Raw genomic sequence first — 68454 nt, 5'->3', positions numbered from 1 at the left:
ACCCCCATGTTCACTGCATTGCTATTTACAATGGCCAAGATATGGAAACAAACCGGTGTCCATTGATGGATGAATATATTTTAAAAATGTGATACATACATACATATATATATATATGATGAAATGTTATTCTATCTTAAAAAAGAAGGCAGTCCTGCCATTTGTTACATCATAGTGGACACAGAGGACATTATACTAGGAGAAGGTCAGATGGAGAAATACAGGAACTTCCCTGGTGGTCCTGTGCTTAGGACTCTGCATTTCCACTTCAGAGGGCACAGGTTCGATCCTTGGTGGGAGAACTAAGATACTGCATGCCGTTTCTGCATGCCGTGCAGCCAAAAAAAAAAAAAAAAAATTAAGTTCAAAGAAGCAGAATGGTGGTTACCAGGGGCTGGAGGGTATTGAGTTATGAGCTGAATAAGTCCTGGAGATCTAAAGGATGGCACAGTGATTACAGTTAATAATACTGCTCAATGTCTTTGACAGTCACTGAGAGAGTAGATTGTAAATGTTTTCATTACAAGAGCAGAGGTAACCACGTCAGGTGATAGCTGTATTAATTAGATTGATTGGGTCATCACTTCACAATGTAAACATGTGTCAAACCATCACATTCTGCACACTAAATATATACAATTTTTATTTGCCAATCATACTCAATAAAGCTGGAAAATAAAAGTGTTCCTAGAGAGACAGCTTGATGGAATTATGGGAAATGGTGAATTGGGACAGGCTTTTAAGAAGAAATTATACCCTGCTGTATTGAATACATTAATTTGTGCAAAAAACTAGTAAACATTTTTTAAATTATGCAGAAGAAATTTAATTATACAATTTAGTGGTTTCTTACGGGACCATCTTGACCCCAATTATGGGATCATCTATCCTATACCTGAACATTCCATCACCCCAAAAGGAAACCCTACCCCATAAGCAGTCACACCCCTCCCCCTCCCCTGACAACCAGGAACCAACTTCTGTGTCTGTGGATCGGCCTGTTCTGGACGTTTCCCATCAGTGGAATCACATCCTGTGTGTCCTTCTGTGTCTGCTTCTCTCAATGAGCATCTTGTTCTTGGGGTCCACCCATTTTGGAGGGCGTGTCAGGGCCTCTCTTCGTGGCCTAGTGATGCTCTTGTGTGGGGAGGGACCAATGCAATCACTCGCCCTCCGCGGGTGTGTGTCTGGGCGTGTCCACCACTTCCTGCTGTGGACATGGATGAACAGATTTGTGTGGACGCCTGTTTTCGCCTTATTTCCACCCAGGAGGGAGACTGCCAGGTCACACGGAAACTCTACGTTTGACCTTCCGAATAACAGCCCTACTGGCGATTTTAATATCCTGCCAAGGCCTGCTTGCTGGGGGTGAGGCAGCGCCTCCTGGCTGCCCCCTGGGGTGGAATATTCATCCTGCCAATGACTTATTGATGAGAGCAGCTAGGTGCAGCCAGGAGAACTTTCCGTGGGCTCCTGGTATAAATAGGGCTGGTGTGCCCGTGGCCACCCACTTGGCAGGCTCAGGACCTGGCGTCCTGCTCAGACCAGCCGCTGGGGTGTGATCAGGCTCACCTTGGTCCTCAGGCCCAGCCTCCCCAGCACCAAGTCTGTGGGCCACAACTACTCTGGAAATGGTGAGCCACCGCAGTGATACGCCTGCACACCCACAACTAGAGAAAGCCTACACAGAGTAACCAAAGACCCCCCAGCACAGCCAAGAACAAATGAATAATAAAATTTAAAAAAATCGCAATTCTAAGTACAAGGACCTACATTCGATACTTTGTAATAACCTATAACAAAATAATCTGAAAGGGGATACACACACACACACACACACACACACACACACACACACACGCACACATATAAAGCTGAATCACTTTACTGAACACCTGAAACTAACAGATATTGTCAATCTACTAAATTCCAAAAACAATGAAAAAATCCCATGTCTGTTCTGTCCCTGTGGCCATGATGTGACGGGCAGCCCCAGCGCCACTAATCACCAGGATACTTCCAACATGTGGTCCATCCACATGGTGGCAAGTGTCAGGGCTTTCTTCTTTTCCATGGCTGAGGGATGCTCCATGAGTGGAGGGACCAACATGGTCTTTCGCCATCATCTGTGGGTGGATATTTGGGTAGTCTCCACCTTTTGGTTGCTGTGAATGTGTGTGTACAAGTTTTTCTTTGAATACCTGTTTTCAGTTATTTTGGGTATATATACATCCAGGATCAGACTTTCTAAACACCAAATAGTCTACTTAAGGCTTGTTCTTTTTTGGCTGAACCATGTGGCATGTGGGATCTTACTTCCACAACCAGGGATTGAACCCACAACCCCTGTATTGGAAGCACAGAGTTTTAACCACTGGACTGCCAGGGAAGTCCCGACCACCAAATATCAAATGCCCAGAAAGGCGGGGCATGCATCATCACTCAAGTGGCTCCTGGTTGCCCACTCTGGTTCCTCCCAACACTCACTGCCCCCAAGGGAAGAGCAAAGAGGACACAGAGGTGGATCTGGGGGCCCCCATGTGGGGGATGGGCCCCAGCAGCAGTGTCCAGCTCAAGCCAGCTGACCCAGGTCCTCCGGATCCCCTGAGGGTTGCCGTGTCTTCACTCCACACCATTCGGTTACATGACTGACTATGCCAGTGGCCGGCCAGGGTGGACGAGACATAAACAGTGGTCTCCCTGTCCCCAGCCTTTTCCATTTGTCTTGGCTGGAAATGAGGTTTTATAACTTGAAATGAAGGGTTTCATGCCAAACCTCCAGATTTGCTCAGAAACCCCCTTCTGTGGGCCAGGGTGTGTGTCTTCTGGATACATCCCTCCCAAAGCAGGGGCAGGAGAGCAGACTCGGAGCTACTGCTCCAGGTGACCCAGGACAAGTCAGGGTGCTTCTGAGAACCTTGGTCTCTTTATCTGTGAATGAATCCAGTCCTATTCCTTCTGCTCTCTGCGTGGAAAAGCTGATGCTACTGTTGGCAAACCCTCTCCCTGGTGACTCACATGCTGAGCCTCTTTGCTTATAAAATTTATTTCTAATTAAAACATTTAGTCTTTTATTTTAAACAAGTGAATTTGTCCAAATACACCATTAGGAGAGTCAAAAGGCAAAGGGCAGAGCGGGGGAAGATACTTGCAGCACATAATCCAGCAAAGGACTGGGGTCTACAATATATAAAGAACTCTCACAAATCAATGACAAAAAAACCAACTAAATATCCCAATTGAAGAAAATGGGCCAAAGACCTGAATGGGAAGGTCCTAAAGAAGGACACCCTCCAATGGCCAAAGAGCTTGAACCCCATGTGGCCCCTCTTCAGAGTAAGACCCCAGTGAGGGGCCAGCCATCTCACTCCATGTGAACCATTGAAACCAAATATATCAACAATGCCAAGTGTCAGCCAGGGCCTGTAGCAATTAGTCTATTCCTAATGTCACTGATAGGAAGGTGAGGGGTGGGGTAACTGCTTTTGAAAAAGCTCTAGAAGCATCTTCTTTTAACTGAGATGTAACCACATACCACAAAACCCATTATTTGAACCATCCAGGGGTTGGTAGTACATTCAGAGTTGTGCAAATGCCACCAGGGTCTGACTCCAGAGCACTTTCACCACCTCAATAGGAAGCCGTGCCCCCACTAGCAGTCCTCCCCATACCCCCTCCAGCAGCCCCTGGTGATCACTATTGACTTTCTTCCTCTGTGAACCCACTTGTTCTAGGGTTTTCATATAAATGAATGGCTTCCCAGATGGCAGAGTGGTAAAAAATCCGCCTGCCAATGCAGGAGACACAAGAGAAGCACGTTCGATCCCTGGGTCAGGAAGATCCCCTGGAGTAGGAAATGGCAATCCACTCCAGTACTCTTGCCTGGAGAATCCCATGGACAGGAGCCTAGTGGGCTACAGCCCATGGGGTCACAGAGTCAGACATGACTGAGCAACTGAGCGCACGCATGCACATACACACACACACACACACACACACACACACACACACACACACACTCTCCCTCTCCAAGGCTGTGTCAATTCCTGCCTCATCCACTAGACACTGGATACAGGACTGGATGATGGTGTGGCCCATATGGGGAGCCTGAGGGTGAGAGAAGAGACCAGGCCTGGGGACCCACAGTCAGTCAGGGGCAGGAAGTCTTCACCAGTTCAGAGCCACCTCCTGAGCAATTTGCCTCCCTTGGTGGGCGCTTTGTTTTATAAGAAGCTCCCAGTGGAGAAATCAAACACTTGTCCATGGCAGGTGGGATATAAAAAGGTGCAGCTGCAGTGGAAAATAGTCCACAATTCCTCAAAAAGTTTTAAAAAAATTACCTTATGATTTAGCAATTCCCCTCCTAGGTATATGTCTAAAAGAAATGAAACACTCACACACACACACACACACACACACACTCACAACTACTTATGTGTTCACAGCAGCATGATTCATAACAACCAGAGTGGAAACAACCCAGATGACCATCAACAGATGATGGATATACAAATGTGGTCCCTCCACACCCAGGAGCATCTTTTAGCCATGAAAAAGAGTGAAGGGCCCTTTCTACTACATGGACGGACCCTGAGAACACGATGCTCAGTGACAGAAGTAGACACAGAAGGACATATAGGGTGTGATTCTGCTGATGGGAAACGTCCAGAACAAGATGATCAACAGACAGAGAGTGGTTCCTGGTTGTCAGGGGCTTGGGAGGAGGTGGGGTGACTGCTGATAGGGATGGGTCTTTCTTTTGGAGTGAGAGAATGTTCTGGAATTAGAGGTGGTTACACAACTTTATAAATGCACTAAAAAACACTGAATTGTATCCTTTAGGATGGTCAGTGGTTAGCTTCATGTTATGTGAATTTTACCTCAATTTTTAAACAATGGAGACAATGAAAGCACTTTGCTGGTGGTTGTCTGGACCCCAAGAGCTGGGCCTTGTATCCCACAAAGCCTTGCCCAGATCCCCTGAAGTCCTTCACAAGGGCTGACTGGCACCTGCCAACATCCTGTGTGTTAACTTCAGCAGCAAAGCCCCCGGAGCCTTGGTCACACGGTCACACCAGGACCACCCACCCACTCTCCAAAGGAGAAAACTGAGGCTCAGAGTGGGTGACTTGCTGCTGCTGCTAAGTCGCGTCAGTCGTGTCCAACTCTGTGGGACCCCATAGACGACAGCCCGCCAGGCTCCCCCATCCCTGGGATTCTCCAGGCAAGAACACTGGAGTGGGTTGCCATTTCCTTCTCCAATGCATGAAAGTGAAAAGTGAAAGTGAAATCCCTCAATCATGTCTGACTCTTAGCGACCCCATGAACTGCAGCCTACCAGGCTCCTCCGTCCATGGGATTTTCCAGGAAAGAGTACTGGAGTGGGGTGCCATTGCCTTCTTCATTGGGTGAGCAGGGGGCCCAAAGAGACCAGCTTAGCTGGAGGGAGTCGAGGCTGAAGCTCATGCCTGGGGGTCAGGGGTCAGAGGTCCTCTCTTTCCCCGCAGCTTCCAGGGCCACCCCTGAGTCTGTGCCTGGCACCAGCACTAGTCACCTGGACTCCATCACGTCAGGACTGGCCCCAGGTGGCTCATGCCACTGGTGCCCCCACCGCCCAGCCTCCACCTCCCCCAGTAAACAGACTCAGGGGGGAGACAAAGGCAGGCAGCACCCCAGGAAGCCCTATCCTCCAGGGTTTCAGCCTGTGGACACTTATTCAGCACCTACTGTGTGCCAGGCCCCCGGGATGGACTCTCCACCAGGTGGCCTCCTCTCGCCCTGAGAGGGGCTCAACCCTCCCCCACCCTCGGCCAGTGACCTTCCGGACGCGCCCCCAGGGGCCGCGCAGGTTGACACCAGGCTGCACGCCGGGTCCTGCCGGCTCTTCCCTCTGGGCCTCGGCATTCTAGCCTGTTCCCGCCTCACAAGCTCAGGTTGTTCAGTCAGTTCAGTCGCTCAGTACTTACAGAGCAAATACCACGTGGTGGGGAGGGGCATTTGAGGACGCGCCTACCTGTTGGAGGTCCCGACACCTGCAAAGGCGCCAGGGCAGGTGTGTTGGAGGAGGAGCAAGGAGATCCACGTGAGTAGTGGGCGGAGCAGGCTGTGCAGGGTCCCGGGGCGCGGAGGGCTGGACTCCCACCCCCAGGGACATGGGAGCCCCCAGGGCGAGGGGCAGAGCAGGGACGCGCCCGGCCTGCTGCTCACGCGCCCTCTGCGGGCTACAGGGAGAACAGGCCGCGGACGGTGCCGGCAGACCGCGGAGGGGACTGCGGGGGGTCCCAGAAGGGTGGGGTGGGGTGAAGAATGATGGAGGGATGATACGGGGATGGTGGGAGGGGTGCCGGGATCCAGCCTGGGTGGGGGTCGTGGGGGGCGGGCAGGGGTGCGTTCTGTTTCCAAGGACTATAAAGACCACGATGATATAGAAGGGTTTCCCTAAGCTCTTGTTGCTGGTCTCACAGTACTTGGAGGCTTGAATGAATGAAGGACGGAAGGACTTGGAGACTGTGCTGCCAGTGGACTTTGGCCTCTGGTCACCGGGAGCCCCAGAAGGTTGTGGAGGGAGAGCAGAGTGCACGGGGTCTCCCTCCAAAGCTCCCAGTCACGCCCTACCCTGCCTCCCTCAGAATCCCGCGTGACAAAGTGCCCATAGTGACAAAGAGCCGCAGCTCGCCAAAGCGAGCCCCCCAGTATTACCTCAACGTATCTAGAAATCTCTGGAGACGCCAGAGGCTCTTTGCCGGATGGACTTTCTATCCAGACACAGCAGGTCCCCAGCAGGAAACCAAGGAAGGAAATGCAGTTTGCAGGGGCAAGACTGTGGACAAAAGCATAAATTCTATTTGGAGTAGAAATGAAACGTAGGTATTTAAGCCTAAAATAATGCCATTTTAATATACCTACCTTTCATTTTTTTGGGGGGGGGGCTTTTTTTCAACTACTTTGTTCTGGGGGAAAATTAATAGATTTTTTAAAATACATAAAAACACGTATAGAAGGCAAATAATTTCCTTTAACGTCACTCAGTGCAGCTGCCTCCACACTGCCCTACTCCTTCACCAGCCTAGAGGATTCTCTGGGTTGGGGGGGAATAGTGACAGGGTGGGTGTGGGAGGGGGGGCGGATGCTGCATTTTCTCCAGTCTGGGCCCTCAAGGTGTTCTGGGAAAACACCAGCCAATTTGAGGAGTAGGGAGGCAGCTTTCTCGTGCTGGATGAGAACTGGTGCTGCTTCTTCAGTCGCTCAGTTGTGTCTGACCTCATTGACTGTAGCACGCCAGGATTCCCTGTCTATCACCAACTCCCAGAGTTTGCTCAAACTCATGTCCATTGGCTCGGTGATGCCATCCAACCATCTCATTCTCTGTCACCCCCTTCTCTTCCTGCCTTCAATCTTTCCCAGCATCAGGGTCTTTTCCAATGAGTCGTGGCCAAAATATTGGAACTTCTACTTGAGCATCATCAGTCCATCCAGTGAATATTCAGGGTTCATTTCCTTTAGGTGCTACTTAGTTAATGTTTTGCCGCCCTCTGGTGGCAGCATGCATTTGCTCCCTTCAGCCTTGATCCAGGAAGTTGCATCTGAGTCCCTGATTGGTGAGGATTCCTTTATTTATTTGGCCAGTAGCAACAAGAGCCAACATTTATCTATGCAGCCCTGATTGTGTGTCAGCTGCCTGGTAACCCTCATAACCACGCACCTATGGAGGGGTCAGCGAGACTACTTCTTGAAAGCATTAGTCGCTCAGTTGTGTCCGACTCTTTGTGATCTACCAGGCTCCTTCATCCATGGGATTCTCCAGGCAAGAATGCTGGAGTGGGTTGCCATTCCCTTCTCCAGGGGATCTTCCCAACCCAGGGATCAAACCCAGGTCTCCCGCATTGGCAGGCAAATTCTTTACCATCTGAGCCATCAGAGTCTCCTTACAGATGAGAAAACAGCCTGGCAGAGCTGGATCTTGAATCTGGGGCTCTCAGAGGTGAAGAATACCCTGTTTGGGGGCTGGAACCAGCTGAGCCTGCAGCTGTCCTACTTTGACTATTCATTTATGTGAACCAGTAAATCCCAGTATTACCAAAACTCATTTGAGTAGAGTTTGCTTTAACCGTTTTTCTTGCAATCTAAAGACCGCTGACCAGTCGGACAAGTCCCCAGATGAGGTCACATTCTGAGCTTTCACTGGACATGAATTTAGGGAAGGGGGCTTACCTAATCCACAGCAGCAACCACCTTTGAAAACTGGGGCGCAGGGGTCAGCAAACAACCTCAGAGCTCTGACCCTGGTTTTTTTTTTTTTTTTTTCTGACCCTGTTTTTATCCCCAAATTCAGTCCCACTAGAGGGTGCTCCTAAAGAAAATCAATACTGAATACCCACTGGGAGGACTGATATTGAAGCTGAAGCTCCAATACTTCGGCCACTTGATGTGCACAGACAACTCATTGGAAAATGCTCTGATGCTGGGAAAGGTTGAAAGCATAAAGAGAAGCGGGAGACAGAGGATGAGATGGTTGGATATCATCACTGTGGACCTGAGTTTGAGCAAACCCCAGGAAATGGTGAAGGACAAGAAACCTGGTGTGCTGCAGTCCTTGGGGTTGCAAAGAGTCCGACACGACTGAGCAACTGAACAACAACAGAAGGTGCTGCCTGGAAGTTTGCTATTGAGTCCAGGCATCAGCCCATCTGAGAGGCAGATGGAGGTGGGGGGAGCGTGGCGGGCATGGAAAGTTAAAAAAGATGCAAAGGAGGATTTATTTTTAAAGAAACTGCTCTCAGCACTGCCCTCGCTAATTTTTATCCAATTATAGTTTCCTCACTTCTCTTGCAGAAGGGAAATGTGGTGAAACCTGAGGGATGGTTCTCCCCACAGGATCTGCTGGGAGCTGCCCAGCCACAGCCATGCTCGGCTTCCTCAAGAAAAGTGAGAAATCCAGATTTTTATAAACATTTCCTGATTTTTAAATATTAGCAAATCCTTTAAAAGAGAGGAAAAAAAGATTTAAACATTGACGACCAAGAGAGGCCTCTCTTCTAAATCTGCCCCTCTGCCATCAGTTTGAGACCTGAAGGGTGAAGAACTGCCAAACCCCTCGTCCGTGGGTCCCCTAGGCCTGTGGGTGAATGGGTTACCTCACATTTACTAGAAGGGAGACTAGTTTTTACTGGAAGAGGCCAGTTTACTCATGGTAACTTGATGAGGGTGAGGTTCAAACTGGAGATGAAGTTCAGACCCAAACTTTCCCACCAGATCCCATGCCCTCAACCCTACGCTAGGTCCCCAGAACTCTGAGTTGTCCCCATGAATCTGGCCCCTGTGTGCACACCCTGAGTAATCCCCTTGAATGTGGGTGGGACATTATTTGGTAAAGGTGATGAGCTTCTTCAGGCATGATTAAGGTCCCCAAATCAGCTGACCTCAAGTTGATTGAAAGAGCAATCACCCTGGGTGGGCCTGGCCTAATCTGGTGAGGCTTTCATGAAGGCCTGGGAGCTGCAAACATCCACATAATGACCTGCTGGTGGAGTGATCATGTGGCAAAGACTTGGGGGTGGCCAGCAATAAAACTGGGACCTTAGTCCTACAAATGTAAAGCATTTCTGCCAGTACCCAAAAAAGGGGCCTGGAAAAAATGCCTTCAGATGAGAACACAGCCAACACACCGACTGCAGCTTGATGGGACCCTGAGCTGAGGACCCATCCCCACTGAGCTGGCCTTCCAACACTCAGAAACTGTAGAGATATTGGGTGTTTTTGCTTTTTAAATTTCGTTTTCTAGATTTTTTTTTTTTTAATGTGGACCATTTTTTTTTCTTGGCTACACTAGTTCTTTATGCACACAGGCTTTCTCTAGCTGTGGTGAGTGTAGGCTCCTCCGTCGCGGTGTGTGGGCTTCTCACTGCGGTGGCTTCTCTTGTTGTGGAGGACAGGCCCTAGAGCACACGGGCTTCAAAAGTTGCGGCACGTGGGCTCCCCAAGCCTCACAACTGGACCTGAAGCCACTAGGCTGGGTGTCCACACACTTTCCAATCCAGTACATACTGCCCATCACCTCCAAGGGGCAGGATGGTGTAAGGCGTACCTGCCCTGCTAGGCAGACGAAGTGCTGGTCACCACCCAGCCTGGCAGTCCCGGTCTGTCCTGACTCAGGGCTGGTCACACCCCTGGCACCACCAGAGGGACAACGGCCAGACTGACGCGAGCATCCAAGCGCCTGTGCCCCTCTCCTGTTGTGCCCAAGACTCCCGTGAGCAAGCTCCTTGGGGGTGAGCCAGACGAGACCTGGCTGTGGCACCTTGTCCAGGGCCACACATTCCACAAATACAAACCCAGGCCATCCATACCTTCAGATAGACAGTGTGCGATTTTTTATTTAGCATATTACTGTTGCTATTCAGTCACTAAGTTGTGTCCGACTCTTTGTGACCCCATGGTCTGCAGCACGCCAGGCTTCCCTGTCCTTCACCGTATCCTGGAGTTTGCTCAAACTCATGTTCATTGAGTCGGTGATGCTATCTAATGCTTATGCTACTTAGCATAAGAATGTCCCAAATATTGCAAGGGATATACTTATACTGGAAATGTCATTGATGGTTGGCTTGATTTTCAATGGAACTGGGCATCTAAATGTTATCTCACAGCCCTCCCCTCGCCACCCAGGCCAACAGATTTGTGGCTGGGGGTCCCCCAGACCCAGCAGCAGTCCCGCAGCTGACCACAGAATCCTGAGCTCATAGTAGCTGCTATCGGAGCACAAGCTGACAGATACACATAGGGAGTGATAGTGACAGAGGCACACCAGAACCCAGTGCCACAGCCACAGCCCAGCTCGTGGATCCTGATCCCCACATGGTCCTGCAGGAGTTAATGGAATAAGAGCAACACTGACAAACGAGAAGGTAAAAAATGCTGAGAGTGAGGAAAGGTTCTGGCTTTTCAGCTGGAAACTGGGCTTATGTTTCAGCCTTTCTAATGGCCTTGGAGAAAACTCCCTCCCTCCCCAGATCACATACCTCGACCTGGGAGGAAACCAGGAAAGAGAGAGCAGGGACCTGCAGACACAGCCTCTGTCTCCACTTTGTTCTCCATCCAGACAGACCCTCCCTCCTTTGGGAATTGCATTAAGACTTCACTGAAACCTCTCACCAGAAAAAAAACAAAAAAACCTCTTGCTGAGCCCCTGTGGGACAAGGCAGCCGGGCAGGTGAATAGAATTCTCCCTCCCTTCCCTGAGGGCACAGCCCAGTGAGAAGAATTAAGCAAAAGTGAATCATCAAAACAAGACCTTCCCACCTGCCTCCTGAAATGTGCCCCTGAGGGTGAATCGAGAGTTTCAAGGACACTGTCAGGTTTTAAGCAAGTAAATGCATCCTTCCTGGATCTTTTCCAAGGTCCTTCTGAGGTCTTTGAGAGAGACAACACTTTTTTTCTTTCTCTTTTTTAAATAACTGTGGTAAAATACACAAAACATAAAATTCACCATCTTAACCATTTCTCAGTGCACAGCTCAGTGGCATTAAGCACATTCACACTGTTGTGTAACCAGCCCCACCATCATCTCCAGTATTTTCTGGTCCTCCCAAACTGAAACTGTCCCCATGAAACAATGACTCCCCATCCCCTCCCCCACCCCCTGGCCCCACCATCTACTTCCTGTCTCCTAGGATTTGACTCTGCCAGGGACCTCCTGTGAGCAGAATCAGACAGTGTGTGTCCTTCTGCGTCTGGTCAGCAGAATAACAGCCGCAAAGATGTCCCCATCCTGGTCCTGAGGCCTGTGGCCGTGTCACCTCATAGGTCAGAGGGGACTTTGCAGGAGGGATTAATTTAAGGCTCCTGAGATTTGGAGGACCCTGTATTCCCAGCGGGCCCAGTGTCATCACAGGGTCCTTAGAAGAGGGAGGGGGAGGGTCAGAGGCAGAGAGACAGGAGATGCTGCTCTGCTGGCTGTGAGGATGGAGGGAGGGCCCACGAGCCAGGGATGCGGCGCCTCTAGAAGCTGGAAAAGTGGGGAGATGGTGCTCTCTGGGAGCCTCCAGAGGGACCAGCTCTGCCCACGCCTGGATTCAGCCCCGTGAGGCCTGAGCTGGACTCCTGACCTCAGGATTGTCAGAAAACCAGGCTGTGCTGGTTTAAGCCCTCTGCTCCTGCTTGTTCCAATCACCCCAGGAGACTGGCATCCCTGAGGATGCCAGAAGCAGGGCTAAGGGGAGCGGCCAGTGGGCACTGGGGTGGAGGAGGAGCAGATGTGGTAGGAGATGGGGGAGGAGCCGGTGAGGCCCAGGTTGTATTCAAGACCCCAAAACTGCCTTCCTAAAAGGCGGGGGGTGGGGGGGGGCACATTTGGTTCCTGGGGCTGGAACGGAACAGTGGGAACCCCAGAGAAAAGCGGATCTCGGACCAGGCAGAAGGCATGCTGCCAGGTCCAGTGCTTGCCCAGGACACAGGCCCCCTCCTCCCTCAGGCTGGGGTCCCCTAGAAACAGGCCCTGCCTCCTCCCTCAGACTGGATCCCCCTGAGGGTAGAGGGGCCCTGCCTCCTCCCTAGGCTGGGGTTCCCCTGAGGACAGTTCCCCTCCTCCATCAGACTGGCATCCCCCTAAATACAGATGCTGTCTCCTTCCTAGACTCGGGCCCCCCTGAGAACAGGGCCCTCTCCCTCAGCGGATCTGTTCTGCCCTCCGCAGCCCCTCTCGACCTCACCTACCCCCTGCCCCGGGGACGCCCTCGCCTGCAGCCTCAGTTATTTTGGGTGCACTGCCTCCCCGCCCCGCGTGGGCCGCTCTCAAGAATAGCTCTCAGAATAGCTGTGGTGGCTTCCCTGTGGCCGCCTGCCGGGGAGGCACTGGAAGGGGGCACGGGCCGTGGTGGGGAGGGGGCAGCGGGTGGGGACAGACCCTGCGGGTGGGCGTCCCCAGATGCTTCTAGTCTGGAGCCTGGGGGTCCGGGTCGGAGGGGGAGTGGCCGCCATCGGGGTCCCTCTGGGGTACAGGCGCAGGTGCTGGGGTTTCACCCCTGAGGTCCGGGTTGGGGAAGTGGAAGAGGTCTATCGCTTTACCCCCACGCATGGAGGAAATCGAGGCAGGGCAGGCACCCAAGGGTCAGCACTACCGGGTCATTCCCGGGAATGATCTCAGCGGGAGTGGTGCCTGTGGTATGTGTGCGGAGCCTAATAACGGACCCTCTCCAATGACCGCCCCTGAAGCCAGAGAGGCTGGGGACCCAGCAGGCGCTGAAGAAGCGCTCTGAGAGTGACTGACTGGGCCACGTGGGAGAACTGAACAATTACTCATGAACCAGCACTACTTGAGCACCTTTTGTATACCTCACACTGGGGAGGGGGCAGTGATGTCACCTGGAGAAGTGAAGCAGGTGGAGGCTCAGGGCATGCCCACTCCAGGCAGGGACCCCAGGGGTTGCTTTATTTCAGGTAGGACAGAAGCCCCTAAATTGAGCACTTTTCAATGCCCAGGGCTGGGGAACTGTCCCCATGGGATCCCATAACGTCAGAGCTGTGCTGGGTGTGCTGCAGAGGGGGCTATGAAACCCTCATTGGGGCACTCAGGCCTCCTCCCTCAGACTGGAGGTTTCCGAGGGCTGGAGCCAGACAGGTCTTCCCTGTCAGTTTAGGACTTCCCAGAGGGAGAAGGGTTAGGGTGTCTCTCCTCTCAGACCAGCGGAAATAATTATATCAGGAGGTGAGGGGGCCGGTCTCTTTCCTCCCAGGACTCAAGAGCATTTGGCAAAGTCACAGGAGCAGAAGGAGTCATCCAAAAGCACAGCAATTTCTCCAGGAAGATGAAAACGGGAAAGAAACCCCACACCCCACAAATGCATCCACCCTTGGGACTGTCAGCACGAGACGTGTGGTTCTCAGGTGTGGATGTAAATGGGCACCTAGGTCCTGAGGCAGGGACTCAGCAGTTCCCCAGGGCCAGGGCAGTGCCAGCCCCCAGCTCAGTCCTCGTCCTCACTGGCGTAGATCCCGGCTTCCCAGCGCTCTGCCATGGCGTTCCTGTGTCGAGTCACCCGTGTGGCTTCTAGAATCTGCAAAAGGAGGCATGGAGTTTCCTCAGGGCTCTAAGCCCCCAAACATCTCCCCCCACCGCTAACCCCTAGGAGAGGCCTGGACAACGGGTAGAGTAGGACCGCCACCTCCTGTTTCAGACCCTCCACTCCTAGTAACAGTGCCAAGGAATGTGCTAACTCATGCTGAACCCCACGGGAGGGAAATGCCCGGGCCTGGCATTGTGGACTCAGATCAAAATGAAAGTGAAAGTGTTAGTTGCTCAGTCGTGTCAGACTCCTTGTGACCCCCATGGATTGTAGCCTGCCAGACTCCTCTGTCTGTGGGATTCTTCAGGCAAGAACACTGGAGTGGGTTGCCATTCCCTTCTCCAGGGGATCTTCCCAACTGAGGGATCAAACTCAAGTTTCCTGCATTGCATGCAGAGAAGGTTATAAATGTATTCCACAAAAACCACTGAGGTAGGTGACCTTCTATACACTCTCAGGTGGACCCCTCCCTCAAAGAAAATATCCCTGTCTTGGGCCAAGCCTGCCCCAAAACCATCTCCTGGAAAGGCAGCAGGTGGACCCTCTTTCCACAGTCTGTGACTATGGCAGGCATCAAAAGCAGATCACAGAAAAGTCCACCTCAGGCAGACACTACCAATCAAGAAGATACCAGGGCAAGTACCCACACCCAGAAGAAAGGCTTCCCATGACCCTGATGCCAGGGGATGGGGGGCACTGATGCAAGGGGAGGGGAGGAAGGCCCAGGTCCTCACCCCAGGAGCACACTCACCTCCGAGTTGACATCATCCAAGGGGTTGATGCCGGCATACTACAGAAAAGGAACACATGTTAGTCCCCCAGGCCTTCCAGCCCTCCCCACTGGACTCGATGCACAGTCACATTTGGGGCAGAAAGGAAGGCCTTCCCTGCCCACTCTGGTCCCCCCAGTGCTCCTCAATCACCCCAAACTCAGAACCACCCACCATGCTGTTCCCTCATGTTGTCCTCCTTATTGAAGCATTGCCCATCATTTGCAACTGTTTTCTCTTTGTAAACGTCATCATAACAAAGACAATTGACATTTACAGAGCTCTTGCTGCGGCCAGCCCTGCTCTAAGGTTCTAAGGGGGATGTTCTTATTATCACACTCATTTTAAAGGGGAGGAGACAGAGGGTCAGAGAAGGGCAGGGTCTTGCCCATCACATAGTCAGCAAGCAGCAGGACTGGGACTTGAACCCAGGTCCCCAAGCTCCACTCTACCCCAAACCACTAGGCCAGACTGTGAGCACCACATGGGTAAGGCTGGAGAGAGTGTTATTCTTTGTGGTGTAACAGTTCCTGTCCAGAGAGGAGACAGCCTCATGGTTACAAATGTAGTGTTTGGAGTCAGGCCTAGGTTCAAGTACTGGCTTGGGAACTCAGGCTGTATGACACTGTGTGGGTGCTTAGTCACTCAGTCATGTCCAACTCTTTGTGATGCTATGGACGGACTGTAGCCCACTAGGCTCCTCTGTCCAGGATTTTCCAGGCAAAAATATTGGAGTGGTGGAAAAGAAAATGGCAACCCATCCAGTATTCTTGCCTGGAAAAGTTCATGGACAGAGGAGCCTGGCAGGCTGCAATCCATGAGGTTACATGACTGAGAACACGTGCATGAGGGTGGAGGGAGATGGGTTGGTAGCAATAAACTAGTAGAACTGAAAAAAAAAAAAAAAAAATCGGAGTGGGTTGCCATTCCCTCCTCCAGGGGATCTTCCCAACCCTGGGATCTGACCTGAATCTCTTACGTCTCCTGCATTGGCAGGTGGGTTCTTTACCACTAGCGCCACCTGGGAAGCCGTGTATGACCCTGGGCACGGGCAAGTATGGCTTTCTTAACAAAAGGGAAACAAAAATCCCTCCAAGTGTTAAAGGCACGGTGCTTGCAGAGCCCTGAGACATCCATCATGTGATGTGGATAATAATCAGAAACGATGTTGATGGTAATAAACACATGAAAATAATAAGGATCATTTTGATAGACTGCTACTGCTCTCCTCCAAGCAGAGCTCACCCTCAGCCTTTGGCTCAGAGGTAACAACCTCATGGTGGGGACTCTGCTTATACAGCCCAGACATGAAGAGAAATTTGGTTTATCCATTGTGCACCTCACCTGAACTTCTCTGCCCCTAATGGGGAGTCAGACCTCAGCCAGGCCTCCAGGGGGACGGCAGAACTCAAGACTCACCCACTGTTCCTTCTTCTTTCTCTGCTGGAGAGCATCCTCGGCCGGGGCCTCCACCGTCCACACTAGGTCCGAGTGCAGGTGGATGGGGGTGAAATAGTGTGACTCAGACACTGAGTAGCTGCCTGTGATGCCTGGTGGGGGTGTGGGAGGGAAGAGGAAGGAAGGAAAGAGCATCAGGGAGGGTCCCAGAGTCTCCTGAGGGCATAACCTCTGTGAGAACTCAGCCCAAGAGACTCAGATTCTGGCTGAGAGGCTGGACCAGTTAAGGAGACAGACAGACAGAGCAGACAGCTGTTTGGGAAAACTGATATACAGATTGATCAGAATAGCCAGTCAGGAGAAACTGGATCGACAGATGGGCTGACCATGCAAGGAGAAAAACACTAGAAAGTGACACAGGGTGGGGGCAGTTCATATTGACAAAAAGGAATAATTGATCGAGAGGCTAGAACATCTGTAAACCTCTATGCACCTAACAAGAAAGTCTCCAAATCCATAAAGTAAAAAACTCAAGGTAAAGTTAACATCTTTCTCCAAAATCTACTGCTTCAGCAGACAGACAAGTGGACAGACCAGCCAACCCAGGTAGTGGATGAAGTCCCCCAGACGTTCCCCCACCCTCAGCCTCTCCTGGCATCCTCATACTGCTCCTGCCACCCTCCTCTGAGACTCTGCACAAAGCAGCCTTTCCCAGGACCCGTCCTCACCAGATGTACAGGAGGAGCTCCTAGAGTCGTGGTCATAGCACTCATCTGAGAAGACCTCAGGGTACAGAGCACTCCGCCGTTCCTCAGCCATCTCCCGCTCCCGTCGCAGGACATTCTCCACTTCCCTTTCCAGCAGCTCGGATGACTGGGACTTCTGTAGCCTCAGTGCTGGGGCCCCCTCCACCTCCCAGCCCCAAACTCGGGGGGCCTCAGCTCTCTCAGGTTCATCTGGGACTCTGAACCGCAGGGGCCGCAGATGGAAGTACTCCTGTCTCAGGACACCCCTGCTGGCATGCAGGGGTTGCCGGGGGTGCTCCTGCTTCATGCCTGAGAGCTTTGCAGAGGATTCTGAGGGACGCCTCTGAGACCCTGCAGCCTTGGGAGAACCCACTGGCCTGGCTTCATCTGCTGAGAGGTTGCTGGGCCTGCGGTAGGCGTGGGAGGCAGGGGACTCTCCTGGGGGTGTCCCGGGGCTCAGGTATGGTTGGTAGGCATCAGGTGGGATACGGCTCACCTTCCTCACCTCTGGGGCTGGGCTGGACGTGTGGGCATCTGGGGTCGGGCTGAGGATGGAGTCTGAGCTGTGGACTCTTCGGAGTCTGGGCTGGGGTCCTTCGGAGGACCAGTCGGGTGTGGACGCACGGCCCGCCTGCAGCCCCTCCCGCCGGTGGTCCTCCTCACGCCGTGACTCCTGAGCAATGTCCCGCTGTACGTAGAGTGATGGACGGCCCCTGTCCCGCCGTGGTGCTGCAGCCAGGCTCACCTTGCTCAGCAGCAGCCTGGCTGGGATCTCCACCAGCTCCTGGTGGCTGGCTGCCCGCTGAAGCCCCCTCTGCTTTCGGAGGTCTGCCTCCCGCTCCTGGGCCAGTCGGATCTCCCGCTCAATGGGCGTCTCCTTGAGGGGCTCTGGGGACTCCTCTCTGGACCGGGAACTGGGGTCCTCCAGGGCTGGGACACCAGACCTGGTGGGCAAAGGGTGAACCCTCCTCTCTTCCATGACCACCTCCTTCACCTGGGGTTTGACTGGGAGGACATACCCATTGGCCAGGTGTGGCCTGCTCAGGGCCTTGGAGGCCTGACTCGCCCCTGGTGGGGAGTTCTGAGAGGCCACTGCATTTACATGGGCCACTTTGGGTTGGGGGCTCTGAGGAACCTCTGAATTCACGTGGGCCACCCCAGGTGGGGGGTTTCGAGAGACCCCTGCTTTTGCATGGGCCACCCTGGGCTGGGGGCTCCGGGGAACCCTTGCATTGGCATGGGCCACTCCAGGTCGGGGGTTCGCCTGCTCCAGGTTCAGGAACTGCTGTCTGGCTGCCAGGAAGTCGATTTGCTCCCTGTCGATCTCGTTCTCCTCCAGGGGCATGGACTGTGGTTGGCTGGGGCCCCCGGGCTCCCTGTGGTAAGGGGCACCATGGAGCGTGGCCACCGTGCCACTCTTCCTGACGGCCTGGCCCCGAATGACTGCCTGGCGCTCCCGCTCCAGGTTCTGTGGCTGCCAGGGTGGGGTATCCCTGGCCTCCAGGTGGTAGGCCTTCACCTCCTCATCCTCATTATCCTCGGGGCAGGGTGGCCACGGGGCTGTCCGGCCAGGGAAAACACGCAGGCTGCGGGACGTCCCTGTCTGCGTCATTTCCAGGGAGGCCTCGTGGTCAGTGGGCCATGCTGGTGTCTCATCCTGGCTCCAGACACTGGCCATGGGCCCCACGCCTACCAGCTCAAACGTGTAGCTGGTGTCACTGTCGGTCATGCGGGATGAGTGAGGGATGCCGAAGATGGGATATCTGGTAACTCGGTCCATGTTTGGAGGGAGCTCTCTGCCCACCACAGGCTCCCAGGGTGGAGATGATCTGGGCTCACTGAACGAGGAGAAAGATGTGTGGGTTACCAGGTCAGAGAACTTGGAGAGAGTTGTAGTCCCTCTCCCTCCAAGGACAAAATCCTGACCAAGTGGCCTCTGTGATTGGCTCAGGGATGGGTAAGTGACTCAGCCCTGCCAATCAGAGCATTCTATACTTGGACCTCTGTTATTTGTACAGGGATGGACATGTGACCCAACCTGGCCAATGACATTAAACTCTGGGACTTTGCAATTAAAGTGGAAAATTGGACCCTCTTCCCCACTGGGCTTGTGAGGCTGATAGGATGAGCCTGAGAACTGTTGGGGAGTCATATTTGCCCTTGAGGACACACCTTGCTTAAGAGCACCCCCAATTGCAACACAGCACCCTAAAAACATTGTTTCAGCTCCTGGATCCAGCCACACCTGAATTCCTGGGGGCCCCTGTACTGATTAACAACTCGCCCCTGTGTGTCTAACATTTGCAGGCACCCCTCCCACCTCCTCTCCCAGACACTGCACACCCTGTTGGGGGCCAGCTCACTGGGTCCAGACCCAGGGGGGCCACCCCCCGACAGACTGTCTCTAAGGGCACACACATCTTGAGGTTCCTTCTGTGATTCTTTGTTTCATCTGACATTTACAGATGGCCCCATCTCTCACTGAGGGATGTCAAGTGGGGAAACTGAGGCCCAGAGAGGGGTATGACTAGACAGAGAATCCTGTATCTGGCTCTCTCCTCAAACTTGCCCAGAGGGACACCTTGTCCCATCCAGATGATTGTGACCTCCGCACCATAATACTTGGCCCAGCTAAGGAGTACCCTGACCCAGTGCCCCAGGGGGCCCAGCCCCACCAGGAGCTGGCGCTCCCTCTGAGCACGTCTCCAGGAGCCTTTGTGGAGGCCAGGCAGCTGCTCTCACACCTCCACGACTCCTGGCATCTCCAGGCTGCAGTCTTCCCACCCTGCCCAGGGCACTCAAGGCCACCAGCTCAACCCAAACCCACGAACTCTACAGGCACCAGACCCCAAATCTGACCCTTTCCTCCTCCCTCTGCTGGGAAGACCTTGATTTCTGCTCTTCCACATTCTCCTTAGCTGCGGCCCAGGGTGTCCCTTCAGATTGTTTCCACCCTTGGAGCCTGTGGCCTGAGCATCCCATGTGTACCTGGCCCAGTACAGCTGAGGAAAGGAAGCTAAGCTGTTCTCAACTTCTCAAGTAGCCCTTGTCCCCTTCCTCAGCCCCCTGATGCCACCAAGGCTACTGAGTACATCGCTGCCTTTTTACACCAACATGCTTGTAAAAGTGAAATGTGGTTTTAAAAGAAAACTGCAGACCCTTCCTGAGCTGGAAAAGTGACACCAAGCAACCTAAAATCGATCATGGGGATCCATGCTACAATTAACTCGTTCTTATCATGCAGTCTTTCAAATATTGAAACTATAACCAGGAAAAAAATATTTAAAAACAAGCAGGCTTGGGTGATAAATCCTAGGCAAAGGGGCTGAGCCTCTATCTCAAAGACTTGAGAGTGGCCGGGTGTGTACATGTCTTTGCAAGGAGAAGATTGTTTAAGGCCTGTCACCCCCCACTGCAAGCCATCAGCTCCCTCCCAGGGACCCAGGTGAGCCTCTCCCCCAGTAGTCCATAGTCTGGTACACAGCAAGTGCTTAATAAAGGCTGGCTGACTCTCAGTCCATGTGCCCAGGGGCCAGGGTTAGAGTTCATTCAAGCGGAGAGGCAGCTGCCCCTCCAGGCTTCCCCCCTAGCCCCAGCCCACCCTGGAGGGCAGTTCTGGTCCCCACACCGCACTCCTGGGGAGTGCAGGCATGGTGGGGCTGATACAGAAATGTTTGCCTAGTGAGTGGCCAGAGGCTCACCCAGAAGGATTTATAAGCCACAGGGGACATTAACTCCAGGAAAAAGAACTGCACGCCCAGAGGGTGTTGGGTCTTCCGGTGGGTGGGGCAGGGTGGGGGACACATCCCTCCTCAGCCCATTCCTTCTGGGTGATTCACTGAGGCCAGCAGGGTGGGGTCCGTCTTTGCCTGTGTCCTTGGGCAAGTCTCCCCCAGTTCCCTACTGACCCCAGTGTCCCTCTGGATGGTAGGTAGGTCCAGAGCACGCAGCTGCCACCACAAGAGGCTGCTGCCATGCAGGTTCAGCCTGGTATGCAGTAGGCACCAGATATATGCTTTCATAGCAGTGGCTGATGCTTTTAATTTTTAAACCCTGGATCCACCACTGATCTCAGAGTGATCAGGCACTCCCTCGCCAAGCCTCAGTCTGTAAAGTGGGACTATGCTTGCTCCACATCAGGGCCTGGGAAGGAACCAGGAGGCCTGAGCAGGTGCCTGGCACACGGAAACACTGGGGAAGGAGCCACCTTCCTGGAGGTCTCACAAACTGTGCACAGAAGTTGTACTAGCGATCAGAGCCTTCCAACTCCTCGAGTGGCTCCTCCCAACTGGGCATTTCATGCCAGCATTTTATTGGCGTCTCACGAGAGCCTGTGACCCGGGGGCCATTCTCTGCCCAACATGAAGCAGAGGAAACCGAGGCCCTGAGAGGGGTCACACGGGGAGTGACAGAGCAACAGGTTCTGAAGCTGGGCAGTCACCTCCTCCTCCAGGAAGCTCCCCGGGGTTGCTCCTCCCCAGTCCCAACTCTGTACCCTGTTGATACCAAAACTGAAACTGTGTTTATGGCCCCTGGGCCACATACCTGCTTCCTCATCACTGCAACTGGCCTCCTGCCCTCGGGCAAAGGCCTGCTGGAGGGGCCTGAGGCTCAGACAGGGCCAGTCACACAGCAGGGATAGGCTCTTGGGGTTCCTCTTCTGTCCCTTGGGGCTACAGTCCCCAAGACCCTGGCAGCAGGGCCCCTTAACACACCTGGACTCTGGGCCGAGTCTCTGTCCCACCCCCACGGGATTCCAGACACCCTTTCCGACGCTGGACACTACCCCCCCCATGCTGAGACCGCCCCACCGCCTCATGTGAGCCCCAGTCAGACCCCAGCCCCATGGAGGGGGCTGTCGTAGGCTGCTCAAGCCCTCCCCAAGCAAGCCTCTGGCAGGTGCTAAGCGTCTCCCAAGAAATCCCCGAATTCCCAGAATCAGCGGGGGTGCGCTGTGCCTTGGGCCCCAGGGGTGTGATCAGGCCCCTTTCTTAGAGGGTCAGGGTTCAAGGCCAATGGTTGGGGTCCCGAAGTCCAGGGTGGAGAGTGGGGCCCTGGTAAAGCTCAGGGACCGACCTCTGCTCCCTTGGGCAGGTGCAGCACAGGATGGACATAGATCAGCCTCAGAGCCAGCCAGGGGGGCTCAGAGCGAGTGGAGGTGCCCCCAGTCCGTGGAAGCCCACTGAACCCAGAGGGGGCTGGGGTGGGGATGAGGACTTCCTCCCTGCACGCAGAGGGCCCCACTGGGGTCAGAAGTTGCCGCGGACACACAAACCCCCAGCCCAAAAGCAGAGCTCCCCGCCCAAGCAGGACCCCCACCCCCACCCCCCACTTTAGTGTCCATCCCGCCCTCCTTTGCCCCAGCCTTACCCGCGCTTTCAGCCCCACAGGTTCCAAGCCTGGCTCTGGCTCCCTGGCTGGCACAGAGGCCTCCCAGCCCCGCCCTGGCCCAGGTTGCCAGGGGACAGGGCCCCACCCCGGGAAGCAGGTACACTCCCTCCTCCCAGGCCCCACCTGGGCTCGAGAAACAAAGTTCAGAGAAGGAAGAGAAAGACGACACCGCTGCAGAGGCTGCCGTGCCACGCTGCACTGCCCCTTGGCACCCAGGGCCCCCGCCCACAAAGCCCGAGCCAGAATTCACCTCTAAACCCTCTGGGCCTCCCCACCGCCTCCCAGCATCGCTCAGAGAGGGGCCATCTGTCTCCTGGGGTCACAGGGCTGGTCCATGAGCCAGCTGCTGTTCCTCAGAGGCAGGTCCAAGTCCAAACCCCCACCCAGCCGCCTGGCTCAGCCCACCCTCTAGGGCCATTTCCCCTGAGAGGCCCTTATGGGGACCAGCCCAGCATCCTAGTCTCTGGGGATTCAGCTGGGCTTAAATTCAAATCCCACTTAACCACTCAGCCCATTTCCTCCTCCAGGAAGCAGGGGACATCACAGGATGGGGGGAACGCCCCCCAACCCACTTCCAATAAAGGGCCAAATGAGGACATAAAGGTGCCAGAAAGCGTTGGGATGGTTGGGGCCCGGGCCCACTGAGGCTCGAGGTGGAAGCAGGTGTTCCCAGCACACAGCTGTGGTGTCTGATTCTTGGCCGAGGTGCAGAGGACCTGCTAGCGCCACGGGGGCCCTGAGCCTGCGGGAGAATCAGCCCACTGGGTGCTGTGGTTGGTCCACAGGGAAGGGTACACAGTGGGCTGGGCTTCCGTTCCTGGCGGTGGGGGGGGGGGGGATGGGAATCTTTGTCCTGACCTGCCCCTTGGCCAGCTGTGGAGCCCCTCTGAGGAAGAACCTGTCTCTTCTTCCATCCGATGTGCCTCTAGCTCCGAATCTGGCAGGGCTGCTCACAGTGCGGGGGAAGGGTGGAGACTGGGTCACCCCACATGCTGGGGCACTCCTGATCCCAGACTGGGGCGACCTCCCCTGCAGGGCTCACACAGCTGCCATACAGGTGGGCAAGCCAAGGCCCAGAAGGGGTGGCCACCACTCCTACCCAGATTATGTAGTGAGAGAAGCAGGGCCGGCAGTTTCTGCCCCATGTCCCCACCTGTTTGCCAGGAGCCAGCTTCTCTGCCAAGCTTGAGGGTGTCTGTCCCCCAGGGGACTGTGAGCCCAGCAAAGGGCAGCCTCACAACCAAGGTGGGGTGGGCAGGTGTGGAACTTGAGGGCCCCCAGGAAACAGAAGCCAAGTCACGCCACCAGAAGCAGCCCCCTTACCTTCAGGCCTTACCTGCCCAGGTGCCACACAGTTGCAGGTGGGGACTCCACCAACACCCCTACCCACCGCACTGGCGTGAGTCTGAGGGGTGCAGAGCCGCAGATGGGAGACACCAGTTCCCCTGGGCTCTACCAGGCTCCTTTTAAGGCTGGACCGCCTTGCCTGGGCAGGGCCCCAACCCCTGGCCTGGCCGCACCCTCCCCGCCCAGGTGAAACTCAAGAATTCCAGCCCCAGGGCTGTTCACACTGTTTATTTGCTTCTCTGGGAAAGTCAAGAACATGGGGCCTTGTCACACATTGAAAGCATAGGGGGGCAGCAAGGGCACTTTAGCGGAGGCTCACGGCTCGAGGACTCAGGTGAACTCGAGGAGGAAGGGGGGTCCCACGGCCACTGCTCAGGTCACCTCAGAGAGGACCTCTCATCCCAGCCACCCAGGGGCAGAGCTGAGACGGGGACCCAGGCTGCCGTCCAGAGCGGGCCCTGCACCCACCCTGCTGAGGTGGGGAGGGGCCTGGGCCCTGGGCCCCAGGCTGCAGGCCCCTAGGGGAGGGGCCAAGATGGGGCCTGGTCATCCGCAGCCCACACACAAGAGGGCCTGTGAGCATGTGCACGAATGTGCCTCTGGGGACGAGTGTGGCTGCAACCAAGGAGATGTGTCTGTACGTCTTGGTGTCAGCTACCCCCAGGAGGGGAGCCCCCTGCCTCTCACCCCTTCCAGGGAGGGGGAGGCAGGTGCACGTCAGGCTGGGCAGCAAATGGAGGTCTCCAGCTGCAATCCAGGGGAAGCTCCCTGTCCCAGGTGAGCGGGGTGCCCTCCTCCACTGCCCAGAATGCGCCAAGCCCAGCAGAGCTGGCGGTGGGCCCAATCTCTGTGGCATGGTAGGGGAGACCCGGGACCCTGGTCCAAGCAGGCTGTAGAAGGGGCCAGGGGCAGTCCCCTAGGGTCCCCAAATTAGCACCAGGAGGATGGGGGGCCCAGTGGGAGTGGGAGCTCAGGATGGGGCTTGCATGGCCCTGCCTTGTGTGGGATGCATCTCAAAGACCCTTGGCCCAGCCTGGCCAGAAGACAGCACAGGGGTCACACCCTGCCTGAGTGCAGGGGCGTGGCCCCAGGGTGCCCCCTTCCCATGTTCCATCGCCCACTGGCTGTGCTCAAAGAGAGCACTGAGGGGAGGGGCGCATTGGCTGGGGGTGTCCAGAGGGGCTCATGTTCATTCCAAGACCTCGAGCCGGGGCTCCCTGGAGAGGCACAGCCTCACCTCAGTTGCCCAAGATCCTGACCAGGCGCCTTGGCCTGGGATCCCTGCCACAGAGGCTGAGCGGGGACAGGGCAGGCTCCCAGGACCCCTGGCTCCCAGGGTCCCTCTCCTGGGGGGTTGTCCCCTCAGGGACCTCATTGGAGGGGGCAGGAAGGCACAGGCAGGAGGCCCAGAGGGAGGTGGGCTGGCGTGGGGCCACGTTGAGGCCCTGGGTCACACCAGCCAGGAGCTGCCGCGACATGGGGGGCCCTCGTTTCGGGAGAAGCGGGTGTGTCCGTGTCTCTCCTACCAGGCGTGGGTGCACGGCTCAGTGGTTTAGGGTGTGTGGGGGGTGGTGATGGGATGGGGGACCCCTGTCCCTCTCTTTCCAGTGAAAGAAAACTCAGAAGGAACACGTGACGACACGGCAGGTCCAGGGCCCGTGACTGCGGGTGGAGGGTGGGCAGGCGCCGGGAGGGCCGGGCTGTGGGTGTCTGGTACAGAGGGCAGGGCCAGGGTCTGGGGGGGCCGGGCGGGTCACATGATGGAGCAGCATTTACAGCGGTGCTTCTTCATGTCGAGGTCCTGGGGCTCGGCGGCGGGGGCCTCAGGCCCCACCTGGTTCTCTTCCCTGGAGCCCTCAGTGGCGGGGGGCTCAGCCGCACTGCCGTTGGGCGGGGCAGGCTCCTTGGGCTCAGCTGCATCCTCGATGACCACCAGCTCTGCCGTGATGGTGTCCTGCAAACCCAGCACCTTCTGGGTCTCGGCCTCATCCTCCACGTTCTGGTAGCCCATGAAGATCATGGTGACTGGGGGCTCCTGGCCGGGCTGGATGCCGGGCGGGCCCGAGGTGGCCTCCCCAGGCTGGGCCTGAACACCAGTGATCTCCCGCCTGGAGGGTGTGGTCCGGACAGCCTCTTCTGATGGCCCCCGGGTTTCCACTGCCCCAACCACTGACCCCGCCTCGCTCAGCGTGACCTCGTCCGCCTTGTGGATGAGTTCGTCCACCTCTGAGGAACTCAGCGGGTGAATCCCATTTTCTGCCGTGCCGTCCATGGCGTGGACCACTGGTATGGGGGGAGAGAGAGAGTGTGAGCTGGTTCCCAGACCGGAGGGAGGGCCTGGCAAGGTTGAGAGCCACCTCTAGGCTAAAGGGGAATCATAAACTAAATTACACCTTTAGAACTGACTGACAAGTAAAGTCCCAATTGGGATCAAGTGTGCACGGCCAAGTTGGCACACAGAGGAAAATGTGTAGACACAAGAGCATGTGTTAGAAAACAAGAAAGAATAAATGAATTTGGATTTTATTGCCCTGCAGTTTGAAGCATTTCCATATTTCCCAGCCAACTTGCTCCCAGGCCATCACTTTTCAAAGTAGGTCTATTATTTTTTCCATTGCAAAGATGGTGAAAATGGAGTTCAAAGAAGGTAAGTAACAAGTAACTGGTCCAAGGTCACACAGCTGGCTGGGGCTGACCCTGCTCTTTCTCCCATTCTAGGTGTATTTCTCTTCATGAGGATTTGCAGGAAGTCTGATTTCATGTGGATGATCTTAAACAAAAACTTAGTCCATTCACCCATCTTTCTTGTTTTCTCATCAATGCCCTTGAAGGCTATACATTTTCCTCTGAGTTGTGTTTTGGCTGCAGCTCATGGATTACATTAGGTCAATCTGTTTCAAGTGTAAATGTCTTGTCATTTCCATTTTGATTCACTGTCTCTTTAAGCCAAGATTTATTTAGAAGAGTGTTTTCAAACCTGGGAAAGAGGGGAACTGTGGTCCAGGAACACAGCATGTAATATATAACATTGTGACAAGACATAGTCACTTTCTAAAATGCTCCACCTGTGTTTGACAAGAATGTGCATCTTTCATTGGGCATCGTTTTATATGCACAATCAAGCTTGTTAAGCATATTTTCCAGATCTTTCCAGCTTTAATAATTCGTGTCTTTCTGATGGGTCAGTTTCTAACCTGTGTCAGTCTCTAAGACCGGATGTCAGCACCTGGGAGGAGTCCCCACTGTGGTCTGACACCAGCCCTGGATCACAGCCCTTCTAGAAACACAGCTACCCAGCTGCTTAGGGTGGAGGGAGGGACACACTGAGTGCCCTAGGAACTCGCCTCCTCTGTGGCCAAGGGTCAGGGTTGGCCAGCATCTGGCTTCCAGCCAGTATCTGGCTTCTGGCCAGAAGGAAAGTGCTTTCCACTCTTGGTTTCCAAACTCCTGGGGAGGGGCATCCATGATTCAAGGCCTTGCAGTGACTCTGGGCTGGAGGCCCAGAGGGTGGGGTGTATCCAGGCCATGCAGAACCAAGCTAGGTATTTCCCACTGGCCACTGCTCCAAGGTAGGAATCTGAGCCCTTGGCTGCCATGGAAATGGATCACCTTCCCATTGCTAAGCAACCAGAGCCCAGTCTGGCTGGTGGGTCTTGAGTCCCCAGGGGCCGGACCAGGGTGGGCCCTGTGGCCAAGGTAAGGACCTTCCATGAACACAGACATCTCTGCTCCTTGGCCTTGTGTGGCCATCCTGTATCCAGGAAATAGAGCAGCTGGGACATGCCTAGAACAGCTGGTGAGAACTGGAGCCAGGATTCCACTTGGGTCAAAGATTCCCAAGTACAGCAGAGCTGGGTTGTGACAGGACTCCTTTAATAACATCCTGGATGTCCCAGAGGTCTGAACCTCTAAGAATAGGAGGCTTTGGGAATCAAAACTACAATGAGATACCACTTCACACCCACTTAGGATGGCAATTATAATTTAAAATGGTCGATAATAAGGGTTGTTGAGGATGTAGAGAAACTGGAACCCTAATGCACTGCTGGTGGAAAAATAAAATGGTAATGCCACTGTGGAAAACACCCCAGCAGTTCTTCAAATAGTTAAACAGAATTCCCACATGATCTAGCAATTCCACGCCTAGGTATTACCCAAGAGAAATGAAAACATACACCCACACAAAACCTTGTATAGCATAAAACCAAAGGGTGGAAACATCCCAAACGTCCATGAACTGATGACTAGATAAACAAAACCTGGTCCATCCATACTCTGAACTATTACTCAGCCATAAAATATAAACATGGATGAACCTTGAAAGCATGATACTCAGTGAGAGAAGCCAGACACAAAAGATCACACCGTATATCATTCCATTGATGGGAAACATCCAGAACAGGCCAGTCCACTGAGAGAGTGGGTGCGTGGTTGCCATGGTGGGGTGGGGAGGGATGGGGTTTCTATTTGAGGAACAGAATGTTCTAGAATCAGGTACTGAGGGCATACAACATGGAGAGTTCTCACTGGGTTGTGCATGGAATTTATGTGTGTTCTGAATCTCTGTCTCCAAATTCCATCTTCTCCTGAGGGCAGCATTGACTGGACACGCTAATGGACCCTGAGGCTGAGCTGTGCTAATTTTATGCCTAACTCAAGGGATCAGCTCTGGGGACCTCAGATCCTGAAGAAAGCAAAATGCTTACCTTGACTCCAAATGTACCGCTAATTTTTTTTCTTTTGCTGCCCACAGCTTGTGGGGAGCACCTCGGTACCTGGGGATATCCGACCTGACTCACCCCACCCTCAGCACCTGGGGATCTTAGTTCCCCAACCAGGGATTGAATGCAGGCCCTCCGCAGTAAAAGCACAGAGTCCTAACCACTGAGCCACCAGGGAAGTCCCTTAAAGGTTTCTTAAAATGCTGTCTTTAGGAAAGTATGTTTTCTTCTTTTTCCGGTATCACAGCAAATGTTGCCCCAAACTTCCTCTCCCCAGGCAGGACATGCCAAAAATGAACAAAAGTTTAAATGCCAAGATCATTATAAGATGGTTGTCTAAATACTGATGGATCTCACAGTTTAAAGGAAAGTTTTCCTTAGATTTTTAAAAAAGAAAGTGAGTTTTACATTCTGTGAATTATATGGGGGTGGGGGGAAGGGACTTTGGAGCTTTCGCCCAAGGCTGCCCTCCCCTCCCTTTCCAGCTGCCAGAGAGCACCCTAAAAACTAAACCAGGTCTCAGCTCCACAGCCTCTCCAACACTCCCGCTCCCCCGCCGCCCCTGCCAAAGCTCCCCATCCCCTACCCCCTCACTCTGCATTAGCTCCACGGGCTCCTCCACAACCCCCAGGCTGTGAACCAAATCCCACCCGAGGGCCTTTGCACGGGCTATGTGCACACCAGACACCCTCTGTGCTTACCTTCTCTGTCCCTCCCCACCCTGCTGGACCTTCCTCTGGCCCCCTCTGAATCTCTATGGGGGGGGCGTCTGTAGCCTTTATCACAACAGTAATTATTTAAATGAATTATCTGCGAGGATATTTGAGCAGAATTTGAGCAAACTCCAGGAGATGGTGAAGGACAGGGAAGCCGGGGCATGCTGCAGTCCATGGGTTCGCAGAGTCCGACACAACTGAGCGACTGAACATCTGTGAGGTTGGAGAGCTCAGCCCGCTGGCGCGAGAGCACCCAGGATAGAGCAGACTCAGAGGTCGGCTCCCCAGCCCATCCCGGCGCTGGCCACGCCTCCAGACGGGTTCCGGGATGGAGGGAGGGCTGGCCGCGGGGCGGCGCTGGCGGGGCGGGGGAGGGGCGCGTACCTTTGGTCTCGTCCTCGTAGACCTTGATGCCCTGAGGGAGGAGCTCCCGGGGGAGCACGGTGGTGCTGGACAGCACCCGGGTCTCCCCCGTCACCTTGTCCTTCTCCACCGTGATCTCCACCGAGTACATGGCTGGCACGAGAGGCACGGGTCAAGCCGCCGCCCACCTGCCCATGTGCCCCATGCCGGGCTGCAGCCAAGCCAGGGAGGGGAGGCGGCAGCGCAGAGCCAAGCAGCAGGTGTCCTCGTGTGCCCTCGACGCGGCCCTCCTCCCAGCTCAGTATCCCTCCCTGGCTCCCCAGCGCCCACGGGCGTGGGGTCTGAATTCCTGGGCCACTCCGGTTGCCCGGCCCTGACTGCAAAGCCTGGATCAGTTCCAGCAGGTGGGGGCGTGCCTGGCCCAATCTAGAAGGGATTCAAACCTAAGTGAGCAAGCCTGTGCTGGACGCTCGTCCTCTGCATTGCTCTTGTAAGGCCACTACTGAATCGTCCCTTCACCGTGGAGAGGGGATGGTCCCCCAGAAATGTATGGAGCTACGACCCCTGAAGATTACATTCAACGGCCAGCATCTGCCCCTGTTCTGCAGACAGGTTGTCACAAACACCACACGGAGAGGAGACGCCTCCTGGCCCCCAGCCCTCCTCCCTCCACGGAGGGCCCCACATCACCACGCCCAAGACCCCGCCCCGACCTGCCCCTCCTGGGTCTTCTCATTTCTCACACGGACACCTTTGTTCTCCCTCCTCTCTAATTGACTCAACTATTTCCCCCACGCCCCAATCTGTCCATCTGCAAATTCCAGGGTGCTGCCTTCAAGACTCCCAGAACCCACCCACTGCTCGTCCTCCACAGCCCCTGGTTGGGGGGAGTTGCATCCACCCCCACTATCCCTCAACCCCCTTCACCCCATCTTCACACCATCCCGCAACCCGACCCTCATCTCCTGAGTCCCCCACAGCATCCCCTACCATGCCCCACCATGTCCCCCTTCATCCCTTTCCTTCATCTCTCACCATCCTACTCATCATCCCCACCCCCACAATACCCCCATCCTCCACCGTTTCCTCTCACCTTCCCCCCACCCCCTATACCCCCATCATCAAACCTCCGGGGACCCCCCCCCCCCCCCCGCAATCCGCTCCGCCCGCAACCTGTTCTCCCCAGAGTCGCCAGAGGGTGCCTGTGAGTTGCGAGCAGGTACGCCCCTGCTCTATCCACCTCCAGCTCTCTGCACTCCCACACCCGGGCATGGACCGCCCCGTCCCTTCCTCGCCCTCACCTTCTGCCCCTCCCCCTCGCTCATTCCACTCCGACCAGCACGCGGCCCCTGTCACCCACGGTGCCCACAGTCCAGACGTGGTCCAGACTTGACCTTTGCACTGGCAGTGCCCCTCGTCTCCATGCCTTGCAACCTCACTTCCTTTATCCTTGCTCAGATGTCACCTCCTAAGATAGACCTCCCTGAGCCCTGTGATTCAAACTGTGCCACTCTCCAGCTCCCTATGTTCTGCCTTGACCCGCATCAGAACATCTGCTGTCTGGACTGCGACCCTCTTGCCAGGCTCATGGGAGGTGCTCAGCTAGCACTTGGAGACTGAATGAATGAATGAAGAATGCTAGGTATCACCACATCTCTATGTAGCCTAACACCCCACCATCAGACATACAGTTGGGCAGGTTGTGCATTGCTCAAGGTCACCAGCTGAGGGCATGTAGCTTTGTAGCTTTCTGCCCACTTCTCTGACACTGAGGCCCTGAGGGTGCCCCCTCCTTCTCCAGGCTTCCCCTGCCACCCTCTCCTTCCCCTGAGTGTCATTACATCCTGGTCTTCACTCCCATCTCTGGTTTTGTGCCTCCAAACTTACTGTAATATCAGCAGCCACAAGGTCCTGCTATTTGTCATGACTTCAGTCACTCTCAGGATTAGATTTGTGCCAGACTCTGGGCACAAGGTCACTTACAATCCTCACCACCACCAGGTTCCAACCATCAAGTGATCAAGCAGGGATTTGAACCCAACCTTATTGAGCACTGAGCACTAATCCCAATTCTGCCCTGCTTGGTTACCTCCAGGAATGGGGTGCTCACTCCCTCTTCCCAAAGACAGTGAAGGAGGGAAAGTTTGCAGCGAGCGTGTGAGCCTGTGCCACCCCCGCCAGGACCCAGAGCAAGTGGCAATGTTAGGGAGATAGAAGCCGGGAGGGGGCATCAGGTTAGAGCCGCCATGCTAGGGGGCCCGTCTTCTCGGGGAAGCTGGGCTGGCTTGTGACGGGCGTGCCAAAGCGGAGGGGGCACCCGGCCCCACCCAGGCTCAGAGCTGCAGTCTTGGTCCAGCCGCTCCCCACTAAAACCACAGACCACACCCGGTGATGCTGACGGTTGCATCTGCACCGGGCCTGGCCCCCCAACCCGGCCACCCCAGGGTCAACATTCAGCCCAGGACAGCAGCTGGACATGAACCTCAACCTGGGGCCAACCCACCTGCCTTCATCATGGTGGAGCCGTCGACTGTCCTCAGAGGGGTGTTGGAGATTTGCTTCTCTGCTCACGATGGTGGGGGGGAGCAAAGGGTGAAGAGAGATGGATTCAGACGGGAGATCACATAGGCCCCCCCCCCAAGATGTGGGACTTCACCCAGACACATGGACACCTTCCAGGCACCTGGACACCGCCCAGACACTTAGACCACCCTCCCACACACTCACCCAGACACCTGGACCTTCTCCCTAACGCATGCATGCACCTGGATCCCTCCATATTGGTGTGCATGCCCTGAACACCCAGACACACATGGAATCAGTCCCCGCAAAAAGAAAACACACTGCAGTCCCATAGTCTATGACCCATCTCTTGGTCCAAATGATTTTCACAAAATCCCTGAGTGGCCTGCATGGATTTTTTTTTTTAATTATTAATTTTTAATTCCACAGTAAGATGAGGAGACAGACTCTCCTCATGAATAATTAACTCCTGAAAAATCAGGCCAGAGACACTTCTTTTTTTTTTCAGGCCAGAGACAGTTCTGACCATACCTCCAGTCCTGGCTGGTGGCGCTCCTTCCAGGCTCTACACACAGAAATAGACATGCTGAATATATATTTTAAAATATAACTTTGTGTTAAGGAAATTTTAACATAGCTAATAAACCATTATAGCTAACGGTACATACTGAAGTGTCATGTGTACACGTGAAATATTTGTAAATGTGTACATCACATACCTATAATAAATTTATAGGTGGGGGCTAAAATTTCTCCCAGAATTCAAACTCTGGGCTTTTTTCTTTGTTTCCTGGATGTCAGTCTTCCACATCTCTGTGTGGGGGGGACCTTTGTCCTTTTATTTTTTTTTATGGCCGTGCCACATGGTTTGCAGGATCTTAGTTCCCTGACCAGGGACTGAACCCGGGCTCCAGCATCAGAAGCACCAAGTTCTAACCACTGGACCACCAAGGGAACTCCTCTTTGTCCTTTTTTTTTTCCCTTTGTCCTTTTAAGTGGTACACAATCTCCAGGACAGCCAGGATCTTGATTTCTCATCCTCACTGACCCCATTTCACAGATGGGAAAACTGAGGCCTCCACCTGCCCTGGAGCCCAGAGCAAGTGGGCATGGAACCAGGGTTGGGCCGGTCAAGGTCAGGCACTCCAGGTGGACAGTATGAACCCACGATGGGGCTAAGACCTCAGGCAGAAACACCCCTGCGAATCCTGCTTCCTCATCTGTAATGCAGGTGCTGCATCAGTCCACCCAGGGAGCTTGTGAAAATTCGATGAAATGATGTTGAGGGGCCCTGGGCCCAGCTCAGAGTCTGGGTCGCTGAGGGCAATGACACTGAGAGCCACTAAGCTATTTTATTATCACTTTTTAGCAACAATAACACCTTAAAGGGGCTTCCCTGGAAAGAACCCGTCTGCCAATGCAGGAGACGTGGATTCGATTCCTGGATCGGGAAGATGCCCTGGAGAAGGAAATGGCAACTCATTCCAGTATTCTTGCCTGGAAAATCCCATGGACAGAGGAGCCTGGCAGGCTACAGTCCAAGAGGCCGCAAGAGTTGCACAGGACTAACCACCACCACCTTAAAGGCACCCTCCCCCTGTCGGCCATCTCCTGTCTGGCCACCAGAGGGCGCCGGGGCCCTGCCCGCCCCTTCCCTAAGACGTACCTTTGGGCGTGCCCACCGGGGTCTGCAAGAAAGAAAGGGGAGGGGTCAGGGGTGTTGGCGCCCCCTTCCGCCGCCCAAGGTCCCAACGACTGAGGCCCAAGCCTGAGGGGGGCGTGGTTCAGCGGCGACCCCATCGGAGGGGGCCGTCTTCTTCTGGACCCATCCCCCACCCCGCCCTAGCCTGTGACAGCCAGAAACGCTCCTGCCTGCTCAGAAGCTTCCTGGGGCTCGCAATGCTCCCAGAACAAAGTCCAACCCTTCCTGATGACCCCCGGGGCCTCTTCCGCCTCTTCCCACCCCTGGCCGGCTTCCCTGGCCTCCGGGCTCTTCCGTGAGCCACCTCCCTCCACTTGGAAGGCCCTTCCCGGATTTCCGCTTGGCTGGCTGCTTGCTCAGCCCCCATGACCACCCGACCTAAAGGTGTCTCCCTGTCCCCATCTAGGGTTATGCCTCAGGTTACCATGTCATTTACCCGGTCAGGAGATGGGCCAGGAGGCAGGTATCATGAGGGGAGAGGCCATGCCAGCATTCAGCCTGTGCTCAATCAACCTCACTGAAAGCCACCCTCAACTTGAATCCGGGCCTGGAGAACTCTTACTCAGCCTTCAAAACCCATCTCCTCCAGGAAGCCTGCCCAGCCCGCCCATGAAACAGACATCTCAAGGGAGACTCCACAGTGCCCTAAGCTTCCCCACGATAGGTCCTTACACCTTCCTGTGTTTGCAGCTGATTGATACATACACCTCTGCCCACTTAAAAAACAGCTCAAGAAGGCCATTGTCTGGGTCTACATCCTCTGGTTATGCCCCAACCAAGCCTTGGCAAGCAGTAAGGGCGCGTGTGCCGGCTCCAGACTGAAACTATCATAGGAGCAGCAGGACACACAGCAGGGATGTTCCCTGGGCTGCAGCTCACAGGGGTGGGGGAAACAAGGCTAGGTCAGGGGAGAGGAGGCGTGTCCCACAGGCCCCTTGAGTCCTAAAGACAACAAGGGTTGTCCGGAGACTCCTGAATTTGCGTTAACATGCTGCGGTAACCACGAGCTTAGGGTCTCGTTTCACCTGAGCCTGGCATACACATCACAGCCCAGAATTAACAGCTGAGCTTAGTAAAGACTACTCCGATGTGTGGCCTTGAGCCAGTCTCTCAACCTCTCTGGGCCGCAGTCTTTTTCATCAAATGGGGATGCGGCTTCACCTGAAACGGCTGCATGCAGATAGACAGGTGATGCCCATTGTGCTGGTGAACCTAGGAAGGATGACAAGCAGGTGGTCTTCGGGGAAGACCCTCTACCCATGAAGCGCTCGTTTTCCACTGATTCACTAAATACCCGTGACGCCCCTGTCTGGCGGGGAAACTGAGGCCCCGGGAGGCCAAGCAAGGCGTGCAGGCGACGCAGCTGGGATGTGGATGTGCACGCATTTGGGATGTGGGGCGCCCCCAGCCACAGCCCCGGAGGCGGTGGGTGCTTCTGGACCTGGGCCAGCAGGGTGGCGCCCCGGGAACCTCTTACCTGCTGAGCGTTGGGCATGGCCTCTGCTCTCTGGTCTTCCGGGGCGGGGCGCGGGGCGGGGCTCGGGGTAGCCACGCTCCCCCTGGCGGCGGCGGTGGGCAGCGCATCCGTGTTCTCCAGCTCCTCGATCTCCTGCTCCAGCCTGGGGAGTGTGCACGAGGTTACCACCCTGCCGGACACTTCTGGAGCCCGGCACCGCCAGGAGCGTCCAGGAGGGCTTTCTTGACTCGCGTGTTTCCTAACGACCCTGCGAGGTGGTCTCCTTCGCGCTCCCGGCAGGGAAATGGAGGTAAGTAAGCGGCAGAGCCGAGACCCAAACCCAGGCTGGCCGGTCCCTGGACCCCTGTGCCGCCCAAGTCACTGTTTACACCTCTGTTCGCTTCCAACATACTCATCTTTTTCCACTCAAGTACATTTATTTTTACAGGAAGCTTTATCTCTCCAGGGAAACTGGAAAAACCATGTCACTTTCCAAGTTTTAGGAGATAATGGTGCTCATAAATGCAGTAAAAACAAAGTTGGCATATTCAATCCTGCCCCAGGCATCACCTGCCTACGCCTTTGGGGTGCAGGCACTCAGGACCCAGGAGATAGGAGATGTTTTCCTTGAAGACTCAGTACAGACTGGGGAGGTGGGTAGTCTACAGCCCCCTAACAAAGTGAGCCCAGCTCAGCAGACTGGACATAGCTGGGGTCAGCCTGGAGGTCTTCCCAGAGGAGGTGTCTAGGTGGAGACACTGATCGGGCAAAATGCAGGTGATGGAACCACCCAAGGAGCGTGTAGCCCTGAGGGGAAGAAAGCCAAGGCCCCCCAAAAGCCAGCCACACAGTGGGGCTTTAAGGGATGCCCCCCTCGCCATCCCTTACCCAGGGCTGCACCCAGCAGGATGGATTGAGCAAAAGCCCACCTCATCCAACCCCCAAGGACTGGTAATTCCCACTGACCATCCTTCCCACCTGCAAGTGCCCCTCGGCCTGCTCAGTCCTGAGTGGCCCTCCAGACCACGTCTCAGCCCCACCTCCTCTGGGCACATGCTCCCAGGTTGGGGAACTGAGGCCTGGGGAGGGGACCCCAGCCAAGCTGCCCCCACTTTCTTCTAAACCAAATGCACCCAGACAGGATCCTGAGGTCCCCAGGGGACTGCAGGCCAGGGTGCCACAGCCAGCACATGCCTTTCAGGCCTCCCCTGGCCAGTGGACATTGGAATTTTGGCTGTCACTTCCCTCCGCCTGACCCTGCTGCCCTGGGAACTGAGCCTGGGCCTCCCGCCCGGCTGCCCGCCTGCTCGGAAACTCCTCGGTGCTTTTGTCCCAGGCCAGGGGGATGGTCACTTTCCCTGGCCTGCCCCCTCCCCCAGCTTCCTGCAGGCCAGCTGCGGTGCCTCCTGCCTCCGAGGCTCCAGGAGCGCTGGGAAGACCAGTTGGGCTGGCGCCAGGAAGCCCCAGGGGAGACTGCATCTCGTCCTCAGAGACCTGTCTTCAGAGACCTCCATGGCCCAGACCGCTCACCCCTCACCCCTGCGTGGCTGCGGGGTTGGGGGGAGGAGAGGTCAGGTGGGCAGCACCCACCCCCAGTCACTCCCCAGCCCTGAGGCTCGCGGCCCCCCACCTGGAGATGGACTCCTCCAGGAGCCGCGCCTTCTGCTCATCCTCCTGCATCTGTCTCCTCATGTCCTCATCCCCCTCCGAGGCCGAAGACGGCGTCCCCTCCAGCAGCCAGCGTTCCCGCAGCGCCTTGGACTGGGGCAGTGGGCACCAAGGTCAAAGTCAGGGTCAGGGCTGGGGTCGGGGTCAGGTGAGGGTCTGAGTTGGGACTGGAATCAGGGTGGGGATCGTCTCAGCCCTCCTGATCCCTGCCCCTATGTCCCGGATCCGGCCGAGGCAGGGGTCCCTGGATGCTGCCCCCTTCCGCCCCCCCACCCCCATCCGAGGCTCTGCCCCGACCTTCAGGTGCTGCAGCTGCCTCCGGTCGTCCTCCAGCTGCCTGCGCCTGTTCTCGATCTCTGCCTGCCTCCGCCGCTTCTCCTGCAGACCCCGCACATGGTAAGGGTAGGCTGGGGCCTCGGAGACCCCACAGCTACCCAGACTTTACCCACATGGGTCCCGCTTGTTCTGTGAACAGCACCCACTTGGCCCACTGCACCCCCACCTGCACCCAGCCTGTCCCCCCACCCTCCCCAACCTTGTCCCTTCACCAGGAAGGACTACCAGCCTCCCCGCCACTTCCCCCAGCCTTGCCACAAGGGCAAGTTCCTTCCACACGTCAGCCTTGCACCCCCCCCAATGCAGCAGAGCTGCCCAGGGGCTCTGAGAAGCTTCTCAGCCGGAGTCCACATGCTGAAGGTTAAGGGGCGCTCAACATTTTAATTTTGTGGGGAGATGATAGCAAGCACTGAAGTGTCCCACACTGCACCTGGGATCTGAGTCCCTGAGCCCCACACAGGGTGTGGGGAGCACCTGAGACCCTGGGTCCCCCCCAACCTCCCCCCCATGCCCACCCCATCCTTGGGACCTGGAATAACTCACTGCAATGGCCTGCAGTCGCTCCTGCTGGGATGGGGTCTCTGCTGCCAGGACCCTGTGAGGATAGAAAAGATCAAGTGGGGGGTTGACCCCTAACATTGCTTTCAGCAGATCCAGTTCGAATTCCCACCCTGTGTCTTCCTGCCAGGTAAGCCCGAGTTCCCTTCTGCCAAATGAGATTGTTCCATACCCCCCTCGTCCCCATGCAAGCTTATTCCTGCATTAATTCTCCCACAAACCCTCCAGCCACTCCTCAGGGCAGGGACAAGGGACAGGACAGGTGAGGCCCAGTTCAGACACCTAGGGAGGGCTTGGGAAGGGGAGGGCATTGAAGCTGGGCTCTGAAGGATGCATAGGAGTTCCCTGGGAATAGAAGCTTGGAGTAGAGGGTCTCTTCCAGACTGAGAGACTGACCAAGACAGCCCCTTCCTCAGCCTTCTCCAGCTCTGGGAGGGACACTTGGAGGAAGAGGGACCCTCCAGCTCCACCCCCCACCCCTTGGCTGCCAAGTCCTCGATGCTGTTCTGGGATTTCTGGTGTCTCCCACACTGGCTGCCCCCGGAGTCTCCCAGGACCCCAACAGCTCAGAGAGAGCTGTGAGCCTCCCAAGAACACACAGCAAAAAAGTAGCAAAGCTTAAATCCAACCCCAGACTCTTTCCTCATCTCACCCATGTTTTGCTTGTTTCTTTCATTTTTTTTATTTTTGCTGCACCATGAGGTTTGCAGGATCTTAGTTCCCCAGCCAAGAATTGAAGCCGGCCCTGGCAGTGACAGCACAGAGTCCTAACCACTGGGCTGCCAGGGAAGTCCCCCATCCATGTTTTCTGAGAGCCCACCCAGTGCAGTATTAGCTTTAAGCTGGTATGCAGTAGGAGTTAGATAAATGCCCGAGTTGCCAGATGCTCTTAAAAGGACAGGACTTCATGTTGTTGAGGATCTGGGGACTTCAGAGAGGGCACAGGACCTGGAAGATAGGTTATCCCTACCCCTCCCCTTGATCCGCTGCATCCCCCTCCCTACCTGGGGTGGAGGGGGGAGGAGCTTTCAGAACCTGCCCCCTCCCTTCCAGGTCTCCTGTCTCTGGAAGCTGCACACAGTAGGTGCAGAGTGAAATGGTCAGATGAATGATGCGCTGAACATCTCCTCCTCCTCAGGGTAACCTCGAGCTTCCAGGGGGTGGAGGGTCCTCAGCCTGAGTGAGGGGCTTCCAGACCATCTGCCTCAAACCCCTGATAAACCACAGGGCCACTCTGGGAGGGACTGACTGATAGGAGGCCTCATCTCATATGGGAGGGCCTGGCAGTGGGAGCCAGACCCCCCCACCTGTTCCACTCTCTCCCCCTCCCCCCGCCATCTGCCCCGACCCCTTTATCTTCACAGGCACTGAAATTACAGACCATGCTTTGGACCCCGCCCACCCCCAGCCTTGACTCAGGGCCCGGAGCCACCCGAGGCCTCCACACTCTCTGCCCCTCTGGCCTTCATTTCCCCATTTGCACACCCCAGCTCTGGGCCCTCCTGCTATGTCACCCCCCAAACCATTGTTTAGAAGGGAAACAGTCTGCCAGGTCTACCTCAAGCCAAGCCCCCGTGTGCGTGCATACACACACACCCCCTGTAGCTGCTCGGTGGACACGCATCCCAGTGCAGCAGTGCCTCGGTCACCCGCCTCACTCGGGTCTAGTTTCCTGGCCATGCTGAAACCTGTGAAGTCATCTGGCTCCCACGCCCCGGCCAGGTGACCCCACCCAGCCCCTCCCTTCCTGTGAGGCAGCACCTGCCCCCCCACGCCTCCCAGGGGCCCAGCACACCAGCCGCACCCCTGCAGCTTCCCCTTCTCCTTCCTCAGGGAGGCTGCATTCAGCTGGGTAGAGTTCAAGAAAGGTTTGGTCCAGCTGTCCAGCTCAGATGTTCTTCCTGAAGGGCCAGACCAGCAGGATTTCTGGGTCTGCCCCATCACCTCGTGTGATACAGACAGGGTGACATGCCCTGCTCCCCAACATAGGTCCATCCCCTCAGTTCTTGCAAATCCCACACTCTCCAGCCCAGCCCAAGCCTCTACCATCACCTGCCACCTCCCTGAACCCTGACAGCCCACAACTAGAAGCTGCTTCTCAAAGTGAGAATCCAAACCCATCATTCTCCTGCTCTCAAGTCCCCTGGCTCCATCACCCCTTGAAAGCCCACTCCCTCTCCCCTGCCCTGGTACCTGACCTCTGCTCTCCACCAAGTTCATTCTTAGCTGAGGGCCTTTATACTTGTTCCCTCTGCCTGCTATGTTCTTCCCGTAGCTGGAAACTGAGGCCCAGAGAGGGTGAGTCACTTGTCCAAAGTCACATAGCTACAAAGTGGCAGAGCTGGGATTCGAACCACAGCTGCTCAGCCCCAGGCTGTACCACAGGCCTCCCCTTTTCCACACAGCTCTAGTTCAGCCTCCAGGGGCCCACCCAGGCAGGAGGCAGAGTTGCTTGCACGAGGGGGGCATAGCCGCTGAGACCCCAGTGCAAACAGGGCCACAGAGGGCAAGCGGACCAAGCTGCCTAACACTGGGTCCCCACCCTGGGGAGGCGGGAAGGTGGCCATTGAGGCTGGACACAGGGACACAGAGATGGCTGTGAGGCCAGCTCGCCAAGCTGGAGACAAGGCAGGCAGTGTCCTTACTGGGGCGGCCAGTCCCGGCAGGGCCAAGCCAGGGCAGGGGAAGTTCAGACGGGCACAGTGAGGAGAGGCGCCAGCCCAGGGAGAGAATTTCCATCTCTCCCCACCCATCTCCTGTCTCAGCCCCAAGGGCGCAGGCTGTGCGCCCCTCTCAGGTGCCCCTCCCCAGGCCTGGGGTCGCCTGAGCCGCCCCACCCTACCCAGCCCCTGGCTCAGCCGCCGCGGGTGATGGATGGCGGGGCCCACGGGAGGCGGTCGCCCTGGCAACCGCGCCATCCCCATGGCAACGCAGAGGCCCGCTGGCGTTTAGGGGTGGGGCCGGCGCCGAGCATCTCCCACCCCCAGCCCAGCGCTAAGGGGCTGAGGGGCTGCCTGCCCGGGGCTTCAGGGGTTGCCTGCAGCGGGTGGGACCCGAAAGGGTAACTGGGTCTGTCCCACCCCCGCGGCAGGAGGAGGGCTTCCAGGTCTGGTGATAGGGGCGTCCACCCAGGGAAGGGCTTCTATCCGGGAAGGGTCTGAACCCGCCCTTGGCGCGAGGCAGCCAAGGTCAAGCCAAGATAAGGCTCGGCATCATAAATCCGAAAAACAAAACAGGAGGCTGGAACTCTAACAAATCAGGAATAGAATAGGAACCACGTTCCGCGGGTGGATTTCGGCCGCACTTTACAGAGAGGAAACTGAGTCTGGGGGGAGCTAAGCGTCGGATCTCCCAAAGATCCTGTGAGGCACGTGGGATAATTATGGCCGTTTTATCAATGAAGGATCTAAATGGTGAAGTGAGATCTGCACCCAGACAGGCGGGCAGGCTCCGGGGCACAGGGAGCGCAGGGTCTCCCTGGCCTGGCTGCGGTGGGGGTGGTCGGTGGGACGCCTGAGAAGCTCAGTCGGGCTCAGTGAGTAAAGCAGAGGCCAGATCACAAAACGTTTGATTTACACACTGGGCGGAGAAGCTGATTTTGGGCGGAGGCTTTAGGGCAGCTGCCCCCCTCAGGCTGTGTGACCCGGGGCAAGTCAGTTGAGTCTCTGAACCTCCACTGGCTGCGCTGGGCTACGGGCCACAGCTTGCAGCTGCTGAGGAGGGACAAGCCCTGGCCAGGACGCCCACCGTCAGCGCGCGCAGGCGTCTGGTCCCCGCGCGATTATTTTTACGGAGCTTGGAGCAGATTCTGGGCTCCAGCGGCCTTGTGGGCGGCTCAGGACTCGGCGAGGGCGTCGGCTGCGAGCGCGTGAGATAATCGTGGTCCAGGAGATGAGCTAATGAGACCCGAACCCAGCAAGCCCGGCAGAGGCCTCAGCTATGCAGGCGCTTATTTTTCAAAGGTCCAGAGAAGTTACGCAACCGGCCCAAGGTCACCCAGGGGGCAGGAGGGTCCAGTGTGGGAGGTGGGAGGTGAGTGTAGGGGGTGGGGGTCACACTTGTCCTTTCAGAGCCCACGCCCGGCAGCTACAGCCAGATTGAGGGGGTCCCTGTCCAGGCAGGCGTGGAGCCCAGCGCTGGAACATTCCTGCGCTAACTGAAAGGAAACAGCTGACAACGACCTTGGCCATGAGTGGTAGGGGGGTGGGGGGGGGGGAGGCAGAGTCACGCGGGGCGAGGGGTGGGGGGGTGAGGGGAGCCCGTGGCCTCTCCCCATGTTGAGTGGGGGATGGAGTTGGGGAGGCTGGTTCCCGGCACCAGCCCTGGCCCCTCCTAAGGGCCAGCACCTTCCTCGCCATAGATCTACCCACAGTTCCCTCACCCTGAGTGAGCCTCAGCCTCTCAGCAGGCACTCAAGCCCCTGTGTTAGCCCCTCACCTTTCCCCTTTCCCTCCTTCACCTTCAATCTCAATCAAGACATAGCTGCCTCTTTCAGGGAGCCTTCCTGGGTCTCTTCCCCTCATCAGGAAGAAATTCTTCTCGAAGCCCCTCAGCCCTCAGCACAGGTGAGCCCCTAGGACCACTGTTGTCACTGGTGAGGTGGACAGCCCTTGAGGCATGGGCTTTCCAGAAGTTTCCAGGCAGGGAGACATCACCACCAAGGTGGAGACAGAGGTTGCAGCAGGCCACAGACCCAGTAAAGAAAAACTGTTGCCTATTAACCTGGGATAGGGGGCAGGGGAGCTGGACCCTGCCCCGGGCCCTCACAACAGAACAGGGCAGCAGGGCATGAATGCCCGCCCACCCTCAGGGCCGCGCCTCCTCTGGCTTCAGGCAAATGCCTCTGCAGAGACCAGCCCCACAGACCTGCATCCCTCCCCACCCCTCACTCCACTTCCAGCGCCTCAAAACATTTCAGGTGCGATCCTACCTCAGGGCCTTTGCATGGACTGTGTCCAGGCCTGGGGCACCCCTGCCAGGTCTCCAAGGGGCTCAAGACTCCTGGGGCCTGTCTTCAGGTGTCACGTCCTTACTCTGGCCTCCTCTGGCCCTAATTAACCCCAGCACCTCCAAACCCCACCCCCCAGCCCTTATCATCCAGAAAACCTAATGAATTTACTTATTTTGTTGATTTTTCCACAAGGACAGTAACTGTCTCTTTTTGTCCCTGCAACCCACTCCAGTACTCTTGCCTGGAAAATCCCATGGACGGAGGAGCCTGGTAGGTTACAGTCCATGGGGTCACAAAGAGTCGGACACGACTGAGTGACTTCACTTTCACTTTTGTCCCCAGTATACAGCAGGCACTCAATAAATGTCCACTGGATGAGCATGTGTGGTAGGGTCCTTCCATTTCCAAAGGAGGCCCCCACCTAAGGGCTCCCCACCCTTGTCACACTCCTGCCATGCCCCCCCACTCACCCCGGACCATCTGTCCTGTGATCACTTCTTTTTTTTTTTTTTTTTTTTAAAGAAATTCACTGTCACATCTTAAATTTATCTAAAGTAGTAACTGGGCTCCCCACATTCAAGAGAGGACAAAGAACAAGCCACAGCTGCCTCAGAAGTGACTTACAAATTAATACAAGAACAACCTAAATGCCCACCAACGGATGATGGATAAACACAAGGTGGTCCTTCCATACACGGGAGCATCACTCAGCCCTGAAAAGTGGTGAAGCCCTGATGCTCACTACCAGGTGGGCGGACCCTGAGAACACGATGCTCAGTGAAAGAAGCAGACACAGAAGGACACACAGGGTGTGATTCCACTGATGGGAAACGTCCAGAACAGGCCAATCCACAGACAGGGGATTAGTGGTTGTCAGGGTTTGGGGGATGGGGTGGGGAATGAGTGCTGATGGGAATGGGGTTTTGGGGGGTTGATGGAATGTTCTGGAATTAGAGGTGATGGCTGAACAACTCTGTGCATGTACTGAAAACCACTGAGCCACTTTAAACAGGTGCATCGTGTGGTGTGTGAATGATCTCAAACAAGCTGGTAAGAATAAATATACACATAAATACAGCAGAGATGCTGATGGTCTCATCAAGGGCCATACTGGGGGGTGAGGCAGCCACCCCAGGGACATCATAAGGTCCTGCCAGCCCTGCTCTGAGGCTCTTCAGGATTAGCAGGATCTGAACACAACCTGACCTGGTCATCACCTGCCCACTCCCTGACAGCTGTTACTAGAAGCCCCCGCCAAGCCTTGCTGGCCCCCCACCTGCGCCCCCACTCACCCAGGCTGGGCTCCCAGGCCTACACTCACTCTTGTCCTCACCTGTCTTCCCACCTCAGGGCCTGGGTCAGGCTTCTCCTCCCAATACCTGGCCCCATCCAGGCTGTCCCAGGGATGGTTCTGACTTGCCCTGAGTTCCTAGTTGAAACCCACAGGCAGGAGACAGAAACCACGCTCAGATCTCCACTCCTCAACACCACAACCTCTGCTCAGCCATCTCGTGCTCCGCGGAAACCCTCTGAAGCATGGTCTTGATGCACCCTAGCCTCCCAGCACATCCAGGGACTGGGCTGTCTCACCCTGACCAAGCCCCCATCTCTCTGTAGGCAGCTCTGACCATCACAGAGTTCTGAAGTCGGGTCCACACCCACCCAGACGTGGGGTCCTGCCACTCCTGCCCCAGCTCCGGCATTCCTCCACCAGCTGCCCCCAATGGCCTGTCCAGGCTGAGTCCTGAGCTGCTTCTCCCTGCTCCCTGCTCTGGCCCCTTAGCCACCAGAGCCTCTTTCTGGTGCCTAGGTCAGCACCTCTCTCCTCTTCTGCTCAGACACCACCCATGGCTCCCCATGGCTTCCCAGATGTGCACTGTAGGCTCAGGAGGACCTGGCCCCAAGAGCACAAACCAAAGAACGCTCTCTTCTCCCTACACTTTCCCACCTCTGGTCCTTTGCACAGACCAGTCTTTCCACCTGCTGCACCCTTCTGCCTGCCTGGGAAAACTTTTAAGTATCTTTTACAAAAAAGGTCCATAATATAACGGAGCAGGATAACTTTCCCACACCTCAAAGAAGACCCTCCACAGGCTCCCCCAGGCCCCTCTGATCCTGCACAGGGCTATAGTGGTTGGCAGGAAGTGTTTTTTAAATGACCAGATGAGAGACTCCCCTGGTGGTTTGGTAGTGAGAACTTGGTGCTTTCACTGCTAGGGCCCAGGTTTGATCTTTGGTAGGGAAACTATGATCTTGCAAGCCACATGGTGTGGCCAAAAACAAACCAACAAACCCCCCAAAAAGCAGATGCCAGGCTTCCTGGGTAGAGAAAGGATGGAGGCAGTAGAGTCTCAGACTGGGGGAAAGGTGATGCGATGTTTTTTTAAGAAAGTCAACTTGTTTTCCTGCACCAAAACCTGAAGCCTCTGAAGATGGGCCTCCCCATGGGGCTGGGACCACCCAGGATGCTCCATTCACCATATGAGAAAAGTGAGGTTCAGAGAAGGGGACAGCCTGACCAAGACCCCATGGTGGGTGAGGAAACCCTCTCCAAGTCAGCAGCCACAGAGGGTTCCCTGGCAGTGGATCAAGGGTAGATGGCCCCTGGGAGACCAGACCACAACCAAGGCCACCTCTGTGCACCCCAATTGGCCAACCAGGCTGAAAAACTGATGTCTGGATATCTAGAACCACCAGTCCACAGCCCCTGGACAAGAAGGTGCAAAGGCCCTTCCTCAGCCCCCCTCCTCAGCACCAGAAGGCCTAAGAGCAAATGCCAGCATCACCCTCTTCCGGCTGGGCGTGGCCTTGGGCGTGTCCAGTCACCTTTCTGTGACTCAGTTTCCCCACCTCACAGGACCAAGTGTGTCCACGGGAACAAAGCATTCAGAAAGGGGCCCAGTACACAGCAAACACTCGATAATTGTCAAGTAAATGTCACATCTGCACCTTTTAGGCCACTTTCCTGTCTTCCTGCCACCACCTCTAGGATTATCGTCATGTTCTTCCCTTCGAATCCACTCACTGTTTAAATCCAACCCCTTTGTTTTCAAAGGAAATGTTACCAAGGCTGAGAAAACCAGAAGCCAGTGCCAAAACCATCAGAGTAAAAACACTTTAAAAAAAGATACCATGAAAATAAAAACTCATTATTAAGTTCTATTATCACTAGATACTGGTTCTGCTTCTCGTTAGAGAGGGAGATCAGCATGTGCAGGAGCATTAAGGATGCAGTTCGCACCCAGTTGAGCCGATCTCCCTGAAACTATTCAGGCCTCAGGATGAGAAGGGACCTGATGAGTCCTGACCCAACTGTGCTTTCGTGCCCCATACGGGGCCCGATCCTCATGCTCACCAGAGAGGATGTGGACATCTGAGATGGCTGCTCCCAGCTAAGGGGCCAGAGGAGCAGCCCCTCCCTTGGGGCCACCAGCAGACCCTCCCCATGGCAGGATGCACCCAGCTCCCAGTCCCCCAGTTCCCAGCCCCACCCTCGTCCCACTTTTAGAGCACCACCCATCGCCCTCACTGGCTGGTAAAAATTCTTATGTTCTCAAATTAGTGAAAATTTGTTTAATCCTTAAAATGATGAAAATCTGTCAAATGCTAAACGTCTTTTTAAAAGAAAGTTTCCAGCATCACCATCTCCCGTGATGGCAGAATCCATGGAAACGAGGGAGGTGAATGATTGCGCCCTGGTGGGGGCTGTGCTCCCATGAAGAAGGACGGAGGGCCGGGCAGGTGTTCATGTGGGGAGCAGATGGAGCCCCTCCCCACCCATCGTCAACTCCAGCGCTGGGGACTGGCTTCCTTGCACGGCTACTTGGGCAATTAAGGCCAAGTCCCGTCCCACACCTGCACCCAGAAAAACCAGGGATCCGCCTAATGGGGAGACCCCGGCACCACATCTGACTGTGACCAAGAAGGCCTGGGGTCAGGGCGGCAAGCACCCAGGAGCCCTGTGTGCTGTGACCCTGGGGCAGTGGCTGTCCGTCTCTGGGCCTCTGTAAACCCATGGAGAAGGAACAGGGTGGCGGGAAAGGAAACAATGGGGTCCATCCTGAATATCTCATCTCATTCCTCAGCTCTGGGTGGGCGTTTCCTCTGTCTTCACGCCTCCTCCCTCAGGCAGCCCCCTCCTCAAGGCCACACCCTGCCCAGAGCCTGCTGTCTGGAGGCCCAGAGGCTCCCTTGGGCCCCTGGGAGCACAGCAGACAAACAAGTGAGGGGAGCGTAGCAGACAGGTCTGGGCCCCTGCTCCCCTGAGCCCCTGGCTGGGCTCCCGGGCCAGGCCGGGCCTTTGTCTGGGTTTTCAAAAGCAGAGGACATAGGGTGTCGCCTTGCCAGGAGGTGGGGGCAGGAGGCAGCGGCTCCCACCCAGCTGAGGGTGTGGTGGGTCACGGGTGAATCCCCCGGAGGAAAGTTGCAGGCTTGGAAAACACACCCAGTGAGAAGGGCCCAGGAGCCAGACTGGTGGGCTGGCTGGACCTCCATGTCTGGGCCCCGGGGCAGGGTGTGGATCTGGCCCAGAGTGGGGCAGTCTCTGGCCCCTGCATAGGGCAGGGGGGCTGCAGGACACCAGACACCGCCTTCCCAGTCCCTGCCGATGTAAACACACCCCACCGCCTCCCTGCGTCCACCTGTGGGAGTAGGGGCGTGGGGGATGCCCTGACGCCAGGAACAGAGGACCCGCCCCGCAAATGGCCAGGCACACACACGGCACCTGCTAGTGCAGGGCCCGCCGCTGCCCCGCAGTCCTTCATCCAAGCCCCGCACACAGCCCACTCACCTACTCCTACCCCGAAGCCCGGGCTAGCAGACTCTCGGCTACATCATCAGGGGCCCCACCTCAGTGACACTTTCCCCAGGAAGGGAGGGGACCCAAGCTCCGCTGTTGGAAAGCACAGGGACCCCTGGGCTCACACACATGCCAGACCCGGAATCCTGGAGCAAAGCCAACTAGAAGCCGGGAAATCGGGCGGCTGGACCCTCGCCTTAGCAGGGGCTCCGGACAGCACTCGAGGCCCTTGGGGAGGGCAGCCAGGCGGGGGAGGACCGGCCGGTGCGCGTCCAGGGCACAGGGCGCAGCGAGCGCAGGCCAGGGCTGGGAAGCGAGCTCCAGGCCCGGCGGTGCAGTGAGGAGGGGTCGCCCCACCGCCCCAGAAGCAGGAGGGCCGCAGCCCGCCCGTGGCACGAGGGCGGAGGCACAGTGCGTCCCCTCCCCACACGCTCACGCGTCCCGGGCCGCCCCCAGCTGCCGCCGCCCGAGTCCTCGTGAGCCCGTGGGCCGCCGGGGCCGGGTCGAAGGGGGGAGCCTGGGGCGGGCACGGCCCAGCCCGAGTCCCTCCCTGGCTGAGCGGGGGTCCCGGGAGTCCCTCGCCACCTCCCCGCCAGCGCTGTGGGGGCGAGAATCGGGGCCTCAGCCTCCCGGGCGCCCCAGGCGCGAGCGCGCTACTCACTCCATCTCCCCGCCGAGATCAGTGGGTCCGCGAGGCCGGCGGCGGGGGCGCGCGGGGAGGGCCGGCGGGCTAAGGCCAGGCGGCCGGGGCTGCGCGGCGCGGGGGCGGCGGCACCGGCGCGGGCATCGCCCCGCGCGCGGCTGTTTATTGTCCGCGCGGTGGCGGGCGCGGGGGGTGGGCTGGGCGCGCGCGCCGCCGCCGCCGCGTTTCGCTCGCGCCCCCTCCCGCCGGCTCCTCGCCTCCCGCCGCCGCCCGCCTGCGCCTCCTGCCGGCCGCCGCCGCGCCCCGGCCACCGCGCGCCCTCCGGCCCTGTCAGCCCGAAGCTCTGACCGCCCTGACCCATTCATTCCATCTCGGCGCGGGTCTGATTCTCGTGCCGAGCCGGTCCGGGCGCCGGCCGGGGACCCAACTTGGCCGCCATCCATGCCTCCCCTCCCCGGCTCCCCGGCCAGAGGGGCGCGAATAGGGACAAATCGCTCGGGGAGGCCCGGGAGGCGCCTCCGAGAGTTCACGGTCCCGCTGTGGACGGAAGGTCCTGCCGACGGGCCGCGGAGTGTCTGGAGAAGAGCGTCCGGGTGGCGGGCGCGGCGAGCGCGCAAGGCCGGTGATAGGACCGAGCCGGGCCCGTGCGAGGAGGAAGCGATTACTGGTCTTCTGAGCTCTGGCGGAGCTATGGGCCTGGCCCTACGTTTGGACGAGGGTTAAGGAACTTAATCTGCCCCATAGCTCTCTCGGGGCAAACAGGCCTGTGTGGTCAGAGTGAGTGAGGGGTCCGTGGAGGGAGTAGGGAGAATTCAGACTGTCTGAAGGGCACTGGGGAGCCACAGCAGAGTTTAGAGGAAGAGAGGGTCACCCCGGTTTATGTTTGCAAAAGCCACTTGGCCTGCAAGGTGGGGAGCGGATGAAGGGGCGCTAAGGGGAGGGGGCTTGGAGTCCAGAAGTGGCTGAACAGGGACCTGGTGGAGGCTGGGCCAGGCTGAGAACCAGGTAGATTCTGGATGGATCTTGAAAGGTGGTGCTGCATGGGATGGGATGTGGGGTGACAGGCATCATTGGTCCCCTCTCCGGCCTGAGCTACTGGAAGGACATGTGACATGAACGGGGCCTGGGGGACAGGAAGGAAACACTGGCCAGACAGCTGGATCCCCAAGGGGGAGGCCTGGCCCTGTTGGGGGGGGGTACCCCGGGGGAGCAGGTCCGGACAACTGAAAGAGCCAACTCTGTCCCCTGCCCTCCCCTCTGTTGCCTGTGGTCTATCTTGGGTCCTCCATTCATGTGGACCCCACAGATCAGGAGGGAGGCAGACTTGTCTTAGGACACTAGCCCTCAGGCGCTGAACACCTTTACTCCATAGGGTAGTTGAGGGGGAGCAGAGAGGGAGGGGCTTTTGAAGTACTTGGGGCTTTTGTAAAATGATTCTGCTCAGTGGTGCTCAGTAAATGAGTGTGTAAAGGAACTGTGGTGTTGGAGAAGACTCTTGAGAGTCCCTTGGACAGCAAGGACATCAACCCAGTCAATCCTAAAGGAAATCAACCTGAATATTCATTGGAAGGACTGATGCTGAAGGTGAGGCTCCAATACTTTGGCCACCTGATGCAAACAGCTGACTCACTGGAAAAGATTGAGAGCAGGAGGAGAAGGGGGCAACAGAGGATGAGATGGTTGGATGATATCGCCAACTCAATGGATGTGAGTTTGAGCAAGCTCCGGGAGATGGTGAAGGACAGCCTGGCGTGCTACAGTCCATGGGGTCACAAAAAGTCAGACACAACTGAGCGACTGAAAGACAAAAACAAATGAAACAGGCTTGGATGAGGTCTGGAGAAAGATGGGGTAGGATGTGCCCCAGATGGGCGGCTGTCTACCTTTAACCCCAAAGCCCTTTGCACCCCCTTTTTACAGTGAACATGCACCCATTTAGCAGGGAAAGAATGAAATAAACTACCAAACAGAACAAAGAAAAAAGCTCAGAAACATCAGGGGGCCTGGGTTCCAGTCCCAGTTCAGCTCCTCAGGTGCTGTGTGATTCCAGGTCTGCTCCTTAATCTCTCTGAGCCTCACTTCCCTACCTCCTAGGGCTGCTGAAGGACTTGGAACACGGCCCAGCTCACACTCGCGCTGGGGTTGGCACTTTTTCTGTAAAGGGCTAGATAGTAAATATTCCCAGCATTGCGGGCTGGCCGATCTGTTGCAAGGACTCAATTCTGCCATTGCAGCCAGAGGCGGTAGATTGCAGCATCGAGTGGCCCTGTGCCAATAAAACTTTATTTACGAAACAGGCATGCCCACCTCACGGCTCTCGCCATTACTGGACATCCTCTGGGCATCTGGACTTCAGCGGGTCTGACACTGGGCTCGGCATGGGCCCCAGTCACCACCCCTTCCCTGTTCCCGAGTCAGAGACCCACCCCTCCACGTCTCCCAGCCCAGACTCTAGCTCAGGCCCTGTGCCTCCTACTCCTCCCTCCTTTCATTGCCCTCTCCCCATCTCCCTGCCTCCTCTCTCCTCTCTACTCTCACCAGAGGGTCTGCCCCTACCTGCTCCACTCAAGCACCTTCTATAGCTTCCCAGTGCCCTGCAGACTGGCTCTCAAGGCCCAGCTGAGCCCTGGAAGCGCCCTTCCTTCCCCTGCCCCTGCCGCTCACCCCGCCGCTCACCCACTGGACCCTCCTCCAGGAGCCTCTTCCCACCTTCCCCGTGTTCTGGATCTCCTTCTTGCTCTAAAATCCTACTGTCCTCCCTCTGCTTCCTGCCGACTTCAGTCACTTTCCCTCCTGAATTCCGCCTCTGATGATGTCACTCACTGTGGTGTTTCCCGCCAGCTCTACGCCAGAGCAGGGGTCTGTGTCCTTCTTCTATGTCCCCTTCCCCCCACATCCGGTGCCTGCTCACAGCAGGCGCTCAGTAAACATTCGTGGAGTGAAGGACTGCATACCTCCTGCTGGCTCCTGTGATCCTCTCAGCAGGAGTGGTGGCAACAGCGTGCAGTCTACAGATGAGGGGCGCACAGGACACCCAGCCCCCTGCTGAGTTCTCGCCAACACCCTTAGAGATGCTCTCAGGTCATCTGTTCTCCAGAGGAGGAGACTGAGGCCCAGACAGCTGTGGGGGCAGCTCTAGGGACCCCAACAGCGACCCATCCTCCCCCTGCAGAAATCCTGGAGGCTGAAAAGGCAGACAAGGTGGAGAGAAGTGGTAAGGCTCTGCCTCCTGCTTCAGAGACCCGTCCATTGAACGGGATTGCTCAGGGCCCCCACGTGCCACCCACTGAGACCCACACATCCCTTTCTCTGTTCTCTACCAGGTCCTCAGATGGATGCAGGTCCAGGAGAAAGTCTGGGAAGTGCAATGGTGGCCGGCACAACCCCTCACTGGCCAGGGCTGCCATCCGCAGGGGAGTGACTGCCATACAAGATGTTGGTGGATTGGGCTGTTTATTCTTTAAAAAAAAAAAAAAAATGTTTATTTGGCTGCACTGGGTCTTAGTTGCGGCATGGGGGATCTAGTTCCCTGACCAGGGATTGAACCCAGGTCCCCCTGCATTGGGAGCACAGAGCCTCAGCCACTGGACCACCAGGGATGTCCCTGGGCTGTTCTTAAGGCAGCATCGCCCATTTTAAGTAATAAGAAGCAATCTCCTTGGAGTGTGAGTTAAAAGGGTTAAAAAAGTAAAGGGTAAGCATCACCAGCTGACCCCTGCATGGCCTGTGCCCCAGGCCAAGCACCAACCCCATCCACAGATGAAGAAATTGAGACACATGGAGGCCAAGTGGGGGTGGGTGGGGCCCCTGGGCTTCAACACTGTGTCTGGGGGTTCACTGGAAAGATTTTGAGTTTTTCTCAAGTTCTCAGGGGCTTTGACCAAGCGCCATTCCTCTCTTCACTGCTTGAACCTCTGCTACTAATTTGGGCTAAGGAAGGGCCTGTTCACTTATTGAGTACTGACTGCATGACCCACTCAGGGCAAGGTGATAGACACCGACTGCATGTGTGCCCTACTCAGTTGCTTAGCAACTGACTTTGAGCTAACCTCCTCAATATATAAAAAGCTCCAATAAATCAACAACAAGAGTAAGTGTTAATTAAGTAAAGGGAGTTTTCTCATCATTATCATCATCATCATCACAATTGTTGCTATGACTTAGAAAGCCACCAAATCCTCCATGCAAAGACCCTTCAAGTCTCAGAGTTCTGGTTTCAAGACCCTCTGCTGTGCAGCCCCAGACCAGCCAGGCTCCTCTCTCTGGGCCTTGGTTTAGGAAATGGAAACACTGAGCCCCACACAGGAGCTTCCTTAGGACTTCAACAAGCTTGGTTATTCGGATCCTTGAAGGACGGTTGCTGGTTTCACAACTCTCACCAGAAAAGAAGGAAATGTGCCAGGTTGTGGGCACCGTTGGGCCCTGGCAGAGACAACAGGAGCTGGTCTGAGGCTGCAACTCTGGCACATCGCTCCCTCGCTGTGCAACCTTGGTCAAAGCACTTGACCTTTCTGTGCCTCTGTCTTCCCCATCAGTAACATGGGGACAACAACAATACCAACAGCCTTGGGTTTCTCTAGGGCTGCATGAGTCCCACACACCCTGGGGCGTGTGGCTGGGGGACGTGACCGACATGGGAGCACAGCTCTGACAGGCCAATCCCAGGTCCCACAGTGGACAGGAGCCACTGAAGTCACCTAAGGAATAATCCCCTACCAGCTGCTTTGACCTCTGGGGAAGCACAGGGTCCAGCCTGGCCTAGACCCCGGAAACAACTTCCACGTGGACCCTGTTTCCCACTTTGCTCCGTGTTCAAGGCCTGATGGTTCCTGCAAGCTGCAGTCACATCACCACAAACTTAGTGGCCTAGAATCATGTGCCCAGGCTTCCCCGGTGGTCCACTGGTTAAGAATTCACCTTGCAATGCATGAGACACTGGTTTGACCCCTGCTCTGGGAAGATCCCACAAGCCATGGAGCAACTAAGCCCATGCACAACTACTGAGCCTGTGCTCTAGAGCCTGCTCAGCAACAAGAGAAGCCACCGCGATAAGAAGCCCCCACACTGCAACTGAAGAGTAGCCCCCACTCACCACAACAGGAGAAAGCCCACACAGCAATGAAGACCCAGCACAGCCAAAAATTAATAAATTAAAAAAAATCACATCTGCTTACCTGGTTGGTGAGCCTCGCTGAGATGAGATCCAGGTGCCTGCATGCCATGTTTCTTTCCAAACCAGCTGGTTCTACCCTCACCCTGCCACTTTTAAGGCTGTGCCTCATTTTCCTTGTCAGTACAATGGGTGATAACAATACAGCAAAGTAATTAACACAGGGGGCTGAGGCTGGCTAAATATAGCCCCACAACACCCCTGTCCTCATTTTGGGGCCTGTGGACATGTCACCTCATGGGGCAGAGGGGACTTTGCAAGTGAGATTAAGTTAAGGCCCCTGAGATGGGAAAAAGCTATGACAAACCTAGACAGCGTATTAAAAAGCAGAGACATCACTTTGCCGACAAAGATCTGTCTAGTCAAAGTTATGGTTTCTTCAGTAGTCATGTATGGAAGTGAGAGATGAACCATAAAGAAAGCTGAGCACCGAAGAATTGATGCTTTCAAACTGTGGAGTTGGAGAAGACTCTTGAGAGTCCCTTGTACAGCAAGGAGATCAAACCAGTCAATCCTAAAGGAAATCAACCCTGAATATCCATTAGAAGGGCTGATGCTGAAGCTGAAGCTCCAATACTTTGGCCACATGATTCAAATAGCTGACTCACTGGAAAAGTCCCTGATGCTGGGAAAGATTGAGGGCAGGAGGAGAAGGGGGCGACAGAGGATGAGATGGTTAGATAGCATCACTGACTCAATGGACATGAATCTGTGCAAACTCCAAGAGAGAGTGAAGGACAGAGGAGGCTGGCCTGCTGCAGTCTATCGGCTCGCAAAGAGTCAGACATGACAGAGCAACTGAAAGACAACAACCTGAGATGGGGACGACCCTGGACTCCCCAAGGGGCCCAGTGTCATCACAGGGTCCTTATAAAAGGGACAGGGGAGGATCAGAGGCAGAGAGACAGGAGATGATGCGCTTCTGGCTGTGACGATGGAGAGAGGAGCTGCAAGTCTGGGATGCGGCTCCTCTAGAAGCTGGAAAAGGGGGGAGCCAGTGCTCCCCAGGAGCCTCCAAAGGGACCAACCCTGCCCACACCTGGATTCAGCCCCGTGAGCCCATGTTGGAATTCTAACTTGCCTCCCAGACCTCTCATTGAGTCTCCACCTTAGTGGGGCCTCAGCAAAGCCTCCCCAGGGTGGCACAGGGTCTCTGACCTGTGTGTCCATAGGCTCACCAAGGCCCTGCCGCCCCCTCCCTGCTCTGAGGCCTCCTTGGCTCCCCAGTGCCCACAGGAGGAGACCCTGCCGCTTGGCCCCGCCTTCGAGGGCCTGAACTGACCTGATGAGCTCGGTGTTATCTGACCGCCAGGCCCTGTGCTTCCGTCGTGAGCCCAGATCAGGGGATCTACACCCTCAACTGGGAGAAACGTCAGCACTAAGGGTGTGGGGGCCTTTGTCACATTACGCTTCACCTCTAGCACCTACTAGAGGCTGGTATACAGTAGGTGCTCAATACATGCAGCAAAGGCAGCAGGAATCACAGGGCTTTCTGGGCCTGAGATTGCACATGGGGAGACTGAGGCCAGAGGCAGTAACCAGCAGGGCTGGGGCAGGACTGCCTCCACCTGGTCAGCTGGCCCCCAACCCAGAGGGGCGGCCGAGGCTGCAGCGCTTCTGGCTGCTTATCAGTTTCTGGTGAACCGGTTACTGGTTACTCGGTTTCTGGGCAAACAGCTACTCAGCCCACACAAGGGGCTTCTGGGGTCACATGGCCCTGGAGCCCTCACACCCCCTCCACTGCTGGTCTCCCGGGCAATTATGATTGTCATCAACAACCCCAATGCAGGAGAATCATTAGGTTTTCTAAAGCGCTGGCTCAGAACCGGCCGTTGCTGGTGGGGCCTCCGACCACAGGCCACAGCCCTGTTCTCCCTTTCCTGGACGTTGGGAGGGGTGCGGCCCACTGGGCTCTCCAGGGACATACCTGCCTGTGACAGCCATGGGGCTTGGGGTGGGGGACTGGGGCCGCCTGCTGCTGATGGTGACCACTGCTCTGATACTGCCCATGAGGCCCCCAGGTGAGGACCCCCAAGTACTCCACCCAAGCTTGCCAGAGGCCCTCAGGAACCCACCCAGAAAGCCCCCGCCCCCTGCACGGCTGCTCCTCTCGGGTCACAGCTTGGGGACGGGCAGGAGGCCCAGCCCGAGCCCCAGGTTTTAGGGAGTCCGGCCCCCTACTCCACAAACTCCAGGGTCTTCTCTTTCCATCTCTGTCTCTCCTGCCTCCCCCAGCCTGACCCCCACCCCATCCTGCCCCACCCCTGACAGGCCACCCACCCTGCCTGCAGGCTCCTGGGGAGCACAGATCATTGGGGGCCACGAGGTGACCCCCCACTCCCGGCCCTACATGGCATCTGTGAAGTTCCAGGGCCAGCACCACTGTGGGGGCTTCCTGCTGCGAGCCCGCTGGGTCGTGTCGGCTGCCCACTGCTTCAGCGGCCGGTAAGCCTGGGATAAGGGCATGTACTGGTGTGGGCAGGGGGGGTGGAGGGGGGCTTGTGCAGATGGGCCTCTCAACTGGGCAGGGGGAGTTAACAGAGAAAAAGGGGCAGAAGTAGGGAAGGACCGGCAGCCGTGACCATAAGCAGAGGTTACAACTGTTGCATTCATCCTGAGTGTGTGCTTGCAAGCATACTAAGTCGCTTCAGTCGTGTCTGACTCTTTGAGACTCCACGGATTATAGCCCACCAGGTTCCTCTGTCCATGGGATTCTCCAGGCAGAAATACTGGAGTGGGTTGCCATGCCCTTCTCCCAGGGGATCATCCCAACCCAGTGATCGAATCATAGTTTCCTGCATTGGCAGGCGGGTTCTTTACCACTAGCGCCACCTGGGAAGCCCTCATTCTGAGTATATTGATACAATAATTACTAACATTAATATTGAAATTATTGGAGGCAATGCTACAATCCAGATGGGAATTAGAATAAATATAATGAGTGTTATATTCATTTGAAGTATACTGTTATAATAAGTATTCAAATCAATAGTGCAGCAGGACTCCCCTGGTGATCCAGCAGTTAGGACTCCACACTTTCACTGCAGGGGCCGTGGGTTTGATCCCTGGTCGGGGAACTAAGATGCCACATGTCATGTGGAGTGGTCAAAAAAAAAAAAAAAAATATATATATATATATATATATTGCAGTGATTGGAGTTAATACCATAATTGAGGTGGGAGGGTGATCAACTCAACGTTTATCATCACAGGCTGGCAGGAGGATGGCATGGGCTTACTCCCCAGGAGGGGAGAGACTGAGCCTGTGTGAGGCAGGGCCCTCACTTCAGCCTTGCTCACATTCCCCACCCATTCTCCCCAACAGAGACCCCGGGACAGGCCTGGTAGTGCTGGGGGCCCATGCCCTGCGCACTGTGGAGGCCACACAGCAGGTGTTCAGCATCTCCGCTGTCATCACGCACCCGGACTACCAGCCCACCACGCACAACAGTGACATCTGTCTGCTGCAGGTGACCCATTGCCTGGGGATGGGGCCCTCAGTGCAGGTCTGACCTGTCCCTACCCCTCCCCTTACTATGGCCTGACTTGTTTAAAAACAGCTGCTAGGTGCCTGTGAGCACCCGTGAGTCAAGTCACTCCCTCCGCTGCCTTCTGGAACACCCACACCGCCCGCTTGGCCTGCTGCTCGCTGAGCGGTCAGCACCCCAACAGACTCTGACCCCGGAGCCTTTGCACTGGCTGTGGCCCTGCCCGGCCCATGTTCCCCAGACTCCGTGTGACTTTCAGGTCTTTGCTCAGTTGTCCCCTTCTCGGGCAGCCTCCCTTAATGAGCTCCAGTTCTCAGCTGCCCCTGGCTCCCCCCTTCTCACCCCATACCCTCTCCTGTGTCCAGCACCGCCCGCACCTTCTGGAAGCACCTGTACCACTGGTTCCACCTTCGCCCTCGAGGGCGGGGATTTTTATCTCATTTGTGGTGAGTTATGGTACACAGCAGATGCTCAACATTCATGCTGAAAGAGGGAAACAGTGAGACTGTGGGGTCATCAAAGACCCTGATCCCTGCCCCCTCAGGCCCTCCAGGGGGTTTCCTCCCTTCCTGCTCATGTGCCTCTATTTGGACCTCACATGATCCTTCCTGCTTGGGGAACCACCCTTCCCACAGCCCCCACCTGGGGGGCCCCAAATTCAACCCCAGGCACTCCGGGGCTGCCATTTAAAGGGAGAATATCCCCAAACTGCCCTTGAAATGTGGTGAAAATCAAACAGAGGGGACCCTCAACACAACAAAAATGAAACCCTGGGAACACGAGGGTCTAGGGTGTGGGGTTTTCTTGGCAAAACGTAATGTGGGCAGCCAGTGTTGGCAGCCAAAGCTGGCGTGTGAATTCTGCCTCTCTGTGAAACCCCATAGCCTGGAACCCCTGCTCTGGTTCACCTAGCCTACTGTGCAGATGGGGAAACTGAGGCCAGGGGTGATCAGGGGTGCACCCAAGGTCAGGGAGCGAACACCCAAACCAGGGGTCCAAGTCCTTCATTCCATAGCTGCTGATTGAGTGCCATCTGTGTGCCAGGCAACCGGGACACAGCCATGAACACACAACTCTGGCCTGGCTCCCTCTGAACTCCCAGTCTAGGTGGGAGTTGGCACCTAGGTGCCAACTAGGTGGCAGCTGAGTAAATCAGCCTTGACAGGAGCACATGGGAGCCCAGAGGAGGCACCTGTCCTAGACTGGCAGTCTGGGAGGACTTCCTGGAAGTGGTGTCTAAGCTGACTCCTAAAAGCTGGATAGGAAAGGTACCCCCAGCAGGGGGTGCAGTGTTACAGTGTGAGCAAGTGTGCAGGTGGGTGGAGGGAAGGGCCAACTGATGGACCAAGAGGTTTTTTATCCCTGTGTCCTAAGGGCAACAGGCACTGGAGGAGAGCTCAGAGCAGGGAAGGAAATGCTGGTTAGCAGGACCCCTGGGCAGCTGCAGAGCAAGACTGGAGGCATGGAGGCTGGTGGGGTCTGATGAGCAGGGGCCCAAGGTGGCAGAAGCAGCCGGGCCCTCTGTCAGCCTAACAATAGCTGCTACTGACTTCTCTCCACAAGGACAGGAAGAGACGAGGAAAGGTAGACGGGCAGGGGTGGCAGGGGGCGGCTGCAGGCAGGCCTAACTTCCCCACACCTTCCGCCCCTGCAGCTGAATAGCTCTGCCACCCTGGGTCCTGCAGTGGGACTACTGGGGCTGCCACGGAGGGGCGCCAGGCCTCCCCGGGCCGGGACGCGCTGCAAGGTGGTCGGCTGGGGCTCCGTGTCCGACTTTGAGGAACTGCCGCCCGGGCTGATGGAAGCCGAGGTACGCGTGCTGGGGCTGGATGCCTGCAACAGTTCCTGGAAGGGGCAGCTGAGTCCTGCCATGCTCTGCACCCACAGTGGGGACCGCCGGCGACGTGGCTTCTGCTCGGTGAGATGTTCACTCTCAGTCCCGCCTGCTTGCCGTGTGGGGAAACTGAGGCCCTCAGAGAGGTCAGAGCTTGTCAGAGAGCCTTGGCAACTAAGTCCCAGCTCACCTTTGACCAGTTGGTGAGGTCTGGGAGGGGGAGGGAGCCCCCAGGCCCCCAGGGTCACAGGGCTGCCATGTATGGCTGCACAGGTTGTGCACCGCACAAAGGACTACAGGTTTGTGTCTTTAAAAGCAGTGTCCAGATCTCAAGGAAGATGCTTCTGCTCCTAAGTCTTTGTATGGATTAATGGCAAACCTGGCTCTGATGCCCAGGGAGAAACACAGCCTGGATTGGGAGCAGGGGAGTGTCTCTTTTTCTAACCAAGAGAATGCGTGGTTCAGATTCTAGAGCCCAACTGCCTGGGTCCACATCCAGACTGAGCCACTTCCTACACATGTGGTCTTGGAAAAGTCATCTCACTTCTCAGGACCTCACTTTCTCCATCTGTAAAATGGTCACACCAATAGGACATATTTCTTTGGGTCAGAGCTGATTCCAGGTGAAAATTAGGGTGATAAGTCTGGGGAGAGGAGGAAGTAGGGGTTTTAGGGTGAGTATTCAGGAAGGCCCCTCTGAGGACAGTACTTTTGAGACTTGGAGGAGCCTTGAGAATATCTGAGGGGAGACATGCCAGGCAGAGACCATCGCACAGGTTGTACATTGCACAAGGAGCTGTAGACGTGTGTGGTATACAAGGGGTGTCCAGCAGGGGGCAGTAATGGGTCTCAAGGATATGCAAAAGCCTAAAGGTTGGAGTTTGGGCTTCCCAGGTGGCACTTGTGGTAAAGAACTCCCCAGTCAATGCAGGAGATGTCAGAGACGTGGCTTCGATCCCTGGGTCAGGAAAATTCCCTGGAGGAGGGCACAGCAACCCACTTCAGTATTCTTTCCTGGAGAATCTCATGGACAGAGGAGCTTGGAGAGCTATAGTCCATAGGGTCGCAAAGACTTGGACACAACTGAAACAACTTAGCACGCAGAGGTGGGAGCTCGGTTTGCTGCAGGAACAGCTGGTATGTCTGGCTGGAACCAAGTGAGCTGGGGGAGAGGAGGGCAGACAAGCGGTGGGGGCTGGCTCCTCCAGGCCCTAAAGGCTGAGATGACGTGGTTAGTCTTTGCTCTAAGAGCACTGGGGAGCCATGGTCCCGGCCCAGGCTCTGGGGAGTGTCCATGGGACATAAAAGGGTTTTGAGGTAGAGAAGGTCCAGATTAGATCTACACACATTAGCTCCTTTAAGGAAAGTGAGGTCCAGCAAGAGACCCCTGACCTCACCTTTGCCTCCACCCCCAGGCGGACTCTGGAGGACCCCTGGTATGCAGAAATCGGGCCTATGGCCTCGTCTCCTTCTCTGGTCTCTGGTGCGGGGATCCCAAGACGCCCGACGTGTACACACAGGTGTCCACCTTCGTGACTTGGATCTGGGATGTGATTTGGCATGGCCCCCAGCCCAGGATCACTGGGGGTCAGCAGGCGTTGTCTGAACCACAGCAGCACCGGGTACACCACCGAGATGGCAAACGATACAAATAGCTCCGACCTGGAAAACTCTGAGGCTGGAGCAGAGGGTCCATGAGCCCCTAAACCCCAAGAAGCCTGGTGTCAGGGTGGGTAGGGGGCGTCAGTTCCCAACAAAAGGGCAAAATAACAATAAAGTGTTAACTGACTCACAGATATGATGGTCTGTCCCCAAGGCCCACCCACATGCCCTTCAGCTTCTCCTTGGCCTCCAAGTGGTCAAGGGTCCAGCTCCGCCATCCCCTCCCTGAGGGACCCTGAGCCACAGGACCCTGAGCCATGGACTCCTCACCATCCTCCCTCCCCCTCCCCATGCTGACCCCTCTGGAGTTTCCCATCCCTGCCTCACAGCCCAGGCTGGGGACAGTCTCCTGGCCTCCTCGGCCCCTGCCTAGAACGCCATTCCTCTGCCCTCCAGCCAGACCCCTTCACAGATGGGGAAACCAAGGCTGGGAGAGAGTGGGGTCTCAGGTTCACCTAACTCCGTGTGAAGCCTGATCCTTGAAAAGCACTTCAGGCAAATGGTGCCGAGCTGGTGGCAAGGCTGGGTGAGCCCCAGCCAGTGCTTTTCACTAATCATGTCAGTGTCATTAGGGCACCTCCAACCCTTCCAGGCCAGACCACCACTTCTAGACCCTAAACCAAGTGGCCTCTTGGGGCTTCCCTAAGTCATCCAGACCCCGTTCCTTTCCTCCCCTACCCCATAAAGGCCAAGACTCTCCCACCCAACCCCATGCCACCTGTCTCAGTTCTATGCCTGCTACTGCCCACAACTAAAGCTGGATGCTGAGGCCCAGAAGTAGGCAGCACCTGCCCCAAAGACATGCACTTGTGTCTCTCCTGGATGCTTCCAGAAACCCCCACAGCACCCTAGGCTGGTAATCCCCTCCCAAAGTGGAGGGACACAAAGGTTCAAAGAGAGGGGAGCAAACCAAGGTCTGAACACCCACAGTGGCTTTTTCAGTGTTTATTTCTTTGGCAGGCGAGGCAGGACCCCAGGGCGGGGGAGATTGCCCTGTTGGTGGGCTCAGGTGAACCCATTACTAAAGGGCACTTTTCTGGGTGTCACAGGTAAGGCACTTCCTGGAGGCAGGGAAGGACATGGATGAGCACCACTGCCTTGGGGAGCTGTGCTCCTGCCCCACTGGATGCCCCTCCCCCTCTGGGTCTGCACCTCTGGTCTACAGATGGGCATGGGGAGGTGACACAGAGCAACAGTTCAGGTGGCAGGAGGAAACCCAGCTGGCAGGCAAGGAGGGTTCAGCTAGGAACTGGGCCTAGAGGCATGGCCAGGGTAAGATATAGGGAACGCCACCTGTGGATGGGGTAGCAGGCACGGGGGTGCCCCTCAGACACATGGCTCCAGGATGCCAGGTGTACAGTGGGTCTTGGCATATACGCCCCACCCTGGGCCAGTGGGTGAGCAGGGCCTCGCAGGCCTCACCGGGTCCCTCCCACCCTACGTGGTGCCTGCTTTGTTCTAGCAGATGCCTCTCCACACCCAAGGCCTGGGTCAGGAGGCACAGATGGCACCCCCCCACCCCCCAGGGACCTGCTGGGAAATGGGTGAGGCAGGGGGAAGGTAAGTCCCTTGGTCACCCTGGGGCTGGTGGTGGACAGTGGTTGCTTCCTTGATCTGTCTGCGGTCTGGGCATGTTCTGAAGCTCATCTATTCACACCCAGGCTGTGAACCCCCTTCACCCCCTGGTCTCTGTTCTAGAAGGCCAGGGTACCTCCTTATTAATTGCTGGCAGGAAATCCCCAGACCTCTTGGGTGGCAGCGACAATTAACAGAGTGATCCCCGAGGGAGCATAAGTTTGAGGTCCTCCTGGGCAATAGGGTACCTGGGGTGGGGACTGCGGGGGCTGGGCGCCCACCCACCAGGCCTGCTCCCAGGCTTCTTTTCCCCAGTCCTTCCAAGATATCGTCGAGGGGCACCAGGGCTCCCACAGTGGTCCCTGTCCAGGTTCTGGGGAGTGTCCATTGGACATAAATAGACTCTGCTGTGGCAATAAATAAAATGGGGAAGCCTTGAACGCCAGGCCCAGGCCGGTCCCGCAGGCTCACACAAAGTTCTCCTCCTCCTCCTCGGACTCAGGATCTAAGGGCTCGGGGGTGCCTGTAGAGTGGGAGGGACCAAAAGAGAAATGCGGGCGCGGAGAGGGGCTGGGGGCTAGACCCCGCCGCTGCTCCCCACCGCGTGCCGCACCTGCACAGCTGCCCGGGTGGCGCACGCCGATGGAGCGGCCCAGGAAGCAGGTGGCCTGACGGAGATGGCAGGAGGACAGGTAGGTGACGTTGTTGTTGCCACAGAGTTCCTGGCCGGGGCTGGATGGTGCGGGGCAGGGCGCCGCGCGACACACCACGCAGTGCGCGCTGCCAGTCTGGTCCACCACACACGACTGTGGCCGCAAGCAAACCACGTGGGCACAAGATTCTGTAGGTGGGGCGTGGGGACGGGTAAAGAGCGCTACTCCGGACAGGGCGGGGCCTTCAGGCCCCTCCCCCTCGCTGCACCAAAAGCCACACCCCTTCAAATGCCCCGCTCATTCACTGGTCCCACCTTTAGACCCGCCCCTTGTTGCACTGAAGTCACACCCCTTCCACGAACCACGCCAGGCCCCGGATCTACCCTCACTCTCTCCCCACTTTGCACCAATAAGCTCCTCTGACTCACATACTCGTATTTATCACCCCATAGGGGCCCCAGAAGCCCCCTTTCCAAACTTGCACCCTACTCGTCCCCATTCCCGATCCCACAAAAGACCTGATCTTGTGATACTCTCTTGGGACTATAGGCCCTGCCCACGAACTCATACCTATGCCCCGCCCACCATGGGCCGCGCCCAAATCCACGAGACCTATAATAAGCACCCGGGATTGTAGACCCCGCCCCTTCCTGCCAGTGACCCACCCCCACGCGCTGCGGTAGCGGCCTCTAACAGGATGCTCAGGCCCGGTGGCCCCGCCCCTCCCCGAGGGTACGCCCCAACGTACTGCGGCAGCGACCCCGGTACATCACGCGCAGGTCCGGGTGGCCGCGACAGCGCGCGGCGCGCAGCTCGCACTCGTCGCGGTAGGTGGCGCCGTCAGAACCGCAGACCTGCAGGCGCGCCGGGAGCCCGGTGCAATCGGGCGCGCACTCGCAGCGCGGACGGCCCCCCAGCATGCGGCAGGCCTTGCCGGGGCCGCACTCCACGCCCTCGCACGAATCTGTGGACAGAGGACACGCACGCGTGGGCTGCGGCGCGTGGCCGAGGCCGGAGGTCCTCCGAGGCCCAGCGCCCTCGCTCCCTGTTCCGACGGATAAAGGCCGGACCGAAGTGAGGGGCGGTCCGAAGAAGGGGCCCACGGAGGAGGGAACTGATTTGGGGTCTGGGGGAGTTTCAGCCACTCCGGGGTGGACTAGGACTCGACGCTTTTCGTGGGACGGGCCTCTGTCGGGGTGCAGGGCTCAGTGTGGGCGGAAGCGAGGGGTCTCTGCCGGGAATCTGGGGGTCTGGGAGGAACAGGCTTCACCCCCAGTCCGGCTTTCGGTCTGCAGCTGGGCCACCCGCTCGGGCTGACGTCTGTTCCCTGATTTACGCGCGTTTCTGGGAAGGCTGGCGGGGGACCGGCTGCGTCAGCCCGGGGGGCTCCACCCCGTCCAGGCGCGGGGCTGAGGAGGATGGGCAGCGTCTGTTCCTCCCGCCTGCCAGGACCTCCCCTGAGGAGGCGTCGGGGAGGGCGGGGCGTTGGCCTGGTCTGTGGTTCATTTCCTGAGGAGGGGGCCTCACACAGCTCGAGCCCTCCAAACAGGGGTTACCGCCCTCCGCAGCCCCATTTGTCAGGTAGGGAAATAAATCTCTCTCTGGCGTCCTCGCCCCGACTCCGGCCCCACGAAAGGCTGCCTTTAGCCTCCTAGGCCCAGTACAGCCTCCCACCTGCCCCCACAAGGCGGTGCCCTTTTGTCATCATTTTACCAAAGGGGCCTCCCAGGTGGCGCTAGTGGTAAAGAAACTGCCTGCCAACGCTGGAGACAGAGGAGATGCAGGTTTGATCCCTGGGTCGGGAAGATCCCTTGGAGTAGGAAATGGCCATCCACTCCAGTGTTCTTGCCTGGAGAATCCCACGGACAGAGGAGCTTGGCAGGCTACAGACCACAAGGCCACACAGTCCGACATAATTGAGCAACTGAGCAAATATATATATATATACACACCAAAGGGGGAAACTGAGGCCCCGTCACAGCTGTGAGTTGAGGAGAGCCAAGGCACCTAGGTGTGAGAACTCCAGGCCAGATCAAATGGACCCCTAGCTCCATGGTTTGTGGGTCTGGGTCTGTCTCTGAGCTGGAGTTGACGTTTCGGCCTCAGTTGCCGTGAGTGTAACAGTGGGGCTGATTAGGAACTCCACCCTACAGGGTGAGCATACAGTGATGGAAGCTCCTTTAGAGGCCAGCCAGAGCCCCTTATGTCTCCCTGCCAGGGCATGTGGACTGCACCTGGGTGCCTCCCATGCTGCCCGCCCACACGCACATCTGGAAACGCTCCCCGGGGTGGCTTCACGCACGCTAGAACACAAGTGGCAGGGCTGAGTTCCTGTCGCCAGGGCCAGATGAGGTGGGGGGAGGGCATCCTGGTCCATGTCAGGCCCGGGCCAGGCACTTTTTGAAGTCTGTCCTCCTCCCAAAACCCAGAGGGGCTTCTGGAGGGAGCCAGGGCACATGGCAGTTGAATTCAGGACCACCCAGCCAGGCTGATCTGGTATTAATCACATCCCAGCCGGCCAGCCAGGCTCCTCGGCTTGGCCTGCAGGTCTGGAGCCCTCAGCTCCAGCTTCCATCCGGCACCCCTGTCCTGACTCCACCCACCCGGGTCTGATCCCAGGCCATGGTCTCTGCTCATGCTCCCCCCTCCCCACCCACCCCACCATGGTCTCTCCAGCTGGCAAACTCCTAATCATCCAACAACAGCCTGGTTTCCAGAGCCCACCTCCTTCAAGTCATGTCCCCATGCGCTCTCTGGGTCCTTGCAGATTCAGTCTTGCACAGGGGGCTGAGAGGGTCTCCAGCGAGACTATGTCTTGACTTATTTATTCATTCATTGTGCCTTAAAAGACCTCCTAGTCTGATGGAGGAGGCGGCATTTAACAGAACACAGTCCAGAAGGCAAATGCTTGTTAAACATACAGCTGTGGCCCTAACCACAGACCCTGGGATCTGCGAGGTTAAGGGCAGATGAGTGTTTGGGAACACTGAGTGTGGGGTCACAAACCCTAACAGCCAGTCAGGGAGAACCCACCTTTCTAGGAGCTAGGTGTGCCTGTCTATCCAACATGTGGTGTGAAGGTGGGCAAGGCCGCCCAGGCAGAGGGCTCCTCCCTAGTGAGACCCTAGAGGCTGGAAACCGAACTGGGGAATCCTCTCTGCAGGACGCTGAGGCCTGAGAGCACGAAGGCCCCCAAACCCTCTCTGTGTCTGGGATCCGCTTGCCAGCAGCTTCAACCTCCTGTATGCCCCCAAGACAGGAAGCTCACTCTTGCCTGTGCCTCCTCTGACCAAGAGCCCATGGCCTTCTGCTGACGCACAGGGTCTCACCTTTGCAGGGGAGGCAGTGGACGAGGCCTAGGAAGCCCAGGAGGCTGATCTTGTTCCCCGGGTGGGTGAAGTTGGACCAGGCAGTGTCGATGTTGCCAGAGGCACAGCACTCAGCCTGGCTCACATCCGTCTTCAGCACCAGGCTGCAGGTGGCCTCTCGGCCCTGCTGGAGCCAGCAGACACCACCTGCGGACAGAGGGGCAGTTCCTGCAGGGCCAGAGATGCCCCCAGGTGCTCCTACCCACACCCAAGCCTTGGCCTGCCAGCCAGCTGCTGGCCCATGGGGATGCATACAGTTGGTGCTCAGTAACTGCAAAGGGGATGATCCACCTCCCACCTGGGAGGGTGGGATAGAGAACCACACAGGTGTCCCGGCTCCAGCTGCAGATTCTTCTGGGATCCTTCCTCTCTGGGCTCCGGCCCCCACACGGCTCTACTGCCAACCCCCTCCCCTCCAGGCAAGCTCTCCCCATGGCTCCAGGCCCCCAGCCCAGGCCTGGCATCCTGCCTGACCAGTCAAACACCCGGAGCTGGACGTGTCAGGGTCAGTGGGCCCTAGAGCCGCCACTCCCGCCTCTGCCCTCTGTCTAGACAGCGCCCGAGGGCACGCGGAGCCCCCTCGCCCGGCAGCCCCCCCTCGCCTGGCCCGCCTCTTACTCACTCCAACTTGGGAACATTCCCCTTGCATGAGCTCACTGTCTCCCCGGGGACGCGGCCTTCGGGGAGGGGGCTTGGCTCTCCCCTCAGTGCAGGGTTGGGGTGGGGCTGCAGGGTGGGGTTGGGGGGGGCAGATGGCCCTTAGTTTCTGCACCGTTAAGTGGGGGCAGGAGTGGCCAGGGCCCCCATCCCAGGGAGCTCCCAGGCACTGTGCTGAGCTCCGAGGGACCAGCTCAGTTCGGGGAGCTCGGCATCTTTGCTCCCCTTATAAAAGGGGAAACTGAGGCCCAGAGTGGGGTGTGACTTCCCTGACGTCTCCACAACTGGCAGGTATGAGATTCTAACAAGTCTGCCTGCGCCAGACCCAGGGAAGATCTGCGACCCTGGCTGCGGATCCTGAGTCCAACCACCCAGCCCTGTCTCTCTGGGACACTGGGACCTGGAAAGTCCAGCTTCATATCTGCTTTGCCCCGTACAAGCTGTCTGACCCTGTGCCTCAGTTTCCCCATCTGGAAACCGGGCATAAGAGCGCTCACACTGTAGGGCTGCTGTGTGGATTCCAGGAGGGAGGCGGCAGACCCTGAACACTCAGTAACTGTCAGCAACCCTGGGGACTAGTTCTTGATAATAAATTGTGAGGAGTCACATCTGCTCGCCTGACCTCCTGGTGACCCTCCTTTAGGTCTTTTAGGGCTGGGGGAGGGGAGCCCCAAGCATTCCCGCATTCAACCTGCAGCGGCCACGGGTCACCACGGGTCACTGCTCTCTGCCCCCAGCTGCCACTGCCGCTGCGACCCCCGACCTGTCCCCCGGCCCGCATTCCCGGCGGGCCCACGTGGGTGGCCCGTCCCGCCCGCCCCTTCCGGCCGCCCCACTCACCGGGCGCGGGGTCCCCCGACCCCACGGAGCCCACGAAGCCCACGGCCCACGCCAGGGCCCCCCAGGGCAGCGGCCACAGTGGCCCTGGCGCCCGGGGACGCATGGCGAACGCAGACACGGCGGCGACCCCCGCGTCGGACGCGCGGGCGGCTGGCGGGCGGGCGGCAGGGAAGGCGGCGGCGGCACCACTTCCAGCGCGCGGTCGGCGCGCCCTATAAAGGTCCCGCGGGCTGCGGGCGGGGCGGGGCGGGCCGGCCGGGGCGGGGCGCGGGGACGGCGGGGCTCGGGGCAGTGTCGCGCGCGATGTGGGCGGCAGCCGGTGGGGGGCGGGGGGCCCCACCGGGAGCCGGGCCCGTGGCTTCGAGTTCAAGGTGTCGCCGTGCGTTTGGGGGGTGGGGGGGGGCGGTTGGCCAGTGAGCCACGAAGAGTGCATCTGCGGAGCCTTGCGCATCGTGGTCTGCATGTGATGGCTGGCGCGGCCCCAGTGTGCTCTGGGCTCCTAGCCTGACCTCCCCGTCCCCTCCCACACACCCAGGGACCTCAGCCCCAGCCACTCCCTAATCCAACCCTCCAGGCCATCCGTCTGGCCACCTAGACCCTGGAGCCGGTGGGCACAGCTGGGTATAAGCACGTGGGGGGAGGGGCTGTGGAGAGGAGACAGACAGATGCAGACACACCCTTGGTCCCAACAACATGCCAACAGCAATAATCATACCGCACATCTTAGAGTGCCTACTGTGTGCCTGGCCTTTGCCCCCCTCCTACCCTGAGCCTGCAACAACCCCTCAGGTGGCCTGAACAACCTGCCTGCTCCTCTCCTCCAAGGGTCAGTGCTCTCTGTCCTTTACCACCTGGAATCCTGGTTTCCCAAAATGTGCAATGGGTTGGGAAGCACGCAGACCCCTGGGACCTCAGGGCAGCAGGATGCTTTTCCTACTCTGGGCAGATCCCTTCAGTCTTCGGGGCCCCAGAAAATTGTCAGGGCACCTCCAAATCTCATGGACCCTATACAGCCCCTCTACACAGTTTGTGTTTTTGGGGAATAATTAGTGACAGTCTCCTG

At 56.9% G+C, this 68454-nt stretch overlaps 4 protein-coding genes across 9 annotated transcripts; 1 reads left to right on the top strand and 3 right to left on the bottom strand.

Moving 5' to 3' along the window:
- Positions 1 to 11570: 11570 nt before the first annotated feature.
- MISP (mitotic spindle positioning) lies at positions 11571 to 23827 on the bottom strand. Of its 4 annotated transcripts, none has more exons than XM_065935181.1 (5): positions 23699 to 23827; positions 16954 to 18809; positions 16247 to 16377; positions 14809 to 14847; positions 11571 to 14048 (listed from the first exon to the last, which is right to left on the bottom strand). In XM_065935181.1, the coding sequence occupies exons 2-5, from the start codon at positions 18749 to 18751 to the stop codon at positions 13959 to 13961; spliced, it is 2058 nt and encodes a 685-aa protein (XP_065791253.1). In that variant the 5' UTR covers positions 18752 to 18809; positions 23699 to 23827; the 3' UTR covers positions 11571 to 13958. The 4 variants fall into 4 exon arrangements, with proteins under 4 accessions (XP_065791253.1, XP_065791269.1, XP_065791260.1 ...); XM_065935197.1 differs by having other exon boundaries at positions 23686 to 23802; XM_065935188.1 differs by lacking the exon at positions 23699 to 23827 and adding an exon at positions 22342 to 22395.
- Positions 23828 to 23924: 97 nt separating this feature from the next.
- PALM (paralemmin) lies at positions 23925 to 48801 on the bottom strand. Of its 2 annotated transcripts, XM_065918422.1 has the most exons (9): positions 48163 to 48801; positions 37738 to 37789; positions 37156 to 37236; positions 36821 to 36951; positions 35212 to 35353; positions 33699 to 33720; positions 32013 to 32072; positions 29531 to 29662; positions 23925 to 25992 (listed from the first exon to the last, which is right to left on the bottom strand). In XM_065918422.1, exons 1-9 carry the CDS (start codon positions 48585 to 48587, stop codon positions 25463 to 25465), a joined length of 1575 nt encoding a protein of 524 aa, XP_065774494.1. In that variant the 5' UTR covers positions 48588 to 48801; the 3' UTR covers positions 23925 to 25462. The 2 variants fall into 2 exon arrangements, with proteins under 2 accessions (XP_065774494.1, XP_065774493.1); XM_065918421.1 differs by lacking the exon at positions 29531 to 29662 and having other exon boundaries at positions 48163 to 48672.
- A 2303-nt stretch (positions 48802 to 51104) lies between these two features.
- Positions 51105 to 60484, top strand: PRSS57 (serine protease 57). The gene is given in 6 exon segments (XM_065918423.1): positions 51105 to 55335; positions 55606 to 55759; positions 56640 to 56784; positions 58457 to 58720; positions 60052 to 60192; positions 60194 to 60484. Coding segments are annotated over 6 exon segments (924 nt in total). The 5' UTR covers positions 51105 to 55256; the 3' UTR covers positions 60335 to 60484.
- A 744-nt stretch (positions 60485 to 61228) lies between these two features.
- Positions 61229 to 67593, bottom strand: FSTL3 (follistatin like 3). Of its 2 annotated transcripts, XM_065918420.1 has the most exons (5): positions 67392 to 67593; positions 65856 to 66041; positions 63275 to 63490; positions 62487 to 62714; positions 61229 to 62396 (listed from the first exon to the last, which is right to left on the bottom strand). In XM_065918420.1, exons 1-5 carry the CDS (start codon positions 67492 to 67494, stop codon positions 62341 to 62343), a joined length of 789 nt encoding a protein of 262 aa, XP_065774492.1. In that variant the 5' UTR covers positions 67495 to 67593; the 3' UTR covers positions 61229 to 62340. The 2 variants fall into 2 exon arrangements, with proteins under 2 accessions (XP_065774492.1, XP_065774491.1); XM_065918419.1 differs by having other exon boundaries at positions 61229 to 62714.
- Positions 67594 to 68454: the final 861 nt, after the last annotated feature.

The sequence above is a fragment of the Muntiacus reevesi genome, chromosome 1 (assembly GCF_963930625.1).
Source record: "Muntiacus reevesi chromosome 1, mMunRee1.1, whole genome shotgun sequence".
NCBI lineage: Eukaryota > Metazoa > Chordata > Mammalia > Artiodactyla > Cervidae > Muntiacus > Muntiacus reevesi.
Note: the sequence above shows the minus strand (reverse complement) of the source record. Positions and strands in the feature narration are given on the sequence as shown.

Coding starts and splice junctions, on each gene's coding strand:
- MISP (XM_065935181.1), bottom strand. CDS start 18,751: ATGGACCGAGTTACCAGATATCCCATCTTCGGCATCCCTCACTCATCC. Junction 16,378..16,953: donor GAGCTCCTCCTGTACATCTG/GTGAGGACGGGT, acceptor CACCCCCACCAG/GCATCACAGGCAGCTACTCA. Junction 14,049..14,808: donor TGGATGATGTCAACTCGGAG/GTGAGTGTGCTC, acceptor CTCCTTTTGCAG/ATTCTAGAAGCCACACGGGT.
- PALM (XM_065918422.1), bottom strand. CDS start 48,587: ATGGATGGCGGCCAAGTTGGGTCCCCGGCCGGCGCCCGGACCGGCTCG. Junction 35,354..36,820: donor CTGGAGGAGTCCATCTCCAG/GTGGGGGGCCGC, acceptor CACACTCCCCAG/GCTGGAGCAGGAGATCGAGG. Junction 25,993..29,530: donor CTACGAGGACGAGACCAAAG/GTACGCGCCCCT, acceptor CCCCCATACCAG/TGGTCCACGCCATGGACGGC.
- FSTL3 (XM_065918419.1), bottom strand. CDS start 67,494: ATGCGTCCCCGGGCGCCAGGGCCACTGTGGCCGCTGCCCTGGGGGGCC. Junction 63,491..65,855: donor CCACTGCCTCCCCTGCAAAG/GTGAGACCCTGT, acceptor CTCTGTCCACAG/ATTCGTGCGAGGGCGTGGAG. Junction 62,715..63,274: donor GTACCGGGGTCGCTGCCGCA/GTACGTTGGGGC, acceptor CCCCACCTACAG/AATCTTGTGCCCACGTGGTT.